Genomic DNA, 72,089 nt, shown 5'->3' with positions numbered 1-72,089 from the left:
TCTTGTACGTTTGTTCAAAGGGGTTCTCAAAGCATTGAAACTTGGGTAGCCATGGCTTTCTCTTATCCGGAGTTTCATGGAAGAAGTGATGAAGATGTGGAAGAATTTTTGGAAAAGATGGAGGTTGCCTGCATTAGCAACCAGATTCATGACCCTGCGCAGATGTTACGTCTTCTCCAAATTTGTTTGAAGAGTGATGCACGAGTTTGGTCTAAAGCATTTGAAGAGGAGTTGTGTGTGGCTGATCCACCTGTAAGGTTGAGTTGGGACAATCTAAGGCATGGATTGGAAGTGGAGTTTGTGAAGATAGAAGACCCTGACAAAGTGTGGCAAGAAGTACAGGCTTTAGTGCAAAAGGAAGGTGAGCCAGTAGATGCGTATATACGAAAGTTTTCATTGGCATGGGAGCGGATGTGCAAGGCTTTAGCACCACAGGTACCCCCACCTGACATGATGAAGAAGGACAGGTTCTTGGCTGGTCTTTGGGAGAATATACGTTGGAGAGTGGAGCTAAAGAAGCTTAGGACATATGAGGATGCACTAGAGGTAGCAAGGAACAAAGAGTGGAAGCTGAGGAACATGAGCCAGTTAGGGGTGGAGTCTTTTCCCATGAGGTCTGAATTTCAGCCTATGGACTCGTTACAAGGTCGCATGCCAGGGGTTCATTATGAACCAGTGGTTTCTGTTACTCCTCAGGTTATGCCAGCAATGGTCACTACAGCAATGCAAGATGATGGCCTAAGGCAAGACATGAGGCAAGTGGTTGATTTGATGAAGAATCTCAGCCTAAACATGCTAGGTCAAGTTGGAAATAATCGAGGTCGAGGGCGGTTTGCAAATCAGTCAGGAGGTGAAGAAAGACCTAGGAATGGTGCTGGACAAAGTAATGGTAGGTTTTGGAGGCAGACGCCCACATGTTATAATTGCGGAGAGTTGGGCCACATCATCCCGCAATGTGATAAGCCACCAAGGATGGGGGGAGACATGTATCCATTGCCAAAACAGGTGCTAACTAGGTCGCATGATTATGGCATCGAAATTAAGGGAGATGAAAGAACCAGTGGATTAACCCAGGAGGAAAAGGGAAAGAAAAAAGTGCTAAGTGTAGTCACCTTGGAGAAGGCATCAAAGCTAGAGGATACATTAGTGATGCCTATTGGGAAGAGGACGACAGAGGAAAAGAAAGGAAGAAGTGTCCCAGGTCCTAGCAAGAAGAAGGGAAAGAGCCATGAAGGCGAGGATATCAAGGCCAAGAGAAAAAGAAGGGCTCGTCGCAAGTTTCATGTTTCAGATTTTCCACTAGGGGATGGGCAAGTAAGCTATGACTTAAAGGAGGATCTGACAAGCAGGAAGGCAGATGTTACTTTTGGGCAGCTCATAGAAATGGTTCCTAAACTAAAGCGACAATGGAAGAAGATGGTTAACCCAATGGAGAAAGAGCCAGAGAGAGGTTCAGTGAAGGTATTGGCAATGGATGAGCTACCAGACATTTGCCCAATAGTAGATGTGTGGCATAAAAGGAAAAATTTGGGACAAGGTTATGTGGATGGTGGAGCCCAAATATGTGTCATTACCCACGCATGCGTTGAGAAGATGGGTCTTACAGTGACTGGGGTGTCAGGCTTCCGGATTAGATTGGCAAACCATCAAAAAGTAAAATGCTTGGGTGTTGTAAAGAGCTTAGAAGTGGAGGCATATGATGCAAAGGCAGTGGTTGATATTCATGTGATGCCAGCAGGGTTGGGAGCATATCCTATTATACTGGGCAGACCATGGTTACGTGCAGTGGGAGCTGTTCAAGATTGGCGACATGGTACGATTAGCCTCTATGGAAAGACAGGTACCAAGAAGCTTTATAATATGGACACAAGGAAATGATTAGAGGAGCTTTATGAAGATGAGGATGAGTCTAGTGATGAAGACTCTTCCACGGTGACAGATGAGGACATTGATAGCACTACTAGGAGTGATGAGGATGCTGATGTTGCATTTCTTTTGATGGACAAAGAAATACAAGAGTTTGGTTTAGTTGCATTTGCGAATGAGGTTGAAGATGAAAGTGAAGGGCCTTATGAAGTGATTGAAGGGCTGATGCAAACCAAGGTTGAGTTGTCAAAGAAGCAAGAATTGATGACACAAATGATCAGTGGAGACCTCTAAGCTATGGAGAAGGATATATATTTGCATATGCTAGCTAGTTTTCCTGATTTGTTCATTACTTCATATGAAGAGATCAGAGGGTTCAAGGGTGAAGAGATGCATATAGAGCTGAAAGAAGGTGCTAAGCCAGTGCGGCAAAGGCTAAGAAGGATGGGTCAAGAGCAAATGGAAGCCTTGCGAGAAGAGGTGGACAAGTTGTTGAAGGCAGGGTTCATAGTCCCTGTGGAGACCACAGAATGGGTGAGTCCAGTAGTAGTCAGTCCAAAGAAGGATGGAAAGTGGAGAATTTGTGTAGATTTTAAACCCTTAAACGCAGCCACTAAGAAGAACCCATATCCTCTTCCATTCATCGATCAGATCTTGGATTCAGTGGCAGGTTATGAGAGGTACAGTGTGTGTGATGGTTTTTCAGGCTATTTTCAATTGAAGATTGCTCTTAAAGACCGCACAAAGACCACTTTTATTACGCCATGGGGCTGCTATTGCTACACAGTATTGCCATTTTGGGTTGTCAAATGGACCTTCCTTCTATCAAGAGAGAGCGAATTGGGTGTTGGAACCATTCATTGGTAGTTGTGTTAAAGCTTTTATGGATGACTTCTGTGTTTATAGCAGTAGGGCTGAACACCATGAGAAGCTGCAGATGATATTGGCTCGATATGATGAATGTGGAGGACAACTAAATCCAAAGAAATGTCATCTAGCACAGCCAAGGGTGAAGTTATTGGGACACATGGTGTCAGAAAATGGCATTGAGGCTGATCCAGACAAGGTTAAGTCTATTATTCTTCTTCCATCACCTACGAGTACGAAGCAATTGGCAACCTTTATACACAAAGTGAAGTACATGGCAAGGTTTATTCCATTGTCTTCTCAGATTCTTTATCCATTACAACAAGTGGCAAAGCATGATCCATTGCAATGGGATGACAAGTGTGAAGAAGTGTTTCAAGAGGTGAAAGAAGTGTTAGGGGGGTTGTCAGCCATGCAGGCTCCTGATTGGGAGAAAGTGTTTTATGTAAATCCATCAGTAGGGGATGATGGCATTGGAGCCATGCTATTGCAAAAGGGGAAGGGCAGCCATTATATGAGGCCAGTGTATTGTGCAAGTCGAGTGAAGTTGGTAGCGGAGAGAAAGTTCTCGGAAGTAGAGCTAGTGATGGCCAGTGTAATATTTGCTTGTCGACGATTTCGTCATTACTTGCTACCACGGCCTTTTGTTTTCTTGACGAGTTATGCCTTTTTGCCACAGTTAATTAATGGTACTAACATGTCAAATGTGGTGAAGAAATGGGTAATTGAGCTGCAAGAGTTTGAGTTCTCTTTTCTAGTGGAAGATAGTACAAGGGCTACCCTAGCTGATTTGTTGACCTACAAGGAGAATCCCCTTATTGTTAAGGAAGAGGTGGTGAGAAAGGTAGTTGAAGAAGTGCCACAGATCAGCAATGCACATGTGCTGTTCTTTGATGGTTCATACAGAAAGAGCCATGATGCAGCTTCAGGGGGTATAGCACTTTATGATCCAGAGGGGAAGCTAGTATGCAAGAGAGGGTTCAAATTGGATGCTCATAGTAACAATGAGGCTGAATATGCTACTCTGGAAGCCGGATTACACATTTTTTTGAAGCATGGGGTTCGAAGGTTGAGCATAAAAGGTGATGCCTTGTTAGTGGTGAAGCAAGTGCTGGGTGTGTGGAAGAGCAAGAACAGCTCATTGAAGGAAATGTGTTTCAGAATTAAAGGCCTGTTAAAAAAGTTTGAAGCATGGAGCATCAGACACATTGAACGTGCTCTAAATGGGGAGGCACATGAAGCAGCTCAAGGCATGATTGGGGAGCTATTTGTGTTGAGGACCAACTTACCTCTTTACCATGGTCGGGAAAGTTTGGCTCAAGAAGAGGAGTTTTTGCTAACAGGAATCATTGCAAAGGAGATTCAGAAGTCTAAGAAGTATGGCTTTGTGCGTAGAGCATACAGGTACAAATTGATTGGTGATGTCTTATACATGAAAGGGGCTGATCTCGTGTTGAGACGTGTACCTTGGCGGGAGGAGCTTTACAGAGTGTTGGAAGAGAATCATGAAGGCGCATGTGGTGGCCATTTTGCTCTAAAGATCACCTTGCATAAGATTTTGCAAGAGGGGTATGTATGGCCTAGTTTGCACAAGGATGTTCACCATTGGTGTAGGTCTTGCAATAGGTGTCAAGCATTTGGGAAGAAAGTGTTGAAGCCAGAGCTACGAAAAACCATTATGGCGTTTGATGTGTTTGAAAAGTGGGGGATTGATGCAATAGGCCCGTTACCTATCACAAGCAGGGGCAAAAGCTATATCTTGACGGCAGTGGACTATCTCTCTAGATGGGCAGAGGCTATAGCAGTAAAACAGATCACTGCAAAGGATGTGGCAAAATTTGTGTATGATGAAATATGTTGCAAGTTTGGGGTGCCATTAGAGCTACTTTCAAATAAGGGGCCAGGATTTAGAGCTAAACTGCTAGACTTCTTATGCACAAAGATGAAGATTAGGCACCAGCATACCACTCCTTATTACCCACAGTGTAATGGCTTAAATGAAAGATTCAATGGTGAGTTGGTACAAATTCTTTCTAAAGTGACAGAGCACCAAGGAAAGAATTGGGATTTGGAATTGCCTAGTGCATTATGGGCTTACCGTACTTCGGTGAAGACAGGTACAGGGTTTACTCCATTTCATTTGGTGTATGGAAAGGAAGCACTATTGCCGGTGGAGGTAGAGTTTCCTGCGGTCAAGATGTTAGAGAAGTTGCTTGGGCCACCTAGTGATGCATTCAAAGAGAGGCTCTTGCAGTTACAAGAGGTCCAGTTGGATAGGATGAGCGCATTGGAGCATTATGGGCAGATGCAGGATAAGGCTTTGGCAAAGATAAATGAAAAGGTCAAAAGTAAGGGTATCAAGAAACATGACTTGGTTTTGCGCTACAACAGTAAGCTGGATAACACCTTCCAAAAGAAGTTTCAAATTAAGTGGGAAGGCCCTTTCAAGGTAGTGGAGTGTTTCCCGAATGGTACATATCAGTTGGCTAACCTGGATGGGTTTCTACATAAGTCAAGGGTAAATGGATTGCGTCTTAAATTGTATCATGCCAGGTTGATGATGGTCGAGCAGGATGAGCTGTATGTGGATCAAGGAGTGTTGGTGAGGGATAAGGAGACCTGTGATGCGGCGTGTCTCATATCTCTTTTTGCTACTGCTGATCATGAATGATCTAGCAGGCTAGGGGATGGGCAAATTATGTCAGGAGTTTTTTGGAGCAAGGGATTGTGCATATGTACATACACATGCATGGTGCATCGAATAAAGGATTGCCGAATTTCCATAGCCAGGTGGTTACGTGGGGCCCACATGTGTACAGGTAGGACAGCATGTACATAGTGCATCGATTTTCACTATCACCAGTACCAGTATGTTTTTTCTACAATAATGAGGAGTTTATAGCGCGTAAAACTTCTCGAGGAAGCTATCTGCGGGCCGACGACATGAGGTAAGCAGGTGCGTCAGATGGCATCTAGTGGCGTTAGGAGGGCGAACGGGGTCAATATTTGCACGTGGATGAATACGGACACAAAGTGGTGTTTTCTTGTGAGAGTTATGCAAAAAGGTCATCATTAGGACCACTTTTTGGAGCCACTTCACGTGGTTGCGAGACGCATTATTGAAAAGAAATGAGTGCCAGGTGTGCGCATGGATGCAGCAGGGTGACAACTATGCACTGCGAGGTCAATTTTTGGCATGTTCGGGGTCCGTTTGAGGTCATCTAAAAGGCCAAGGGTGCCCAACTAATAAAGCTAAGTGCGGGAACTGAAAAAACTGAGAGAAGACCATAAAAAACGTGGAGAAGAGAGGAGGAACAGCCGCAGGTGTGTTTTTGCTCATTTTGGAGCTTGTTTTGACCGTAAACTGCTCATCCGAGGTCGGATTTGAGCACTTTGACATTGTAGACTGGGGTTTTGGGCCGTTCGAGACGCGATCGAGCTGTCCATTTTTCCAAATTACTCACTCTTTTCCTGCTATTTTTTTGTGTAAGTTTCTCCTATGAGCGAAGTTTCCGCTCTAGTTTGTGATTGTATCTGGCTTATTTTACCCATATTGTGTGAGCTATTTGCCCCATTGGTGTTGGCCCAAGCTCAATTGTATCTAAACATCAGAAATTATCCTCTTTTGAGCTGAGTTTTTTGGGGGTGTGTGTGTGTGTGTGTGTGTGGAGTGGACAAGTGGATAGTCTCTCTCCTCTCACTCCAGAGGTGTGTTCCCTGTCTCGGCCAGGTGTGTTGTCTAAGCCGAGTGGTGCCCCATAGTGTGTGTGTGTGTGTGTATATCCTTCCAAGAGTGTGTGTCGGGTCGTTATAGAGGCGTTGTGTGTGTTTTCATCCCGCTCACAGCGGCACAACTAAAAATACACTTTCATCGTGAGAAACTTACATTAAACATAAGAACTTTCACTTGCGAACGTGTTGGTATGCTCGAAATAGCAATGAAACACAATACCAGAGAGCTATTTCAATTTTGTTGGAGCTCACAAATCTACAAGAAAACACACGAGTACACTAAGTGCTAATTGAGGATATTGTATACATAGAAAACTTTAGTTGAGTAGTGTACCTTACTAACTCTCCAAGATTGAAATTAGCTTTCCTGACTTTCTTGTACCGGCACATGCACATACTCACTAGAAAAATGAACTACAATGTCAAAACAATGAACGATAAAGTGAGATAAGGTCATACACACAAATCAATATCTAGTCAAGATGAGGGAGAGGGAGAGGGAGAGAATAGATAGTAGAGAGTAGAGAGTTACTTGTAGCATCTTGTGCCAATCATGGGAGGTCCACCCATACAATTGAATGCTTCCACCTTTCTTTGCTTTTGTTAAAGCTCCCTTTAGGGAACTCATGTATCCGGTTGGTGTGCAAATAGATGCAATGATACCCTTCACTTTATCTACCTCTTCTTTGGCTAGAATCCATGGCACTTATGTAGGAGCCCCAGTTCTTTTAACTTCAAAGTAGCATTCAAATCAGTGAAAATCATCCAAATATATAATGCCGATAGAAATACATCACCCTCACACTTGACATATAAAGTGCTTATTGTTGGACTATTACAAAAGCCTCGTTTAACCAAATGAGTGGCAACTTTCTCATATTAAGCACAAGGACATTGCTTCAAATCATACAAAGATTTCTTACATCTTTACACTTTATCTTCTTGTTTTTAGTTGAAAAATTTGTGAGACTGCGTTACATAAACTTCCTCAAATATATCACCGTTCAAGAAAGCAGTACCAACGTCAGATTCATGGACATTTGCACACTTTATCTTCTTGCGCTTTCTTGAAAAATTTGCAAGGCTACGTTACATAACCTCACCGTTCAAGAAAGTAGCAACAATATTTGATTAATGTACATCCCATCCAAAGTGAGTTTCCAATGCACATAGAAAACAAACAATAGTCATACAACAAGTAGGAGCAAAAGTCTCTTCATAATCTATGCCTTTCTACTATGCATAAGCTTTTGCAACGAGTAGAGCTTTGTAGAGATCACCATCCGGCTTACTTTCCACTTTGTAATCCCACTTCCTGCTAATAGACTTTTTTCTAGGAGAAGAATTACATAAAGTGCATGTGTCATTTTCTATAAGTGCATCATGTTCTGATTACATGGCAGCCATATAGTTTTTTGAATTATGTGCTTCATCAAAAGAAAGAGGTTCCTCCTCATCACATAAGCTAGAAACAACCAAAGAAAAATAATCTGATGCATAAGATGCATGGTGAGAACATAAACAAGTACAACTGTGACATAGGTGTATCCAAATAATGTCATACAAAGTATGCACCATCCATTTTGGCATCCCTCTAGTCTTCTCATTCTCAGCCCTTTCCACATCCATTACATCATGTGTATCTCTATCAGGAATAGGCTAATGTGTAACTTTTTTAGAAACCCCCATAGGATGTACATTTGCCTCATTTGAATTTACATTCAATTTGTCACTATTAAAAAAGACAACAAAATGTCATAAATGTCTTCTAAGATTACATTATTGTCTCTGATACATCATAACAAAGGCTAAACAGAACTGTTGGCAAACACAACATCTCGTGACACTAAGATATGTTTTGTTTACGTATGTTATAACATGTAATCTTTGCTTTCAAAATTGTAATGAGCAAAGACACATTTAATAGCCTTATCATCCAATTTTTTGTGCTGCATTTGTGGCACCAAAGATTAAGCTAAACAACAAAAAATGCGCATGTGATCAATAGATGGCTTCTTAACATGCCATGCTTCATAAGGAGTCATAGTTTGCAAAGATTTTGCAAGATACTTGTTAAGAATGTAAGTAGCACACATGATGGCAACTCTAGACATTTTGAGTCAGAGCTAGAAATTGCTTGAAGCACATGAACACTTCAGAGAGTGTTACACGCATACATCCATGCATGTCTACAGTATCCATAAATGAAAGTCACTAAGTATAGGTAATTTCCGAAGGACGAAGTTTTCATAGGTCCATAAACATCACTATGCACAAGTTTGAAGGTTTCATTTTACCCAAAGGTTTTTACATGTGCCCTTACTAGATCGTCCTTTGAAAATTTTGAAGGTTTCATCTTACCCAAAATATAGCCTTCACAAACATACTTCAAAAGTTCTTCAAGAGGCAGTAAAGAAGCAACCATATAAGATTTCTCCAAACGTAGTAAACTAGAAAAAATCAGATGCCCAAAAGGTTTGAGAGGGGGATCGGGAACACAACAAAAAACACACTAAAATTGCCTCTCTATATCCCAAGGTACTCACAACACCCCACTCTTCTGAAAAAACCCTTCAAAACGACATACTTTATCGCAAACACACACACATATGTGCACCACCAAAAACAAAGACACCCTTGAGAATTAGCGACCATGCCTCGTTTGCACCATTTCTATCGCACACACCACAACCACACACAATACCTCTCTCTCTCTCTCTCTCTCTCTCTCTCTCTCTCTCTCTCTCTCTCTCTCTCTCTCCGTGTGTGTGTGTGGAAATTTATTTACATTAATTACATCAAATCACCTTGCACTTATGTCACAATTGTGTCATAAACTAAAAAAATATATCCCTCAGCTTTCCATCAAAGACACTGAAACAATCCTCCATCATCTTTTTCTTAATGATCTCCCATGGAATAGTGACTCTACAAAGTGAGACTTTCTCAAAGCATGCATAATTCTTGGCGTCCCAGATGAAAAAAAGTAGCCGTACTCTCAAGGACTGCATAGCATCATCAGGAAATTTTCAGAAACCAAAAGCCATAGAGAAAATAGACAATTTAACAGGGACCAATTTTGCACATGTTGAGAATCCAGAACCACCACTGCCTTACATTTTTACAATTCCAAAATGTATGCGTAACAGTTTTCCTAGCCTTACATGTGGGACATATGATCACTAGTCCAAATGCGGCACGTTGTCGAGAAATTTGCGGTCTTGCCAGGAAAGCACCGAGCTTATGGCTGTGAGAGTTTGTGAGAGAACTCAACAAAAACTATATGAAGGAGTTAAACCATAGATGCCATGAAGACTAGGGTTTAGAAAGAAGTGCAATCAAAGAAGACTCACTCTTTCTCTCTTGCACTCACACACACAAAGAAAGAACGCAAAAGAGAATGTCAAAACAATACGAAGATGAAAACATCAAGGCTATGGTCATATCGTATCATGGGTAATATGAAAGGGTTAATGGATGAGTTAATGGCATTCAATCTTGGCTGACCAAATAGGCTACGAATTGTTCTTTGGAATTGTAGTTTTGCGCTTACCATAATATATATATTTTGTCTAGTGATTGGGATTAATTGTGTGTACAAATCCTCTTGGTTCATAGCAAGATAACTACACTTACATCAAAAGAAAAATTATAGTCTATGAGAGGTAGTATGATGGAATCCGGTGATAGAAGTATTTCATTGAGCCTTTCAGGGCCGAAGAGAAACACTATACGTTGTTGAAAGTGTATTTTACGGCTAATCCATACGTTAATTCTAATAGATCGTACAGAGTGAAAGCGATAGAAATGATCATCATGTGGGTTATTCATCTAGGATAGTATGTGAGAAATGTAGATATGAGAGAAGTGAAGAGATGAGAAGTTTCCCTCCCAAGCCCTATTCTTGCCCGTAGGCAATAAGGATACTGCGGGGAGAGATGTACCTGTAGCAAAGAGAACCTAGAGAGGATGAATGAATGAGAGAGATAGGTTTGGTTAAGGAGATGAGATTAGATACATATATATATGTTGGATTAGAGATGAAAATGAAAACAACAAGAAATCAAGAAAACATCAATGTAGAACACATCTTACTTGAAACCCTTCGGCACCATTATTGATGGAGAGAGAAGAAGAGTGGATAATTCCACTTTGATTGATACGCCAAGTACAGCACCTTCTTTGATTAGAGTTGATCCTCCAAGGATGGCGTACAAGAATGGCTAGTTTTCCTCTAGGAGAAAGTGTAGGCTTGGGCTTATGTTAATGGGGCTAAGTACAATTAGGCATTACTACTCACTCCCTCAAGAATTCCTCTCATCAATGGCTTGAATGCTTCAGTTCTTTCCAAGGAAGAAGAGGTCCCCTTTTATAGGTGAAGGGAACCCCCAAGGGTTTACACAAGAAGAGAGGAGCCAGTGTGAACAGGAATTGGAAAAGTTGGAAATGAGCTGTCCCTGCATGATGTGGGCAGACTGGGGTCCAGTATTTTGATCATATAGCTCCAAATAAAAAAGTAAAAATATGGGCAGAAAATTCAGCTCATTAGCTACGATTTTCATTTTAAAATCATTCTCCAATTCGGATTGGAACCTTGTGTAAAAAATTCATCAAAATAGGGTCCATTTATGGCAGCAAAAGTCTTCATGTGGTCTCCTTAGCCTTGACTTTCATTTAATTCCAAAGGACACCTCATGCCATATGAAAGCATGACATTGCTCCTTGACAAAGTTTTGTACTCATGCTTGCAATAATGCATTAAAATAAGTGTATCTTTGAAATCATGCCACCTAGTGTCCCACTAGGATTTGATTCTCTCCTAGTAGCTATTTAAAAAGAAATATAAGAAAAGTATAAAAAATACATAGAATATATATTTATTGGAGTTTACCCTAGATATAGGATCTAGCTAGGGTGTGAGATGATAATGAAATAGTAGAAATAAAGAATCAATGCTTTTTGCCCCGAGTTAAAGAGACGGAGCTATTGATGCTTTTCCCATAGTATTTTCTGATGGTAAAGTAAAGATATGTTACCCTTGAGAAAAATAATAGGATGAGATAGAAGGCTCATTATTATACTTAAATATGCATATGTACATTATAGGAAAGATAATTATGTATCTAAAAAATTACAAGATAACTCTTGTAGCATGCGTTCCCACTATGTACGTGTCACAACACGACAACGTATTGCTGAATTTAAGGCTAATTTAAATGCTACTTTCAAGATGAAGGATTTGGGACTGTTGCAACATTACTTTGGCATAGAGTTTAAGGAGTGTGATGGTGGTATTGCCTTGTGTCAAACCAAGTTACATAGAGACATTTCTATGTAAGTTTGGACTTCGAAACTGCAATCCTATTGCCACTCCCATGGAAACATGTTTGAAATTAAGTCTTCATGATGCTCGTGATCTTGACAATGTAACTCTTTACCAAACTACTATTGGATGCCTTATTTATGTATGCAACACGAGCTTGGATATTCAGTTTGCAGCCTCATAAGTCAACAAATGTATGCATAGCCCAAGGTCTAAGCATTGGCAGGTTGTCAAGTGGATCTTTCACTACTTGAGTGGCACTTTACATCTTGGATTGTTTCATCCCAAGGGGTGATCATTGCCACCAAATTTACATGCTCTTTTGGACTCAAATTGGGCTAGTTGTTTTGAAATGTGAATGTCCACAAGTAGTTTATGTTTCATGCTTGGCAGTTCATGCATATTATGGTTGAGAAAGAAGAAATCTATTATGGCCACTTTAAATTGTGAGACTAAATACAAAGTAGTCTTCACACCTACAATTGAGTGCGTATGGCTTAGACGCCTTATGGTTGATTTGGGTGGTGGACATGACACTGCCAACATCATCTACATTGACAGTCAGAGCACATTGGCAGTTGCGAGGAACCCAAATATTTATGCTCGCACAAAGCAAATTCAGATGCATTACCACCATGTTAGGGAGAGACTCTAAGAAGGAGATATCAAGTTGGCTTATGTGGCAACATAGGATAACCATGAAAATCTTTTCACAGAGGCGTTATCTCGTGAGAAGTTTGAAGCTTTTCGCAAATCTTTGGACTTACTCTCCTTTGTTGGCTGATCATGTCCTCTATGCACGGCACTTCTCTATACTTTAAGTACCAACTCTTGTTCACCACATCACTCCCAGGGGGGATTTGTTACCATATATATGTGGTGGTGATGTGTGTGAACACACTTAGGACCATCGAGGTATTTTTTTCCCTCTGTAGGAGGTTTTCCCTCGCATGAATTGTATATACACCCCTCACTCTAGGGATATCTTATCTTGCCATTGCACACTAACTAATACTACTCTTTGTTGTGTGCCTTGAGCTTTCTTCATCTTCTCCAAGCTGTGTGTGTTTTTGTGCAACCCTATTTCCAACAATATATACATGTATATATGTGTGTACATATGCATGTATGTAGGCACTAAATAAGAGAGCATAGCACCTGATGGTTGAATGCTTTCTCTTGGGTATCCCTTTTTTATTATGGCATTGTAACCTTGATCCACTCATGTATGGATTACCACAATGTATCCCTGGTTCCAAACCACGATTGAGATTGTGATGATATCTAAAGATATGCCATTAGACTATTGGCACTACTAGCCCCTACCTAGATCTAGTGTGTATATGCATATGTATGTATATATATATATATATATATATATATATATATATATATTTGATTGTGTGTATATATGTATACTTGTATATACACATATATGTGTGTGTGTGTGTGTGTGTGTGTGTGAAGAGCTTGTGTGTATACATCTAATATACTTGTCTTTGTTGAATGGGTGTAGATTAGGTGTAGAAAGAGCATATGCGGAAAAGCAAAACTTAAAATCACATGTTCAACTATAGTAGATTCTTATGCAACAAAGAATATAATGCCTTATGTAACGTGGATAATGATAGGAAAGCCTCCAATCACTGAGCTAGAGGACATAGTGTACACAATTTCTAAAATGGCAATTCCTAGCTTTGGAGTGGCAAAAGCCACCTGGATCAATATCTTCTTTGGTCAACCACAAAAAGATTCAACAACAAAAACAAAGGTCCCAGAAGTAGCTCAAGTTTATGCAGACAAGAAACAACCAACCATCGCAAAAAAAAGGTAAAGCTACAGTTTACATTGAGGCGGATCAACCTCGCAAGACAACTTTACCTTCAACAAGCCTCCATCAAACTTCCCACGAAGCCTTTACATCAACAAGCACACCATCAACAATGCAATGGAAACCGAAGGAGAAAGTTTATTAACCAAACTTTTCATCACAACAATGCCTCAAAAAAATTTCGAAAAGAATCAACCAAGTGTTAACGCCCAAAGAGAACATCAAAGTCAAAGATCCAACTTGGATACATGAAGCACAAGTTCAATCTCAACAAAATAAGCTGACAGGGTGGGTAGCATCAAATGAGTCAATCACTACTCAAGGCTAGTTTCAAGGAAACACTAATGCTTGGGCCAAAAAGCTTAAAGTAATAGCATGAACCTACTCACCTCAACCAAAGAGTCCTACAAAAAGAAATCCAAGCCATCAAAGGAACACAAACACCTCAAGCAAGAGGAATACCAACTAGAGAAGAAAAAAGAAAGTACCTTCAAAGAAACAAGCAATGAGACAAGTGTAGGTACCAAAGACAAACGTCTACCAAGCTCCCCAAAAACAACGTGTGGAGCAACGGATGATTCCATTCAAGTCACTCGAAGCACAAGGATTTTAAAGGTAACACTCAAATCTGGTAATCAAAAGTAGTAGCTCAATCTGGAACAACAAAGATCAATCAAGAACCAAAAGAAGCCAATCACAATAGAGTAGGCTATAACCTCTAGATGGGTACCTTGTCTTCAACTATAGAAGTAGGGATTTTACAACGATAATAATCACGCATGGATATCAAATCCTAGTGTCCATCACATTAGAGTAGAAGGCCAAATGTAAAAGACGGTCACACAGAGACCAACAACAAGGTGGGTTCCAAAATTGTCATTGAAAACTCAATCACAGAACGCCCACAAACAGCTACAACTACTTCTGATGGAAGATAACAATACAACATGTTACGCGTTTTTTGATGCACCATATTTCGACACACCGTACCTTTCCACTCGCATTTCGACGGGCATATCCGTCATCGATATACGTGTCGATATAGACGTGGTAATACACGTGGCAATGCCTGTCGGAAGGTGCGTATTTCCACGTGTCTATTGATGCGTATATCGACGGAAAAAATTTGGGGAAAAAAAACCAAATCCGCGCGTAGGCGGTCATTTTCGCTTGCGAGCGCGTGCACAAATCTAGCCTTTGGAAACCTGCAACACAGGTATTGTTCTCTCTAACCCCCCCCCCCTCTCTCTCTCTCAAGCTACATTGTGTGTGTAGGAAGGGGAGAGAGAGAGAGAGAGAGAGAGAGAGAGAGAGAGAGATGTGTGTGTGTGTGTGTGTGTAGGAAATTAAAGAGAGAGAAATGTGTGTGTGTGTGTGTAGGAAACTAGAGAGAGAGAGAGAGAGAGAGAGAGAGAGAGAGAGAAAGAGAGAGAGATAGGGAAGTAGAGAGTGATATATATATATATATATATATATATATATATATATATATATATATATATATATATATATATATAGAGAGAGAGAGAGAGAGAGAGAGAGAGAGAGAGAGAGATAGAGATAGGAAAATAGAGAGAGAGAGAGAGAGAGAGAGTGAAAGAGCACGGAAAACTACGGTATGAGAGTCCACTACCCAACCACCCTTTTAATAGGCAAGCCCCTAGCCCTTTGCCCTAGTTGGACTCCTCGTTCCACACCGCCTAGCCCAGCCCTGCCCTTGTTTAGTCCGGCCTTGCCGGTGTCCTGACATTACTCCCCCCTTAAGAAGAGTTTTCCTCCTCAAAAACAAAAGTGGAAGACTTCTTCTTAAGAACACTAATGTTTTCTCAAGTGGCATCCTTCATGGATCCAGTTGTTTGGTTGACCGGAACACGGTTCCGCAGGAGGTTCAATGAAACCAAGAGTAACAGCTTGGTTTACGACATTGTTGTCCATTAGCAACCAGCTTGTGTTACCGTTTCCTATCTGATCATTGTGTGTAGACTCCATTTAGAACACACATGAGTATCCAAACGAGTTATCACACAAAGATGTACCCTAATGAGTACCTCTTTTCACTTTCCATGAAAGTAACTTACTGACAAAACTCATCAGCCAAGTTTAAGTCCTCGACTTGTTCCCAAATTTCATCATCAGTAAACAACCCCACCCTAACGAGTGTTCAAGGTTGAGAACCTGAGTTGTACATGAAGAGAATACGCCTAGTCGCAAACATGCTTTAACTTGTAGTAAGCAAACTCTAAGTAGAGCAATAAATGCTTACTGATTGGATTGCTTGGTGCTAACGTACGCACTTTGCATATTCTCACTTTGTAATCTGCGTATCCCCTTGGATAACTGACAGTAGTGAGGTGTGTTCCCTCACGATTTACAGACAGTCGTCCCAAATGACTGGTAAATGGGAATCACAATATCGTGTATCATTGTTGAGGAATCAACAATGTTCGGAATAACCATCGTGGCTAACTTGAGAAATCCACAAATACCCAAACTGAGCCATGACCTCTATTGGTGATTAGTAGACCCAAAAGTAATCTCCTAGAGATACTTCACATAGAGTGCAAAATACTTCGTAAGCAACAAGTTGAGGAATATGCATGCCGTTCCAAACCAGCCTTTGCTGAACACTAGGGCCCATAACACCTAGTGTGCATGCATTTAGTAAAGAACACATTCGAACCTGTATATCCGTGGTAATTATTGCCAATACTTATGGCAAATGTGATGCGCCTAGCACACATTAACAGGAATGTAAATAGTTCTGAAAAGAAACTAAATACTTTCATTTGCAATCTTTTGCAAGCTTTGCTGAAACGTCTGAACCATAATAGAAAGTGAAACAGTGATCACTTCTAAGTACAAATAATGAAACTTTTTCATTTACAACTTAGAGCCTTGTTATATGTATAAACAACCATCTATAATGTTGTTTAGTAGTACTTCATTAGGAAAAATATGAACCCTCTAGGGGCCCTTTGGGATTAAGGTTAATTAGAGGTCAGTCAATAGGAAGAGGGTGGTGGACACACTCTATACCCTCAAAAAAGTAGGGGGACAAGGTAGCCTTACACCTCTTAATTGTCTCTTACCTAGTGTGAAGGTAAGGGAGGTGGTTAGGGGAAAGAGGGGGGGGGGGGACCACTTTGACCTCTTTTCCCCCACTTTTTGGCCCGGATTTAAAAATACACTAAAAATTTCAAATTTTCAAAAATTTCAAATTTCAAGTTTTCCCTCCTTAAAAGGTCCCCAAACCTATTTCATGGTCAAAAAAGTATTTTTGACCTTCAAAAGTTAAAAACGTGCACTAAAAAATCCAAAAAATTGATTTTTAAAAAAAAACAAATCAAAACATCATTTTCACCCTCCAAAGTCTTTCCAAACCTATTCTATAGCTAAAAAGTGTTTTTCTCTCTCTACAAACCTTTTTCCAAGCTCTCCATTGCTGCAGCAACCACATGCACCCCCTATAGTCCATCATTATCTCTCTGCTAGCTTTCTCCCACCTCCATTGTAGCACCAAGCAAGCTCCTCCTCCATCTCTTTCCCTTACCCACCACATAGTTTCACACCAAGCTAGCTCCTCTCCCTTCTCTCATCTCCATTACAACATGAAACAAGATTCTACTCCTTCTACTTTCATTCACTCACACTACATGGAAACCTCTACTCCCGAAGGTGGCAAAAGTATGAGCTCACATGAGTTGCATACCACAACAATAGGAGGTGTGAATATCGCGTGGGCATTGCAAGGGTTCATCTCCAACATAAAGATATAATGGTAAGAAAACTACCCTTGTAGCTTACATTCAGAGCTTAACATCATCTCCATCTTTAAGTTTATCATGCTGGAGAGAATTAACCTCTTTATGGATTTCAATGTTTAGGCTTCACACCTCATAACACTGGGTGGTGCTATTTTGTTGATGACTTTGGTGCGCCATCTATAGTTGTGTAGCATGTGATTTGAGTCTCACAATGTAAGTAAGTTGTGTTATCTATGGAGAGTCGTCAAAGATTTTTCTTGTAATTTATTCTTCGTATAATTGTCATTAGATAATTGGAATGATATCATTTTGTACTTTATAACTTTGTGCTCACATAATCTTTTGTTTACTTACAGATTCAACTGGTTTTAAGAGGACATGAGCAAGCAACCATGTGCAGAGATGGAAATCACTCTATTTTTGTTCCTTGAGGAACCTTTCACTACCATGTTAAAAGATTTTGATAAGAATAGTAGGTGTTTTTTAGAATCTTGAACCAATAGGGACTCTCTAGGAGCTCTCATAGAAGCCATCCATATAGTACTACTATCTTCCCTAGTGTCATAGACACACAAATACTCAAGTGTGTATGAATCTCTAGATGAGGAAGACAAATACTTGTAAGATAAGCCTAACAGCAACAACATTGTCTCCATTTGTAATTATTTTTCATGAGGCTGGATTCCTCTATAAATGTAATATAAATATGTTTTTTTGTTAAATGGTGTTGCATTGAGTGAGAGTATTTAATTTAGATTACTGAAGTTTCATACAGATCTGAGAAATATTGTTTACTTTTATGGATATTTTGATTTTCCTGTGCGATGATTCAAGTCGCAAGTCTTAATCACTCCACCTTGAAGAAATTCAAGCAATATTTTGATTTCAGTTTAATCATTAATGGTTATTCTTATTAAAGTGGATCATAAACTTTGTCAAGATGTCCTCATTTGGGGATGTTGAATATATATCATTAGCAATGTTTCACAAGAACACTAGGTGGACACAAGGAAGTAAAAATTGGCTCCTTGTTTGGTCGATTTCTAGTGTTTAATGTTTAGTGCACAGGATTTGTGAGGCCGTTGACATGGGGAGTTCACTAAAGTATATGTAACATAGCACATGTGTTTAACAGAAGGGATTTTATATTCTTGTAAAATTACAGAAACATGTGTAGATAAGGCCTATAAGGGGTACTTTTAATCCATTCTAGTGAACGCACGTGATATAGGAAAATTTTACATAGTGAATGCTCCGGACCTGTGAACACAAAGAAAGGGGGGGGAGCTCTAATTACATCTGAGTGAAAAGAAGTGGAATTTGTACTGTCATGTTACATAAAGATTTGCTTTCACTTAATCTATAAAAAAAGTGGTATCCTGGGGTGCAGACAAGGTCATATAATGCAAAAAAAGGGGTGGCCACAAGCGCGCGTAGTAAGCCATCCAAAACTGCTGGATGGGCCATATGTGGGCCCTTGTGGCCACCCTTTTTTTGTATAATTAGGCTATTGCTGCACTCCAGAACCCTGGAAAAGATGAGATGAACCGCACCCACTGTTTCTTGTAATGCCACTGTTTTGAGCTGAAGAGCTTGACATTCGTGCATCCACGAATGCAAAGAAGCACCTGCACCCATACACAACCAATTGCAATAGCCTAACAAGCCTACTTCTCCCCTCCCAAGATATTGAAGAACCATACACATTCGTCTCACCGACAGTATGACGGTCTTGGGATGACCTCTGCTCACCCTCACGTGCGGCCTTCGGTGCAAACACCGCGGACAAGCAATATGTACACTTTTGTTGTGCGGAGTACATGGTGGTGGAGGGATACGATTTGTGATGTCCGTGAGCACCATGACAGTTGTTGCGTGAGGAAGCAAAGAATGAAAAGAAAGAGGGGGGAGGGAGAGGGAGGAACATGGGAGGAGAGAAGGGGGAGAGGGAGAGAGAGGGGAGGAGGAGGAGAGAAGGGGGTAGGGAGGGAGAGGAAAGGAACATGGGAGGAGAGAAGGGGGCAGAGGGGGGAGAGGGAGAGAGAGGGGAGGAGGAGGAGAGAAGGGGGTAGGGAGGGAGAGGAGAGGGAGAGAGGAGGAAGGAGGAGGAGAGAACAAAGGTTTTTTTTTTGGGGGGGATTTTTTTTTTGAAAAAGTGGACTTTTAGTGTTTGTAGGTTTAAAAAAATGTCAAAAAATGATTTTTTGATGTGTATATATGTTGGGAGGGAATTTTAAGTCAAAAATAAGTAAAAATATTTTTTTTGAAAAAAAGTCAAATTTTGGCTCTTAGTGACCCACGTTTTTGCTGATGTGGCCACACCCCTTTACTCCCTTCACTTTCCAAAAGCTAGAGAGAGAAAGTGATCTCTTAGGTCCACATCCTATATGTGTCTAAAAAAAGGCTAGAAAAGTCTACTCAAAACTAGCTTCTTGAATGCCCTTGTCCCCTTAACCCTACACAACATTAGCCTTAATCCCTAAAAATTAGGATTCCTTACAAGGCCCATGCAAGGTTCATATTTCTCCTAATGTGTACGTGAACAAGTCATTCCAAATATCCGACAATTTTGACCACTAATATTGCTCCTGATATGTCATGCTAAAAATGGTCTAGAAAACAGATTTGACCAGCACCTAGTTGGACTTTTGTCGTGACACATAATTGAAAGAATGGCGCCAGTGTCAGTCCAGAGACTCATATTCTCCACATGTGGAGTATGTCTCATGTGAGGATGTATAAAAAAGAACATCTGTCAAGTACAAGATGTACTTGTGTGTGGAGGTAACTCTAAACACTCTGCGACAAGAGTGAGAGGGACCCTCATTCACTGATCCACACTGGCTAAACCGAACTCCTTGAGTTCCTAGACCATGTTGTATCCCTTGTGACAACATGTGCCAAATTGAACCCTACAAGTAGGCTTGTAACAGCATAAGGCACAAAGATAGATTGGACACTTGGCCCAAAATACTTTGTGCCGACATGCCCTTGGCATGGCTCTGGAACATTCAAGCGTACTTATACGTCTTGAAAAACCAAGCAAAGCATACTAAAAATGGAATAACACCAAATCAATAGATGCGTGCCTAGAGATTTGAACATAATGTTCACTTACCCGTATTCAAATGGAGAGGAGCACGTCCCCTACCTAAAAAACAGCATTGCACTGGGAACCCTGGGTGTTGCCTTTGCAATCCAAGCCCTTGGATTAGAATCTACGTAGTCAAACCCCTTGGTAAGATTCTTTGTAGAAATTGCTCAACTAGTAGATAATGGCACCCAACATAGTCAATCGTGTACATAATGATTGGAATCAACTTGAAAAGTGTGTTCGTCGGCTACCGCGTGGTAGATTGCGGAATTCTTTCCTTGAAATTATAAAAGATCAAACTGTGATCCTAAATGCGTTTGGGGTGATTTAGTAAGCACTCGCTGGGGCGTACCCCAAAACTGCAATGCCATAGACAGTCGTAGTGCTATAGAGAGAGCAAAAAATCCACACAAGTGAGATGCCTAGCTCGTATCAACAGCCATGCTGTCTCAACTGATTGCTGCCTCTAGACTCCATGGTATAGATCAGCTGATGTAAGTGCAAGAGTATCAAAAATCAACTTGAGGGTCACACTAGAAACATATAGTGCAAAAATGAAACTCTAAACATCCGTAATGACAAGACTCTTGCTTGTCCATTAACGTTAAAATGACAAAACTCTTGCTTGTCCATTAACGTTAATGTGTACTCCACTGGGTAGAGCTGTTCGATCTTGAGAACAATCATCCAAGGAATACCAAAAATTGGGTCTTACCCTAGATTTAACAATCGATCTTAGCCAGCGTGTGTGGCTCATAGCCCTCATGGCAATTAGTGTTTCATCGTCGAACCGATGAAGACTAATTTGGATGGCATCTTGCCCAGTTTCTATGTGAGCATTAGAGCACCTTGGCTCAGGCTGACTCACCAGCGAAACATGTATCAAAAACTTCTTAAAGTTTTCATTATTCTTAGAGAGAAAAAAGAAAGAGAGATAAGAAGAGCATGCTGGGTTGAGAAACTCTCCTTAAATTTCTAGAGTGTGCCCAATCTGTGTGTTACACATCTTATGCCTGACTTGTAGCTTATCCTATAAGCATTCCACAGTTTTTTGGTATGACTCTCTCACCAAGAGAGGGTAAAAACACAAACACATCTTGACCTACCTACCGTGCAGGGGTCGTGATTGTATGAGAATGACTTAGCATGGGAACTTTGCCTAGGAATAAAGTCCAAATTTTAGATTCCTTTTAGTAGTGTTGTGTGTTGACAACAACCAACAAGCATGTTAAACAATCCAAAAATTATCTTGTCCTTGACAAAGTGTTGGTGTTAAGTATAGCGAAAGCGTGTTTCATGAGGCGGTAGAATTGAATCCACCTAGCTAGCATGCCGTGCATACATAATTTTAAGCCCCTGGCCCTTTGTGGTTCGCTGAGGTGATATTCCCAATTTTGCCAGTTTTTTCAAACTTGTGTGCCACTGCCCTTGATGCCAATTCATTGGGCAGTACCTTGGCACAAGGGAGAAGCCGTACTTCATGTAAAATCGTCAAAGCACATTGATTTGCACAAAAGCAATAGTTTCCAATCAAAGATGTAAACATGGAAAAATAAAAAGAACGTAAAATTGATTGACCTGGTCGGTTCTATTAACCAGTTGGCCCGAGATTCCGTGGAAAAAAACTTGATCAAAAATGGCGCATAGCCATATCTGCTGCACGAGTGGGAGCTGTCGTATGTACATATATGTTTTGTTTATCATATACGCCCGTTTGTCATGTAATGGAATAACCTGCAAGCATATAATTGCCAAGTCCATCCCAAGTTTGTATGCTCATAGCATAGGCCTAAGTGGAAAGTCGCAATGCAAGATGCATAAATAGAAGCCTTGCTTCACATAAGTTCATCAAATGGATGAGACAAGAATGTAACCTGAGTGCTCATAGCTAACAGATGCTCTTGGTGACACACATATGTCCGAGCAGAAAAAGATTGACCTCGTTAAAATGTCATAGGGAACCGGCCTTGCCAAATTTTGCTACTGATTGAGAGTCATAACATTGCCCGATAGTGAGAAAGATATCATCTACAACTGAGATATCAAATGTCAGCGATTGTCCAATACTGCTTGTTCAAAGCAACCTTTGCTTGAGAAGTTGGCATTGTGAAAATTCATATGGTGTTCAACATTGCATTCAGCTCCTAGCTGTGGATGAAAATGTTTTTTCGACGATGCTTTATGTATCTATATTGCCTGCTCCCTAGCAAGCTGCAATGGCTTGGAAATGAGTATGTATCCAATGCATGGAGCCGTGCTCCCAGAAATCTTGCTTTCCTCCGCCTCGAGATAGCACAACGATGAGAGATCAAAAAGACGTAAGACACAAATCGGTTTATTGATGTGTCGCTATAGGGAGCCTTGCTCCTGAAATGTTTCTGATGGTAGACAGTTACTTGAAATTATACTTACTGATCGGCCTTGCTGAATACCGTAATCGGATATTATTACCTCGTGTCTATACTCAAAGTCGAGACTGAGTTACCCCGTCTGTGTTCGACCTTGGTCAAGCAGAAAATCGGTAATGATTTCACAGACAAGCCATACCTGTGTTGTCGAATATCCATTGATGATTATCTTGGAATCAGGGTGAATCATGTAAATTGCGTTTGCCAATGACTCCGACCTCCGATAATTTGCCAAGTCGTGCCTGGTTGGTTGTCTTCGTGGATTGTTGTTCGTCGCTTTGAGAAGCAACCGTTTGGGCCGATTACCTTTGAATGTTCGTCGCTTTGAGAAGCAACGTTTGGGTCGATTCCCTTTGCATGGCAAAGTTGCAAGCCGTGCCGTACCGACTATATTTGATGTCAAGAAAATCATACAACCGATGCATGCACGATCTCTGGCTGCACCTTTCCCTTGCGGATGCCCTTGGCCATGCGGTTGTTGTATGATTCTTGCTGCAGATTTCCCTTGCGGTTGTTGTATGGCGATTATGATCATGTGAATGGCCGCTTGGGTGGCCCATGGGAACCCTAGGGCAGCCAATAGTGGGAAAAAGAAAAAAAAGAAAACAAAAAGAAACTCGAACATGGCGATGGCAGCAAGCTGTCGTCTGCGCAGGGAGGAAACCTGAGAGGACGCACGTTGAGGGCCGTTTCGAGCAAGGCTGCTGTGATGAACCGTCCTCCCTGGACCATGGCGAACTCGGCAAGCCTAACACAGCCCCGTTTCGCGCAGGTCGAAGCCGCCCGCCTCCCTCATGCAAGCGGCCATTCCCGCGTCCTCTCGGCCATGACAAGCCCCACCTTGGAGAACTCGTCATCAAGCTTTCCATGAATAATCCACACACACACACACACACACACACACACACACACGCACACACACACACACAGAGAGAGAGAGAGAGAGAGAGAGAGAGAGAGAGAGAGAGAGAGAGAGAGAACCTTGCCTTCCTCCTCCTCCATAGCTCTCCCCTCTCCTGGCTCTAATACCAGTGAAAGAGCAGGGGAAACTAGGGTCTGAGAGTCCACCACCCAACCACCCTTTTAATAGGCAAGCCCTTGGCCCTTTGCCTTAGTTGGACTCCCCGTTCCATGCCGCCTAGCTTGGCCCTGCCCTTGTCTAGTCCGGCCTTGCCAGTGTCCTGAGAGAGAGAGAGAGAGAGAGAGAGAGAGAGAGAGAGAGAGAGAGAGAGAGAGAGAGAGAGAGAGAGAGAGAGAGAGAGAGAGAGGGTACATAGAGAGAGAGAAATAGAGAGTGATATAGAGAGAGATAGGGAAATAGAGAGAGAGAGAGAGAGAGAGAGAGAGAGAGAGATAGAGGTAGAGAAAGAGAGAGAATTAACTAGAGATAGCTACGGAGATGGATAGAGAGAGAGAGAGAGATAGTAGTAGATAGAGAAAGTAGTAGTGAAAGAATTAGCTTGGCTGACCAATTGTGTGAAAAGGACAGAAACTCTCTCTATCTCTCTCTCTCCCTCTAGTTGAAACTATGGAACTAAAAGAGGCAAAGGGGTTTTGCCCGCTATATGCATTGTCATGTACACCTGGGAGAGCACGTATGTGTCTACCCATATAGGATTTGACCAATAAAGACGAGATTTGACCCGGTGGTCTTGATCTCCGTACACCTCTGGACCGAGGTGTGCGGAGATCGGGCAAGGCTAGAGAATGCGAGTTACTTTACATTGTGAGGAGTATGTATATTGAAACAACATTCATAATCATTGTAGATGGCAACGTCATCAACTAACATGGAGGAAAAGATTGCATGCTCGTGCACGCTCTGCAAGTATCAAATCCTGCACAAGCGTAGGATAAAGCGTAGGATATGTAATGAGCATGTGCACAAGCACGGAGAGTTTGCTAGAGAAACCGTACAGAATCTACGATACGACTCCTACGGAACGGGCATTGATTTTCGTGACATAACACCTACATCTGAGAGAGAGAGAGAGAGAGAGAGAGAGAGAGAGAGAGAGAGAGAGGATTATGCATGAAGGTCCGACCAATCTAGAGCCAAGGATGGAAGTAGAGGAGGGCTTACAGACAGAAGACGACGGCATGGAGGAGATGCTCAATGCCTTCTTCCAAACAAGCGAGGAGAATGCTAACAAGGCAGCACCAAAAGACGTGCGCCTATCTCCTGAAGACATGTTGAGAAAGTTGGCACGTCAACCAATCTATGAAGGCGGCAAAATATATGTGCTTCGTAATTGTCTGTCGTTTTTGAATGTGCAGTCAGTGTACGGGTGGTCAGATGCAAGCATCACTGCTTTGTTTAGGTACGTAACTTACAAAAGAGATTTTTCGATTGCAACGGTGACGTGCTTGGGGAGATTTTAATTTAATGTGGCTTAAACAGTTTGTTGTGGGAGAAACTACTCCCAGCTGTCAATGAAATGCCCCCCTCCAGGCCAGACGCAAAGCAACTATTGACTTCAGTTGGCTTGGACTACAACAAGATTCATGCATGTCCAAATGATTGCATTCTTTTTCGCAATGAATTCGCAGATTGTCTGTTGTGTCATAAGTGCGGAGCAATGCACTACAAACAAGATGCGGTTGGCGAGTCAATGGCAGCTAAAGTGTTGCGGCATTTCCCTATTATTCCGAGGATAAAAAGCATGTTTCGTTGTGGTTCCATTGCAAAGTTGATGCGGTGGCATTCTACGAATAGATCCACTGATGCAACATTTAGGGTGCCCTCTGATTCAAAGGCTTGGAGGCACATTGAAGATACCTGGCCACATTTTAAGAGTGAACCACGCAATTTGCTTTTGGGCATGGCAATTGATGGAGTCAATCCATTTGGCTTGAGAAGCTCGTCATGGAGCACTTGGCCTGTGTGCCTGGTCAATTATAACCTCCCGCCGTGGCTTGCCATCAAGAAGGGTCATTTGATATTAGGCTTGATTGTGCCTGGTAAGTTCAAGGCAAAAAACATGGATGTTTATCTAGCACCACTAATTGACGTGCTCCAGGAGTTATGGCATGGGATCAACATAGCACATGCGGTTGAACCAGAAGGATAACAACATGCAAGGATCCATGGACTTTTTATGTGGACTATGCATGATTGGCCAGGATACGGTGAAGCTTATGGTAATGGTGGATGATTTACAAAATTCTCGCTATTCGTAAGCACTTTGTGTAGTACTGAATCATGCTTTAATATATGCAGGGCTTACAACTTCGGGATACAATGCATGTCCAATTCGCGGGCCGTCTTTGGATGTGCGCTATTTTGCCTCACTTTGAAAGACAATTTATCAAGGCCACCATAGTTATCTTCCAGATGGCCATCACTTGCGCGAAGGTCGGCTTGGTCACATCGAATGTCGTCCTATGCATGTACAAGAGTGGCGTCACCGATGGGAGCAACATGAGGGGCAACCTGCTCCAAGAATGAAACGTTTGTCCATTCTCCATACGTTGCCGTACTGGGGTGATCTACTAGTTAACCATTTGCTGGATCCAATGCATATATTCAAGAATGTGGGAGAGCTCCTCTGGAAGACAATCATGGGAATGAAAGACAATCGAGCTTCACAAGATGATTTGCAGTTAGTTGGAAAGATGCCAGAGCTGTGGCCTTTCACCAATGCAGCGTACCAAACAAAGCTTCCAAGAGCGCCATGGGTATTGCTAAAAAGCAAGGAACGACAAGTCAAAAAGATGATTTCAGAGTTCAGGACACCAACAAGATGCATACGATGTCTCAAGACAGCATTCACCTGTGACGATCAAGTGTCAGGATTGAAATCGCACGACTGGCATAAGTTCTTGCAATTTATTCTTCCAATTGCGATCAAGGGGTGTTTAATGGAGGAAGTGCAGTCCTACATATACAAGATTTCAGAGCTAGTGCGGTGGATCTCTTCCAAGGAGATACGAGAGGAATCCATTGCAGTCGCAAGGGCTAACTCCATTGAGGCAGTTTGCATGATTGAGAAGTATCTACCCACGAGCTACCTAACTATCCAAATACACTTGCTCGTCCATGTAGTAGATGAGGTTGCAGTGGCAAGTACAGTCCACAGCCGTTGGATATTCTTTCTAGAGCGGTTCATGAAAACATTTAAGGGTTGTGTCCGCCAAAAAGCGCGTCCAGAGGGGAGCATGGCAGAAGGATGGCTGGTGCAAGAGTCTCTTGTCTTGACGACCGAATTTCTATCCGTTTCTGACCCAGAAATGCCTCGACTATGGAGCGATGAGGAGGATGCAAGATTGGTGGGAGAGGAGCCGCACGGGCAAGGGATGCCGAAGAAAATGGACAACGCCATGCAAGAAAAGATCATGAAGTTTTGTATACTAAATTCAGAGCCGATACAAAAATGGCTTGAAAGGTACGAAGAAGAGAAAGAGAGACGCAATAAGGAGCGACACGATTTCAGGCGAAGCCGAACGACTAGAGGCTTACCCTTGCCAGACTGTCTCGCTCCTCTACCTGAATTCTCTACAATGGCATGGTTGGACAAGACATTGAGAGCAGCTCGACAGATCAGAGAATCCATATCTCCAGAAGAGGAAGAGCTTGCTATTGGATGTGATTGAAGGTATCATACATACATGGCACTGTGGTCGCATGGAAAGAATTTCAGAACACAACAAATTGACAGTAGAAGAAACACGTCTGACAGTGGGGTAATGGTTAATTTCATGCAAAAGACCAGGGCAAGTGCCAGAGACAAGAATGAGAGCACTAGCAACCTGGATTACTGTGGTCTGGTGTCAGATATCTTGAAAGTCAGCTTCAAACGGTTTGAGATGTTTTTGTTGGATGTGAAGTGGTTCAAGGTGATTACTTCTGGTCGCAATGCAACGATACGCAGAGATAGAAACAAGCTTATGTAGATAGATTCTACAAAGGTTTGGATAGATGCGAGCGACACGTTTGCTCTCCCCGAACATTGCAAGCAAGTGGTCTTTGTACCGGACCCTCGAGAGAGACAATGGCGGTTTGTGGTTCAGGTTGCTCCAAGAAATAAACAAGCATTTGATGGGCAAGAGCTCTTGGAGGAAAGTCGGCCAGACGACGCAGATACTACTGTGACATTAGATGACATGGACAAAGTAATGGCAGAGGAAGCTGACAAATATACGAGGGATATGATGCAATGGATGAAGACAATCCGCCAGAACGAGTTGGGGGAGAGTTATGTCTGCAGTTAGAGATAGATAATGATACGGTGCAAGATCTTATCGATGATGCCTCACTAGTCGAGGCCTGAAGGTGTTTGTGTGAAGACGTTGATTTAAAATTAAGCTCTTTCTTAATTTAAACAAAGGTGTTCTGGCTCTTTCTTTTACTTTCTTTATGCAGGACTTTAGTATGGCAGAGAAGTCGCCAGATCCTGCTTCTATGAGTGTGGATGCATTTATGGGCTTCATCACACGGATAACACCCACTCAGATGGCAGATGCGTCTCAGTATTGGATAGCCAGAGGTATGGGTACCACGCCTCTCGGCTTCACACCCGAGGGTCCGATGCCTATGGGGGGACGCCTATGGGTACGAAGCCTACGAGGTCTCCCATCACGACCGCTTCGACACCTAGGGGTACGGTAGAGGCGGGTATGTCAGCATCTCCGCAGCATAGGCGCACTCGCCGATCTTGGCGATCGTCAGGTGGAGGTGGAGGTGGAGGTTGCTGTGGAGGAGGGTCCACAAATGCTTCGACCCCTCCTCGCTCACGACCCCCGCCCTACCCAGGCACACCTCTTAGCACACCTCGGACACCTTGGGGGGCACACGATCCTAGTGCCTCGAAGGTCTATAATGTACGGGCAAATGGACACGTTGACATGGATAGTGTCGAGGCTGAGATGAGACAACGGGTTTGCCAGCTCGCACAACTGCAGTTTTCTACCACCATCATGACTCCTTGGCCTGATTAGGATCGCAGCAAAATCAACTATATAGGTGAGACCATCATGAGAGTGTATTAGCCTGCTCCGGATTCAGAGGAGCTTCCGAGGAGGTGGATCACGAATGTTGCATTGGACACCGTGAAACATCGTCGAGATGCAGCTCGTTGGGCTTTCAGACAGGGCTCGCCGAAGCCTTCGGGCATCTCACACGAGTCATGGCAGCAGATCAGGGAGGATGAGCAGACATCGGACACGAGGTTCTTACAGCAGCGTCTCGCTGCGGAGGTACGTAGGACGACCAAGGACACATCTCATTTTGGTAACGGAGGCTTCAACAACTTTCGCTATGAGTTTGTGAGTTCCCAATCCAATCCTAGCTATGGCGTTTTTTTCAAGAGCGATGAATCATGTATTCTTAATTACTTTGGTTTTTGTATAAACGCAGCATCTTGCAATGCATCGAATCCCGACATGCCAGGAGAAGACAGATGGATATCAGAGAGGCATTTATGAAGTATTGAATGATCTTGCTCCGCAGGAGAGCCTGTAGACTGGGAGGCCTTAGAGTCTCGTTGATCGATTAAGGTGAGATGTTTGATCGAGACAAATAATATGTGTGAGTTGACTTAATTATTAAGTATATGTGAAGTAATATCATACTAATGTTGTGACTTGACCCTTTATGTGCTGGTTATGACGCGCGAGTCATCAGTGGATTTCTATATATGTTTTGTGAGACACAGACTCATCTTTGTGTTTCTTGTATAGACATGGTTATGGTTATTGTTTATTGTTTATGGACAGTATGGTTATGGTTATGTTTAACTTTATGGTTATGGTTATGGTTTTAATTGATTATGGTTTTGCACAAAGTTCGTTATATATGAAATTCGTTATGGTTATGGTTTTAATTTGGTTATGGTTTTGCACAAAGCTCGTTTCATTTCTTCCATCAAGTTGTGCCTTAAATCTCATGTAAGATCCTACATGGATATCATGTAGGAGGCGTATACATATGGTTTTTTAATTTAAGTTTATGTTAAAACAAAGGGAACTCTGTCGAAACTTCTGCGGGAGCACGGTTGATTTTGGTACTGCTCGCTTTCTTGGGCAGAGGACAGGCAGTCTGGTTGTGGCCGTGTCCATCTCTTCATTGGGCACAGGCCAGGCTGCCTGTCCTCTGTCCAATAAATTTTTTTCTTGATATGGTCGTCAAAATACACGTCGATACAAGCGTCAAAATATGCGTCGAAAACAGGTTCGTTCGACATAGATATCGACGCATATTTCGACGGTTTCATAGGGACGAAGATTTCGACGCAGTTTTTAACGGTTTACGTCGAAATCTGCATCGAAGCACTTGTTTTTGTTGTAGTGTAAAGAAAGGGATCCATCAGTCTCTTCTACAATCATAGGAACTATTTCACAATACAATATCTACATACGACAAAAAATCAAGAGGACTCGATGTACACCAAACTTCTAGACAAAATGGTGGCATTCAAAGACCAACACAGTGAAAAATGCCTCAAGAACCTATGGAATTGGGTTTTCTGGCCTTGAACAGGGACACACAAGTCGCCATTAAAAATACATAGCATAAGAGTCAAAGTCGGACAGCTAAACCACTAAATGAGCAAGGCGTTAGTCCCAAAGCTTCAATGAATATTCTCTGTATTCTAAGAATATTAGCTATTTTAGTTACTTCTCAAGCTCAAAGATTTGAGTATACTTACGTTGTATCCCTCATGGTGATATAGGTGAGCATAAGAGTCGAAGTCTATATAATTTAAGTTTGGTGAAGTGTAGGAGGAAGTCCAAAAGACACTCACGCAATGAGCAAAGTGAGATATGAGTGGAGAAGCTTTTACATTGAAAACTCTTCTTGGAAATGTGGAAGCTATTGCGACATCCATTGATGTCAGATGTGCTATATTTATTCCTTGAAGCACCCATAAACTCCGTCTCTTACATTGCATGCTTTTCTTTAACAAATTTCTCGTATGCATATGGGGTGTCCTATAATTGGCACTTGCATTAGACACTCTTTCTTTGTTTCTCTCTAGCACTCACCTTGCATGAATAAGTACTTTAATCAAATTGCTCAACTCCAATACGAGCATATACCAAAGGTACTTTTTTCTCTCTGTGTTTTTTCTATTTGGTCATCCAAGTTTTAGACCCTAATCGAGAGACACTCATCACCATCCTCTTGTATATATTACTTCTACATCATCAATAAGGATAATTATACCCACATCAATTGTTAACAAATTGGAGCAACAACTACGGATCTCAACCATGCTTGTCGAGAGAATCTCTTACCTTCAAGGGCAACAATAAATCTCCATCAAACAATGACAAGTCAAAGAATGGCATACAACAACAAGTGGTGAAAAATTAGGCCAGATAGTTATCCACAACAATCAAGCAACATTGTAGAGGACTTGCAATTGCAGTGGAACCAAAGCAAAAAAGTCCATCATCAAGTCAACGACCCAAAGAAGCTCAGTTCCCACAAATACAAGCAACACCAAAATCCATCTTCAAGGCTAAAAGTGGAAACAAAGAGGAGAACGTACCACAAGATGCAAAGTTGCCTCAACCATAGAAGACCAACTCACATATCACAACAACCTAGTAGTAGATATGAATCACTCAAGGAAGGGGAAGCGTCATCAATGACAAAGCACTTTCAAAGCTACCGACCGACCTTAAAGAAAAAGCTGAAGACATCCCTAACAAAACGATTACACCTAGTCGTGATGACATGAAATAGGAAGGGGGGAATGTTAGCCGGATACAATACATGGACGTCGACATGGAAGGATACCTAGTCGAACACCACATTTTTAATGCAAGTTTTACTCTATTATTTTTTTGAGATGGTGTAGCTACACTATGTGTAAGTCCTGATCCTAGAGTAGCAGGTTAGCACCATATTATTGAATTTGGGAATTTCCCAATTCCCACTTTCAAAACGAGCTTAAGATTTGACCACATGAACAAATTTTTGAGAGCATGGCTCAAAAGAGCTTTTCAAGTACTACATTGTGGAAGGGGTTGGTTTTAAAAAATAGTTTGAGATTTGTCCACATGGCCAAATATTTAAGATATTGGTGATAAAGTCTCAAACTCTCTAATATTTCGTTGGTTGATTCTCTGAGTTGTAATTCTATCTTGATATGTGTAAAGGCCCATGTGAGGCAGCCACTAGCAATTTAGAAAGCCCTAGGTATAAAAGTCAATAACCTTAATGTGAGCGGGAGGTTTATCTTTAGAGCTCATTTGTACGTACACTCAAGCGACCTTGAAGCTCCAACTTGTAATCAACATATCTTGTGATATGGTAATCCGATTACGATTCTAAAACTTGCATTGTGTTCCTCTTTCCTTGCTCTTTCATTCAAGTATAAGCATTGTTAGTTTTGTTGTGGTTAGAGACTACCTGTCTATGAGCTTAATCTGCAGATTTGAGTGCTTAAATCATTATTTTTTTATGTTTTGACCATATGAGAGTGTCTCTAGACCATAGAGCGACCTTTTTGGATAGTTTTGTTGCAGTTTTCAAGACCTTGATCATGATGGATCGTGATTTTGATACCTCTCTGGATTGCAACCAGACTTGGTAGGATAGTGCCCCTAGACCTCTTAGACCTCTTCCTAAAGTTTCGTTGCATTTTGAATCTGTTCGAATGCCAAAATGGTGCGATGACCTATAGCGGTGAGAACGAATATAGACAGATTTTTCGATCACAGATTGATGACTTTCTTGCTAAGTTGTTGTGTTTGTTTGTTAGGTTCACTTCTTGAAACTTCTTGAGGATTGAAAACCTCAAAGAGTCTCTGTGCCCTATCCAAGTCACTTCCTTGAGTATTGACATATTATGTTAGTGCCAGATAGCTATTCTACAAACGTTCGTTGTAGCGACCCGCTAACAATCATTCCATGAAACTAACGACAACCATGTCTTTCCCATAAATCACTCCTAATGGGGCACCTATAATTGCTTAGTGGGTAGTAGAGTCACTCTAAATAGTGATCCAATAAACCTTTCATTGGATATCATTTAAGGAGGGTGTTAAGATAAATGCTATTACAAATTTGTATGCATGCAAAAGACTGCCAATTTTCTCTGCATTTGCTTTGATACCACTAAAAGGAAGAGGGTATGAATCACCTAGCAGTTTTTACAAGGGTGAATAAAAGTAAGAGCATGACAAGGTACGAGATTTGATTGGAAATGAATTGACATCAATTCAAAATGACTCGACTCAAAATGATGAGAGGTCTCCAAAACATGCATGTAGGAACATACAACACAACTAAGAAACTATGTACAACAGAGAACCTTAAACCACGAGGGAGTGAGCTAGCAAGATAAGGGCCAGCCCATGCCTATGAACTAGACCAATTATAGTATCACTAGGGATGATCCTCGTGTCCACTACTTTGTGCGAGAGATAAATGGAGGCGAGAAGTCATCTAGGCAAATCATGTATTGAGCTATTAGGAAAATCATGTAATGAGCTTGATATCTCAACAAGTTGGCACAAAGAGACCTTCAAACTTTATATATCTTAATTGTGTTGACAGAAATGAATTATAAATGTCCTCCTATGGCATAGTGTTGTTGATGTGCTCAAACACATAGCTAGCTAGGTAGTATACATCAAACTCATCATCCAAAGGGCACATTCAAAAACTTAGGCATTTAATTAGGTGGGATGAAATGATAGTATATAAGGACCTTATCGACAAGGATATAAAGGTCATCACAATTACTTTTTTTAGTGCACTTTGTGAATGTAGAAATCTACTTCTGCCTCGTTTGCCTTCAGTGCAAAGCTATGCTCAACCATTAGGGAAACTCAAGTCCCTCATCTTTAAGAGTCAAGTATAGACAATTGAGCCCATAAATATCCTTTAGACCAAATAGAAGCCTAATGGCTCAAGTGGACACTAGAGAGCAATTTACACTGCTTCATGTGTTCCTTACTGATGTAGTTCTTATAGGGTTTCCACCTGATTCTTTTGAGACTCTTGAGGTGCATGTGCCTATGTTCCTTATCAATGGCATGTTGAGAGGTTAGATGCATACCATTGTGGACTGCTTTTAAATTTTCTCTTGAGCTATTGCACCCTCTAACACCATAATATCACGTACATCCACTTTTTCTTTGTGGATTACCTTTTCCTCCCACTCTATGGTTTGGGATTTGAGAAGATCAGGACAAGTAATTAGCACATAGAAGCCCTATCCTTTGCCTTGCGTGACCTACAAGCTCTAACCGGATGCATGTGACAGTGGCTTAGGTAGCTTACACACTGCGTGCCCAAAGATGACTAGTAGGTGCGTGTCCCACCATGGTTGACGACTGGAAAAAGCTCATAGACTCTGTGTAACGTGCAGTGGACAACTCGATGGTCAACGAAGCTCCCTTACTTGTGAGTGGGCGGAGACTAAATGCTAACTCCCTTCAAGAAGACAAGCGTTGAACCAATAGGCTCCGTGTCTTTCCTTGCATGAGGTGTGTAATGATTAAAACTAGGCTGTAAAGCATGCAGCCCCTCGTTTATAAGTGACACAGGGTCCGACTCGCGAGATCTACGACATGGGCAATTTAACGACCGGGCACGCGATTTGGGCTGTCGGATCGACGCAAGGGGGGGGGGGGGGGGGGGGGGGGGGGGGCGCTGGTTTCTCACTGCGCAAAGGCGCATAGCTTTTAGCAATGCGCGATAGCGTAGATGGTTAAGGCTATAGGCTGCGGAGGGGGGGGTCGTGGGTTTGACGGGCCGATGCCCAACAGGGGAACGTAAATTTTTTATTTACATTGGCTGGCGATCGGCTGAGCCATCTCCAGCCGTTGATCCCGCGAGTCTTGTTTGTGTCACTTATCAACGAGGCATGCAGCCCTAGGTGGGATGGACTTGGTGTGTATCCGGCGTAAAGACGATGATATGATACGATGCAAGTAAATTCTTGCAAAGTAAATGCGCCTGTGAAATAACTCGGTACGTGTGCCTCGGGCGTGCGTCCATGCAGGCATTTCTTTAGTCGACCATGGCGAAAGCTCTGAGCAGCGAGCTCCTGTTCGCTCTTCTGAATAACGCCGCTCGGGGACGCCATACCATCTCACATTCTCTGGCTGCTTTGTCAATTACCAACACATGCATAAATGTATGCTTCGACACATACTCTCTCTCTCTCTCTCTCTCTGAGCTCTCTCTCTGAGCTCGCCCTCAAGAGGTCTAGTTAATGTACTCCATGCAGGCAGCCGCAGTCAAAAATCCGACCACTTAAGCTGACGCGCAGCAGTCAACAGCTCAACAGCTCATACAACAAGCATGAAGGTGAGGATCTCCTTCCTCACTCAGAAGTGGCTGCCATGCGCGTCATTAGATGATTAGATATCTCTGATATATGTTGTTTCTAAACGAGGGTTTCCTTCACGGCATATTTAATCAATTTTTTTCTTCAATCAATAATTGAAATTTACCTTCAAACTTGTTATGAATAGCTCATGCAACCCAGAAATCTTCAACGAACTGGTTATCTCTATTGTTTACTTTTTGCAACGAGTCTTCCCTTCCAGCACAGGTGAAGGTGCCATTGTTTATAAACCTATTTCCACAGACGAAGGATTGTATTGTTTGTCAAAAGGTCTTGCTTGCTCTAAAATTTTCTCAACAGTTGTTGTGGCCGTGTTCTTTGGTACAAGCACTAATTTGATCCTTAGTGAGTCTTTACTTCTTGGTGGGGGGCTCAGATGTTCCTGCAACTATAGTCAGAGTTGTCTTCTCTGTCTGGGTGTCTAGACCCCGCTGTCTGATCTTTGGGGACTCCAACCCCACTCAACTTCAATAAGATGTTCTGCACATTTACATGTGCTGGAAGACTGGTTGCCCAGTAGAGATATTGCTAGACGTACCATGCTTTGAACAAATTCTGAGTTTAACTTTAGCAGTTTGAGTCACTACACTGCTCAATAAAATGGGTAAGTGGTACTCATAAGCTTGAACCATTCTAGAGTTTGTCATGGATGTAAATGTTCACGACTTTACTAAATTGTACATTTACGTCTACCCAAATCTCAACTTGAGGGTGGAGAAACCAGTCACAGAAATCTTCCAAACACAAGCTAAGAAGTAGATTGTGCTAATCTGTTGGGAGAGGAGTCTTGGCAATCCTTTCAAAGATTTACAAGAGGGCCCAAAAACAGGGCTCCCCCAAAAGCTCTCAAGTTTAAGAGCTAGGTTTTTCACGGGTGTGGCCAAAAGCTAGCGCCAGAGCCTTGCATAACTTCTGTATATTTTTTCCATGTAGCATCTTGTAAAATGTTGCATAATATCCAGAGGGTTGCCAAGACAGCTCTTTATGCGATGGCTTGTTTGGGTTTTTGTCCATCCTTTTTAATAGCCCTAGGAGAGGCCGTTAGGACCCATAGTCCCCACGTCATCACACTTGTTACAATATCTACAACAATCGCCATGCTCAGCTCAAGCTAAAGATACCTCTACTTCTTAAAAGAATTGATATTTAGCTAAGGAATTTTCTCCCTAAGGACTTGCAAAGCACACCTACTATGGAATATCATTAGGTAAGGCAGGAAGTGAGAAGAGAGAGAGGAGTTGATCTTCACTAAACTTGGTGCACGGCGTTGCTTAACAATACTTGAGAGATTTGCAACTTACAGTGAGGGGGTGCGAGAGTGAGGGGGGAGGGGGAGTTGCAATGAAACCATGATCCCAATATGTTGAAAATTGAACTCTTTTTCAACTCACCAGCCACCTGATGACAAAACCAAGCTTCCATCTCCTTTGTTGGCAAGCAAAATTGACCCCATGGCAGACTAGAGATGCGATGAGATGATCTGCCACTATATTGATGCACATATTATCGTTTTATCTCTAAGCACCACTAAATTTATGTTCCTAGAGTAGCGCCAAGAGAGCAGCAATATCCCCTACATCAGCAAAAATGGAGAGAGAGCGAACTAGTCTTACTTTTATGAGTGCCTCACTTAAAGATTGCACTAGCAAGAAGGATTTATACTTAGATACATGTTGATATTTGTGATAGTTAGTCAGCATGTATGTAAAGTGCGGTGGACTTGTTAAGATGCAACAAGTCTCTGCGTAAAAGACTCTGCGTTTGGCCTCTCATTACACAAACAAGCAGAAAACACTCATTACACAAACAAGCAAAAAAATAAATATTTCACAAATCATGGAGATCTCTCATCCTAACCGATTAGACCTTTGACTCGGGCCTCTTGCTTATTAAAAATGCCACGTAACTCGCCGAGTTACGTGGCAAAGCTTGCATGGTTATTCGTCGTGAGTACATGGCATTTTTGTTGAGTTACGTGGAAGCTGCGTAACTCGGCGAGTCATGTGGATACAATTTTTCGATGACATCGGTGGGTTGCGTGGCGTGCCATGTAACTCGGCGAGTTAATAAAATGAAAAGGAAAAAACAAAACTCCATTTTAAAAGGTTAGATCAAAACTTGAGATCGAAGGCAAACCTGGTACGATGGCGACCTTAGTCCTTGGAAGATTTAAAAGATAGAGTTTTGATCTAACCTTTTAAAAATTAAGTAATTTTGTTTTTTTGTTTTTATTTTATTAACTCGCCGAGTTACATGGCACGCCAAGTAACGTGTTGATGTCATTGAAAAATTGTATTTACATGACTCGCCGAGTTATGCGGCTTCCACCTAATTCGGCAAGAATGCCACGTACTCACGGCGAATAACGGTGCAAGCTTTGCAGTTACGTGGCATTTTTATAAGCAAGAGGCTCGAGTCAAGGGTCTAATTTGTCAGGATGAGAGATCTCCATGATTATGTGAAATATTTATTTTTTTGCTTGTTTATGTAATGCTTGACCGACATATATTCTAAATGTATACTTCATAAAGCAGAAAAAGTGCTTCACAAGCTTCTTGTCCAGGATATCATCTCTTGGAGTGAATTGATTGCGGGATATGACCACCACGGGTTGGGCCAGGAAGCCAGGAAGCTCTGGGCTGTTTTCAGCGGATACAAAGTGAGGACATCTCTCCAAATGCAATCACCTATGCTTGCACCTCAAAGGTATGTGGCACTACGTGAGATGTTGATGTGGGCAACAAATTCACGGTCATATTATTAGTTAAGAGTGGTTGAAAAAAATGTCGTGCTTGGCCAAACCTTGGTTGACATGATCTTCTGCCTATAACAAATCCCACCAGTCCCCTCGTTTGTGTTTGTCTCCTTGGAGAGAGATTGTTGTGGGGCTTGCTCATTTGCTTTACGAGGAAAAGTATAGGGAGTATATTCTTTTTGAACTATTTGTCTTCTTGCCAAAGAGTCTTGTGTTGCCTTGGAGTGAGTCACAATCGTTGAGCTTGACTCGAGGTATCTCTAGAGGTGGGCCATTGTTGTCGAGTTTGATCCTTAATCACATTATCTTGAATTGTTTCACGTGCATATCATATAGGTAGCTCTTACACCACATCCGCCCATGTACAAGATCTTACACCCCTACTTTGACATAGGATGGAGCTAGTCAGCTTAATGCTCTTCATGATTGTATCAAATGAACATATAGATGTGCACCTGTCACAAATTGGTGACGTGGCAGGTCCCTATACACACCCTGGTGGTAGAAATGCCACGTGGTAGCAGTGTACGGACCTGCAAAACGTGCCGACAGGTTGACGTGGTTCTTTTGCATCTGTAAGAAAGAAGAAGTGTGTACGATTTGGAGGACTACCCAGTTCTTCTTCTACCTCTTCTTCTGATAGTTCTTCTAGCTCTTCTCACTTGAGTGAGGAGGACAGAATAGGCAAAAAGCGAAGCTTCGAAAAGGGTAAGAAAAAGGCAAAGAAACCCAGATTCCGCCCGGTTTTAGATAGCTCTATAGAGGAGTCATCCTTTGATAGTTTGGACTCCGATGACCATATGTTTTACGCAAAGAAGCATTTTTACAGAGCCAACCAATATGACTTTCTCCAAGACAAAAGCAAGAAAGCAAAAGAATTCAAAGAAAATGGACAGTCGATTAAATTTGAAGTCTTTTCTGGGTTCCGAGATGCTCCGAGGGCTTTGGCCTTCATCTAGCAATTTGACATAGCCTTGTCTGGAGGGCATTACTCCAAGCACTTCAAGATTAGGAGGGCTACATCTTTTCTTAAGGGCAAAGATCGAACATGGTGGTCCACTCTTCTTCCGAGGAAGGAAGCTCCAATCAAGTAGTTGAAATTCAAAAGGCTCTTTATTTCTACTTGGCTGACTCGGGAGTACGAAAGAGATATACGAACCGCTTGGAACCATCTTCAGATGAACAAGGGAGATTCTTTGGACGCTTATTGCGAGAGATTTTGAGACTCTTTTCTACCAACCTCTTCATTTAAGGTCTCTTTTAAGGAACAGATTGAGCGGTTTTACTGCAGATTCCCTACAGAGATCCGAGACTACTATCTTGAACAAAAGTTAAATTCTATTCAAGAATTAATGGGTCATGCGAAACGGGGTTTCTCGATACATTCAGGAACTTAACTTTGACTTACTCCACTGATGAGATTCTGACTTAGAGAACCTGACAGACCTCCAACAATAAAAGTAGAAAGAGAGTTCTCAAGAAAAGAAGGATAAGGATACACGATCCCGGCTTACTCTCTGAGAGAGGGCCAATTCTATCAAAGAGGGAAAGTGTTTTGGTTGCGGGAAACATGGGATGTAAGGTGCTGCGGATTGAATGTTGTTCTTTCTCAAGATGAGTGTTCCATAATTTGCTCAAGGTTCCTTTTAGTTCTTATGGAAGGGAGAGCCTTCCATTGTTAATGGAGAGTGCTATGATCACGAACAAAGTGTGTGGACATTGTGCGTGCAAGTGTATGAGACTGAGAGATAGAGAGAGAAGAGAATACGACATCAGAGACTGTTGTAAAACCCTCCTCCGAAGGCCCCACTCTCATTGGCGAGAGTGGTCTACGATTGATTGCACAAACTGGTACAATGATGATGCGTGAAACTGATGCAAGTCTAGACTATGTCGACGATGACGATAGGGATGGTGAGGCCGACAATAGGGCTGAAAACTGAATGTTTCTAACTGCTGTTCAAAAACGCTGAAGGCTGAAATCTGCTGCGAGTTGAAACGCTGATTTCGAGGCTGTTTTTATGCTGCTGAAAAACGCAGGTTTGCTTGATAAAAATGCTGATGTCACTACTGCATTTTGGTGCTGAAAACGTTGCTTTATTTGCTGTGGGTCTGTGCTAAAAACGCCAAGAGAAAGGCCTGTTGGCGATGATGAAAAACGCTAGGTGCAAGGAAGCAATGCTGTCTTGTGTCCGATGAAAAACGCTAAGGGGAAAGGGGGGGTTGGCGATGAGGAAAAACGCTAGGGCTTGTGAGAGGGGAAATCGCCAAGGGTTGCTTGGAGAGTCTTGCTGAGAGAGAGGGAACCTGTTGCCAATGGTCCGCTATTCTCCTTGCTCATCTGCTGTTTAGTGCTAACCTTGGTTTGCTTATATATTTTCTTACCCAATTTGCCCTACCTACTTTCCAACAAAAGTCTCACTTAAATTAATAAGTGAAAAATGTCAAAAATAGGTCAAATAGGCTAAATGCATTGGAAAATTTTCTTGAAGGATTCTGATGGGAATGCTTATGATCATGTTGTGTGCAACCAGAGGATATGCATCTATACTAAGTGATTGGGTATGCACGATCTACGAAGACTCACAAAAGTGCCAGATCACTTCTAATCTAGATTGATTGGATTGACGGAACTCTGTTATGTCTGCTAACAACTCTGGATAATCCTTGAAAAACTCTTCGTCGATCCACACCGCTTCGTGGGTTCCTCGATCCTTGAACTTCAAAAAGTATTGTCTCACTTGCTTCTTCGAACCATGTCGAAACCGATGCAACAACACTTGCTCTGGCTCCATGACTTCAGCTTCATCAATGATATCTGGTTCTTCTTCTTCCGAAATGTCCTTTGGAGGTGTTCCCTGAAACACTCTCAAACAAGAAACATGGAAAACGTTGTGCATTGACCATGAGTTAGGCAACTGCAATTTCATTGAAACCTCATTTATCTTTTTAATGACTGGAAATGGACCATACATACAAAAAGACAACTTTGGATACTTCTTTTGAACTTGTTTAAGACGTTGCTTCATGATTCTTAAATACACCACTACAAGAGGTTGTGTGCTCTTGTGACGCTGTTAGCGACGGAAATACACTGGGTTTTTATAACCCTCGGCATCGCTAAAACCGTCGCTACGAGAGCGTCGCTATAGGCGTCGCTATAGGCGTCACTATATGCGTCGCTATAAGCGTCGCTATTTTTAGACGCTCATAGCGACGGTTATAGTGACGTTTACACAGAAGTCTATAGTGACGCTTATAGCGACGCTCCAGAGCCATAAATAGCCACGGTTATAGCGACGTCTATAGCGACGTCTGAGAGAAATTTTTTTTGGTGACAGGACATTGAATGCCCTGCCACCCATCAACCATATTGTACTTGATTCACTTTTAAAAAAAAGTGCAAGGGTAGATAATAGACCTAAAATAGTCACCCACAAGACGCATTGTTTGCAAAATTGACAAGCGTAAAATTGACAATTGTACACATCATAGGCAAAATGAATTGATTGGCAAATGTAATAATGACAATTGTACAACATCATAGGCATAAAGAATTGATTGGCAAAATGAACTGCGGTGACAAATGTAATAATATACATGGTTCAAAAAGACGTATAAAATCCGTCTCATGATACATAAGCTATGAGAAACCCTAAACTAATGCTGTCTAGCTACGGCTAAACTGACGTCGTCTAGTTAGACGTCTCATCGCGTCCAAGCGGCGTATCTGTCGGATTCTGCAAAAAAAGACAATAAGACATCTTTCAGTAAGTATAAACATCTAACGACATTTATAAAACAATACAAAAAATAGAAAAGAGTAAACCCTAATACTAACCATGCCGCCGCGAGAACTGAGAATGTCCATCAGGGCGTTTAAGCCCTTCCTGTCTGCGTACTTGCGCTCGTACGGTGTGGGATCACGTCCTGTCATCGACCACTGTCAAAACATACAAAGATTTCATTATGTTAGAATTAAAAAACTCATAAACCCTAAACTATCGAACATAAAGAGCAATGCGAAAACACTTACAAAATCGGCCTCAAATGATGCCCATCCACCGCTCCCCAAGTGGTGCGAGCTCCCTGTCTCTACTCGCGCTCTGGCTGCATCCTTTTGTTGCTTCCACTTTTCGGGATTCTCGCGCGTTGCTTTCTTCGCATTCTTCCAATCTTCTTTGGCCAGCCAATCTGGCCTGTTCCACCCATGCTTAATTGCTTTTTGCACTTCGGAACGCTTGTGTTTGCAGTATTCGCGCATTCGAATCTTCATCAGGTCTTCATTGAAGCGTTGATCCCGTGTTGGAACGGGAAACTCATCATGAAGTATGCTGATGACTCTGTCTTTTAAATCACTTGGTACTTCACTCCATTTCTTTAGTATGTAGTGTCTAAACAGCTGAGAGCAAAGACCACGCATGCGCGAGATCACCTTCTTGCCGTCATCATCCATGATGATGCCGCTGCTGAAGTCGAGGGAGTAAGGCAAGCCCTCTGGCCGGTGACGCGTGAACCTGGGTGTCCCGGGAGGGGTCTCTAGCGGCGTGTCGATGGGGGTACGGACGTCAGGTGTCTCCATCGGCGTCTGGGCCCCGAAGCGAGGAGTGTCGAGTGGGGTGGCTCCTGGCGGAGTAGGTAGAGGTGTGTAGCTGCTAGGAACAGTCAGCCGCGCAAAACCTGGCGTAGATGGCGTTGCTGTGGCTGGTGTGGGGGCGGGCAAAGAAGGAGAGGGTAAAGAGCCTCTTCGAACACGAGACGGTGTGGAGGCATCGGCGGCGGAATCCCCACAACAACTGCCACCGCCACCACTAGAGCGCCGGTGTCTAGACGAGTGTGAAGATCGTCTCGTAGACACCGAAGCTTCAGAGCGCGCCGAATGCTTCGAAAGAGAGGGAGATGCGGATCGAGTAGGAACGTGCCATGATGCGTCAGAGCGATGACGCTCCACGTACCACTGTCTCTGCTGCGGTGACAAAGAAGAAATAAACTCCTCATCATCCATACCTGCATTAAACACACGAAAATTTAAACTTAATATTGAATGAATAGAGTAGACAATGACGCAAAGACCATTAAATACAATGACGTAATGACGCATATAAATACAATGACGCAATGAATTGAGTGCTAGAAGAGGCAAGTCGAAAATTCAGAATTTTCAATCAAAAGATGTGAGCGCGAGTAGAAAAGAGCGTTATACACCATGGAAGGTACTTAGAGAGCCAGAGCTTTTACAACACGGAGCAAAATTGTTCAAATACAATATTTGTGGCTTTAAGAGATCTCTCTCTCATCCTCGCATAACTCAGCATAACTTCCTATATCTATATGGAGCTCTCCGTTTAAACACATATCCTCTGTTTCATTTTGTAGATCCTCTGCATGCACCCCATATAGAGTAGTAGCATCTTGATGCTCGTCTGGCATCACCGCAGCGGCTTCTGATTGAGCATCTTCTCTGATCTCCTCCATTGATGCCGTTGTGATTGGCACATGGTAGCCTTCATACGTCCTTGCACTACGAGGGGCTACCTCTATGGCGTACCACCAGTTTGATGTAGACTTTGTAGGATGAAATATTACCTGCTAGAGCCACATAACTTACATGAGAGCTTTCAAGCACATAACTTGTAAAAGGGGGATGTTAACTATTTACATACTTACTTGTTCACAATGCTCGGGTAGTATGAAAGTGTCTCTTAGGTCAGTCCATTTCTTAGTAGAATCCACCTCAAGAAAACCAGACTCTCCTCTACGCACAGTAGCGTTGCGACCCTCCATGATTATCTTGAACCATTGCACGTCGAACAAGTCGACAAAAAATCCTCCGTAATCGATCCTCAAAATCTCTTGTAGCGTGCCGAAGTAAGTGAGTTCCGCCACCACAGGATCTGCATCAGAGGAACGTCGTCGACTAGACTGTTCAAATTTTGCCATGATTTCACAATCTTGAGTAAAACGCTTTTTGTCGATCCGTTCCACCCTAAAATGTCGACCTTTACACCATGCTGCTGTGTTTGATTTATACTACAACGAACAAAGATTATGAGTGGCCGTTCAAACGTTTAGAAATAAAGTCACTAGCTAGTCGTACATTGCAAACTTACCTTGGTCGCCCAACCCCGAGAGTACTCCCACTCTTCCTCAGTCACTTCGTCACCGCATTGTTGTGCGCTTTTCAATTGGTTGTGCAACCATCTTAAGCTCATGAATGTTGGTAGGCTCTCCAAACCCGTCAGATAGTGCATCGGTGGTCGTCTTCCCCGTCTCCACTCGATTCGTGCCCTTTGTCGCTCTTGCTTTGCATCCTCATATTGTGAAATCCACTTTTGCATCACTGGATTGTGAAGCATGCAAAATCGGTAGATTTTAGCCTCTAGATCTTCCGTCATCTTCTTCTCAACACCGAGATTGCACATGACAATCCCAGATATGCGCTCATCATCTATGGTTCGCCATAGCGTGTCCCGGGCTTTATCAAATCCGTCTAGCCACTCTCCAATGTACACTAGGGACTCTGATACCAACCAACCTTCTGCCATGCTACCCTCCGGACGTGCCTTTTGACGCACATATCCCTTAAGCGTTTTCATGAAACGTTCTAAGAAGAACATCCATCTGGAATGAACTGTGCCAGCTATTTCCACCTCATCAACTATGTGAACAAGAAGATGCACCTGAATGGTTAGCATGGTAGTAGAAAAATGTTTCTCAAACATGCACACAAGCTCCGCAGCATTTAGTTTGGCGAATGGTATGGAGTCTACGTTGATCTCCTTTTGTGAGATCCATTGCACCAGCTTTGCAAGTTTGTAGATTGTGTTACGGATGTCGAGAGACAAACATCCCTCAATGGCAACCGGTAAAATAAACTGTAAAGTATGTGCAGCAATGATATTAAAGTCCACATTTTATGCAATGATATTAAAGTCTACTATGAACGTACCTGACACATTTTATGCCAATCGTGTGACTTCAAACCGGTAAGCTTTCCTTCTTTAGTAAATCACGTTCGGAGCGAGTGCATTACGCCAGTGGGGGTCCGCAAAGATCGAATGGTCTCTTTTACTTTGCGTTCTTGGGCTCCTGTGAAAATCCATGGTGCTTTAGGGAGTTTTATTGATCCATCAGACGCTGTTTGCGGCCAATATTGCTCCATACGATCCACATTTCTAAGGTCAACTCTGGCTCCCAAAGTATCTTTCTTGCCGGTCAGATGGTCCCATAGTAGATTACCCACATTCTTGAATATGTGCATTGGATCGAGCAAGTGATTGATCATGAGTCGGGGCCAGTATGGTAACTCGTACCATAGAGATAGTCTCTTCATCCCTGGAGGCAATCCGTCATCGCACATCTCCTTTTGCTCTAACCATGCTTGTGCAGACATCCTTGGTTTCCTACGACGTTAAAACTCTCTTCTTCTTGTGTGTGTGTGTGTGGGGGGGTAAACCTAAATAAACCTAAGTCTAATCTAATATAACATAAATCTAAATCTAACGTAAATTATGTTATATTAAAAACAAAGAACTAAACTAGCAGGGATTATAAGAACCTTAAAACTGATTTAACACATAATTTTTCACATAACGCGGCAAGAGTTGGCATTCTCATCACTAAAGATGTGAGAGTTAACTTCCGGCGGTGACGCTGCCTCATCTCCATCCACATCTGACGACAGCAATTGGCCCTTTGGACCGTTCTTGCTTTTGTTACTAACTTTGAAGTTGCTGTTGAATGACTAGAGGTTGTCTAGATGGTCATTGTCGGGGATGTAGTGACTCTTGCCGCCCTGAAGATCCACCTTCTTTCCTATCTTCTGAAGACATTTCACCAGTACTTTTGGATCGACGGAGCCCACCATGAGTGAAGGCAGCAATACCCTATATTCCATTGAGGGCTTTCTTTACCCGCTTCATGCAGGCATCGCAGTCTATGGAGACCTAAATCTAATCTAATATAACGTAAATCTAAATCTAGCGTAAATAAACGTAAATCTAACTAAAAATAAACCTAAATCTAATCTAATTTAACTTAAATAAACCTAAATCTAATTTAACGTAAATCTACATCTAACCTAATCTTTAATGTCTTTTATGAGAGTTTCCTACGACGTTATAACTCTCTTCTTCTTGTGTGTGTGCGCGTGTGTGGATGTGTGTGCCAATAAAAAGAGATAAATGGTATAACCTTTCTATCACCCATGCCAAGTATGATAGATTGGTTATGCCATTTCCCTCTTGAATAATAGGTCTTGAGTTCAACTCCTCGTCGGCTAGATCTTTAGGTCTTTTAACTTTAATTAGTTTCCTATGACGTTAAATTAGTTTCTCTCTTTCTCTCTCAATGTGTGCGTTTTTTTGTTTATGCATGTTTTCTCTCTCTTTTGCTCTCTCAATGTGTGCGTTTTTTGTTTATGCATGTTCTCTCTTTCTTTTCCTCTCTCAATGTGTGCGTTTTTTGTTTATGCATGCTCTCTCTCTCTTTTCCTCTCTCAATGTGTGTGCATTTTTTGTTTATGTATGTGTGCGCGTTTTTGTTTATGTTTGTACTCTTTCTCTCTCTCTCTCTCTCTCTCTCTCTCTCTCTCTCTCAAAAACAGTGTGTGTGTGTGTGTGTGAGAGAGAGAGAGAGAGAGGGAGAGAGAAAGAGGGGAAGGGAACATGAGAGTGAGGAGAGGGAAGGAGCATACCTGGCTCTCCTTCCTCTCCTCGTGTGTGTGTGTGTGTGTGGAGAAGAAAGAGAGAGAGAGAGAGAGAGAGAGAGAGGGAGAGCGTTACCTGCTCCTTGCTTGAGGGCGCCGAAAAACTCAGATCTGAGATCTGAGTTTTTGGGCGCTCTCTGTTATTTTTTTTAGCCCAGCTGGGAATTTTTTTTTTTGAGCGTCGTTGTGTGAGCGTCGCTAATATGAATAGCCTCTTGTAGTGCACCCAATCTCCTTCCTTGATCGAAACATCTTGACGATGCTTATTAGCATGTAGTGAATAAGATTCCTGAGCCTTGCTTAGCTTAAGCTTCACACTCTCAGAAATCTCATCCAATCACTAACTTTCAGCATTGGCATCAGGCATTTGACTGACCGAGCGAGTCAAAAGTGATTGGAACGGACGGTCAAAAGCTGCCTCGTACGGAGTTCGACCAATAGCAGAAGAAAAAGAGTCATTCAAAATAGCTTGAACCAATGGGAGATAGAGCTCCCACTGAGACTATTGATCATGCACATCTGACTTTAAAACATCAAAAGCCAATTGATTGTAAATTTCTGTTTGACCATCTGACTGTGGATAAAAAGCCGATGAAAAATTAAACTTAGTGTCAAAATTTTCAAAGAGTGCGCGCCAAAAATTGTACGTGAACTTAACATTCCTATCTGAAACAATTGATTTTGGCAAACCATAGAGGGGATACCAATGCTTAACACTCGAATGGTAACAGGACACTTTTATGTCCTTGGACACTTTTGTGTCCTGTTAAGTGACCATTTTGCTTGAATTATTTGAAGAGTATGAAAATGAATTTCTAGGTGCTATATATCCACAAAGTTGCCTTATGAGCTGAAAAAAACTTAGCATTTTTTTTTGAGTATCGATCTCACCATTAACCTTACTCTTGCACAACATTTTTGAACCTAAACTGTGTGCAAAAACGGGTCTTGTTTTTGACTTTTTTTCAATTTTTGGCAACTATACCACTCTAAAGTTCACGTTTGTGAGGTTTAGATGGCTAGAGGTTAGGCCTTCATAGTTCTCAACATGTTTTGATGCTTGTAGGGAGAGCTAAGTGTTCAAATTAAAAGTTATGACCAATTTACAAGAATTGCATAATCCTGTTTTTTGGCAAAAATTAGCACTTTTATGATTTTTTTGGTGGCTTTCTTGATATCCAAATTCAATTTTGATTGTGTAAGTGTAATGTATAACATAAAGCTAATCTTCCTTGAGTTTTGGGGGACCTAATATGCTATATAGCATAGTATATGATGATGGTTGAGTTTTTTGATTGCTGAAGAATACGATACATTTTAGAGTAGCAAGTATAACTTTCTCAATATTGCTAGTTTCTTAGGCAAATTGTGTGTATTTTGTAGGTAGTGACCATATCTAATCATAGACTACAAACTTGGCTAGATATTGAGTAGTTTCTATGGGTTTCTAGAGGTCATAATGCTAAACCCAGTTTTTTCATGTTTGCTGTATTTAGCACTTTATCATTGTCCCCAAGGTTCCAATTGTAAGAGATCCATTATCCTTTTGACATGCTCCATGGCTCCTTTTGAATCCACAGGCCCAAAGGGAACTAAGAAAACATTTATATAGTATCTGTATTCAGCGTGACTATAGAAACTTTGATGATAGGTCCGTAGAATGGCAAAAATGCAACTTTTTTGTACCTATTTTTTTTTGCCCAAAAAAAAATTAGTGAGGTAAAAGCAACCATATGTTTTGGTCACCAACCCATTGAAGTTAACGTGGCATTTTATCTCATGTCCTACAAAAATCTCCACTCTTATTTATATGCAATCAATCGTAAGAAATTGCTGTTTTGGGCAAAATGCATTGGTCCATCAACTTTGGAGGCTTGTAGTGACCAAGGAATGAGAAAAATTACAAGTTTCTCATTTTTTCCATATGTAGTAGTTATTGAATTATAAGCTCATGAAAGGATTTTTCAAAATGAGTGGATCTACTATGGATTTGGAATTTTTTCCCAAAACCCTGAAAGGACACTTTTATGTCCTGTTAGGTTACCATTCTAGTGTTAATGAACAATCTTGCTACATCTTGTGCAGTAAATGTGGATTTACAAGGAATCAACATGCAAAACTTGTTGAAACGATCAACAATTGTCAAACATTGAGTGTTCCTTGAATGCAAACTTGGTGGTAGGTTAGTCACAAAATCCATAGAAATATCCTGAAAAGGTCCATTGGGAATAGGCAGCAGAAGCAAGAAGCCTTGCTGCTTACCCCGAGGAGCTTTTACTTTTTGACATATAGTGCACTGTGTGACATAACGAAACACATCTTTTCTCATTTTAGGCCAAGAAAAGAATCTTTCAATTTTTTCCAAAGTGGTGTTCATTCCCCTATGCCCACTCGTAAGAGAATCATATACATCATGCAATATGGTTGGCCTTATAGAGAGCAACACACATAAACGTTGACGAAATACAACAAACCATCACGAATGAGATAGTTGCTTGGCTCTTGGGAAGCAAGATCCTGCAACCAATGCTTACCAAACTTGGAATCCGCATATTGATTCTTCATGTTGTCAAAAGACTCACCCTGAATAGAAAATGTGGATCTTGACTCAAGAGCCAAAATCTGTCCTTTGCGACTCAATGCATCTGCAACGGGGTTAGCTTTTCCAGGCACATACTCAATCAACCCTCCAAATTGCTCAAAAAATTGTGACCATCGTGCTTGGCGATCACTCCAATGTGCACTAGGCATAGACTGTAGCCACTTGAGGGCTTGATGATCTATGCGAATTGTAAACTCTCTACCATAAAGAAAAATTTTCCAATGCTTAAGAGAGTGAATGACAGACAAAAGTTCTTTATCATAAACTGAATAATTCTTTTTCGCACTATAGAGCTTTCGGCTAAGGAAAGCTACAGGACGACCATGCTGTTGAAGCACAGCGCCTATGGCGACATTGCTCGCATCCGTCCATACCTCAAAGGGATCATCCCAAGAGGCAAGGATAAGACACGCGGTGCTTCTGTCACCGCAACCTTGAGAGCTACGAAAGCCTCAATGGGTGCATCGGGCAAGTCTACGTGCTGACTATGAGTCTTTACCCCTTTCAAAACATTAGTCATAGGTGCAGCAATGCGTGCAAAATTCTCTATGTGTGAACTATATGCTCGACATAAACCAAGAAAAGAACGCACATCATATGCAGTTTTGGGTAAATCCCAATTACGAACGTGCTCCACCTTCGCGGGATCTAGCTTGACGCCCTTTGCAAAAATGATATAACCCAAATAAGTGACTTCAATAAGAAAAAATTCAGACTTCTTAGTTGCAGTGTACAACTGACACTCATCCAAACGAGTCAGTATCCTTTCAACATCTCTTTCATGTTGTTCCCACGATGCAGAAAAAGTGTAGGCCACGTGCACATTGTTGGATTGGATTCACATGATACAACAGTGCCTACTAATATCGAGGCTCCCTCGCATGTCTTGTCTTCTTTGTTTGCGTATAACGTGTCGCAACGTCTTGAAGCAACTTCATGCTCAAGGAAAGTCGGCCCGAAAAATTGAGGTTCCAGAATCTCTCTCATAAGAAGATAACCTGAGTTGCTCATCCAATTTGAGCCGTGAAATGGGTAGATACGTGCCTCAAGGTGAGTGCGGCCTTTCAACAAGGCATGTCAAGATCCTTGTGCTAACCAATTTTCTTGGTGTCGGTGTTGAGAGCTAGAAGATTAAAAAGTCTCTACACACCCTTATTCACTCTGTAAAAAATTAACAATCACTAGTGCATCGATCTTCTTTCGTGTTCAAGGCTCTTTGGATCAATTCTTTCGTTTTGTGGAACAAAACATTTAACGTCTATGCGTACAATTTAACTTGGAAACCAAGGCATACAAGCTTAAACACTTTTGCTACTAATTAAGCTTGAATATGATACAATATCCTGAATGAGGAATTTGAATAAGTGTCTAGACTATGGATCATGCGGCATGCACCGAGGGGCGGATCCATACAACATGCGCCACAAAGGGGTGACACGAAAGACCCCCCCCCCTTATTTCTTATGTGAGGAGGTTAGAGGCAAGAATATATGGACCCCCTCTTGTTTCTATCTCTCTCTCTTTCTCTCCCTCTTTCTCTCTCCCACTTGTAAAACACTCTTGTCTGTGTTTTGCTATAACGGGATGAAGCGGCTGCCTCGGTTTGTGAGGGCCAATCCAAAACATGAGGGATGTCGCGGGGTCACTCTTGTGGGCATATACGAAAGCCCGAGAAAGTAGTGTCCATGCCTCGACAGAAGATGTCCATCTTTGGCTTTTCATCTTTGACGGTGCTTTCTTTACATGGAGGGGCAGGCATAACTCCGGGATGGAGCTTCCTCTTTGTAGTTTTATGTTTATCCACATAGCCGCTGTATATGTTTTAATGTCAATTTTTGTTCATTTTTTTGAAATTTTTTAAAAATCTTCTTTAATTTTTGTTCACAAGCAAAGCAGAGGGAAATACCCAAATTTGAATGTTTAAGCACCAAAGCGGGGGTCGGTAATAAGCGTGGGAATAGAGGCGATAATAATTGCGATAATTTTTGCGGTAATACCTGCGGTAATATTTGAAATGCAAAAAAATATCCTCCCGTCCCTCCCTCTATCTTCTTTGACCACCCCATTTTGGACTCTCTCTCTTCAAACCGCGGTAAAAGGTCGCGTTAAACATTTTTGGATTTTCTTAAATTCTTAGTGCGGTCGAAATAATAGGAAAAATCTATCGATTTTTTCTTCTTCCGAGGGTGCTTCTAGCCTTTCATTATTAGGTTCATCTTCTTTTCAAGAGCTCTGTCATAGCTCTTTCTGCGAGTACAACTTCTGCTTTTCTGCACTCGTCTATCCTTTCAGCTTTCTCCCCGACTTGAGAGGAGAATCAATGGCCTCTCGCCATCTCGAGTGAATTTCATCCGTCGGATAAGTCTTCAGATACTTCATATTTTTTTTGGGTTTTGGGAATACTTCATTAATCTTTTCACACATGTGTCCACCTGTAGTTGACGTTTGTACTCCGCTCTAGCAAACTTCTCAACCGAACATTTGCCCAATTCTTCATTCTTTTCATCAATTCTCACAACGGATTTCAGCTTTTCTTTGCCTTCCCACCAAGAGGTTTTTCTCTACCAGATTCTCCGGAGAACCCATGTGTACTCTTTGGTTCTTTATGGCTTATGCCCCTTAACACTAGTCTTGTACAAAAATAAAACTGTGGATTTAAGAGACTTTTTTTTTCCCGAGAAAAAGATCCTTCTATTAGTTACTGAAAGCTGCCCATAGGGCTACAACCACCTTTGCAAGAGAGGGCTACAAAAAACATGACGGAGAGACTCTCCCAATGAAAAAACAGCATATATACAATGAGGCTAAATCAAGAGATGGGAGGAGGGAAGAGCCACACAGGTGGACGGTAGTGCCATCTGAGCATACCGTGGACAATGGTGTAGAAAGGCCCAGGGCGCCAGAGTCGAAGGAAAGCCTCGCGGCGCTCCCGCATGTGGTCGGAGTTGCCATGTAGTCCCTCAAGTTGTCCTTTGAGAGTATGGATCAGCTCTAGTCACAAGTCACGAACAGTCTTTGCTGGTGGCACGGGGCGAGCCTCAAAGATATGGAAACAGCGGGCCCGCCAGATGAACCAAAGTGTCAGGCCACTGATGACCTCCCAACACTCCTCTCTCTCACTGCACCACTCCTGTGGAGTAAGCTCTGTAGCAGGTTGGAGTGTAGGTCGCCCCCCTTGAATCACTATCATCTTGCTGGTGGAAGATAGCTCAAACTGAAGTGCCACGCCCGTGAGAGTGGACCAAGCCGCTGCCCCCCAAGTGTATTGTCGAGCCGTGGAGAGAGTAGGCATCAACCGAAGAACTCGTAGCCACACCTGCTGGGCCGAGGGACAGTCCCAAAGACAGTGACGCTGACTCTCCACCAAATGGTCACAGGCTGCACATGCGGCTGAGAGACCACTATGCACTAGCCAACTCCCTACTGCTGTAGCTCTGTGTGCGACCAGCCACTGAAACAAGGTGACGCGCCTCGGCTGTGTGGAGTCCCACAACCTCTCCCAAAGGGCTGCCAAGAACTTGATTGTGAGACCCTTCTCCTGCCAATGACGTGCTGCAGCGGGGCGGGCTTCTCTCTGTGCTGCTAGTATATGACGTCCCAGCCGAACAGTGTACTGAAAGAAAGGGACTCTTGGGTTGTCTGCAGAAGAGAAGGAGTCCCTCCATAGCCACTCACCAAGATCCCACTGTACTCGTGCCAGTGGACAACACTCCCAAGCCCATAGCCTCCAGTGTCCAGTCTCACGAGCTACGGGGTCAGGGTCTATGACGCAAGTCCTCCCACAGATGCCCACTACTCGGATCCTCTGAAAGCAACACTCTGCTACCTGCAGGGCCTCTATTGCAACTCGCTGTAGTCGTCCCCCATCCTGAAGCTCGAAGAATAGGGTTGGGACAGTCTCTGAGCAGGCCCTGACTGAGATGAGAACCTCCAGTCGTGTGAAGGCTCCCATCCACCGAGGTGCTACTGGCTCGAGAGGCGTGAACCACTCAGCTGGAACTGACTCTGAGATGTTCTGACACATGCTCTGCACCCCTCTCATGCCTTGTAGTAGCTGGAACCCCTGCACCTCCTCTGACAAACCTGTGAACTCTAGCCAGTCACCTAGAGAGCATGTTGGACCTGCTGCCATGGGACCCTAGGAAACATGAGGCCGACTACCAACCAAGTGGCCTCTCTGAGTGCTAACCATGGGGTTCCAGACGAGGGGCTGCCGTAGGCGCTCCTCCGTGCACGTGGGCTGTCTCTGCTCATAGACCACGCCGTAAGAGCTCCCAAGATCGAAGCAAATCACAGCAAAGCGGTCCTTTGGTCTCCTGCTCAAACCAACTCTGCTCATCTCTGTAAAGATCCATCTGGTCGAAGGTTGCCAAGGGCCTCCTGACAGAGGCACCCTGGCACGAAGCCTCTGCAGCAAGAACTCCTTCCAGGGCTCCTCACCTGGAAGAAGTCCTCTGACTATGAACTTCCCAAGAAGGGCTCTGCTCTGCTGTGCCGGATCAATGATCCCAAGCCCTCCCTGAGAACAAGGAAGCGTGATGACCTACCAAGCCACCTTGGCTCGGGCTATCTGAGTGTCACGTCCTGACCAAAAGAAGTTCCTGATCAGCCTCTCTACCTGGCTGATACAAGAACTCGAGAAGATCCAGCAGGAAGTGATGTACCACATAGTCGCCAACAACACCTGGTTGGCAACTACTACTCTGCCAGCCAGAGAAAGTCGTGCTGAGCTCCAATTAACAACTTTCTCCTGATAGACAGGAAAAGGGGAGCAATCTGCTGCTCGGGAGACGAGTCCAAACCAACCTGACAACCCAAGTACCGAACTGCAGTCCTTGGGGGAATCCACCTGAAACCCTCTCTTGGCATCCAATTTGGCACAGGAGCACTACCAACCGAGAAAGCCACTGTCTTTCTCCAGTTGATCAGTGCGTCCGATGCACAGCAGAAGGTCTCCAAAGCCTGCTCACATCTGTGAAGATTGGCCTCCTGGCCATCTAAGTACAAGGCTGAGTCATCGGCAAACTTAGCGTCCAGTAGCTCATCTCCCCGAACAGGGAGTGCTAAGCCTTGTAGACCAACTTGCTGTGACACCAAAAATCTGCTCATCGCCTCCGCATAGAACAGAAAGAGGGGGGGGGGGGGGGGGGGGGGGGGGGGGGGGGGGGAAGGGGGGCAGCGGGTGGGAACGTGCAGTAGCGGAGCGGGCGTGCTGGGATGCCGCGTGCAAGGGCAGGCGGGGGCTGGAGGCAGCGCGAGGGCAACAAGGGCAGGGGGTAGCGCGATTGCAGGCGGGCGCGGGGGGCAGCTCGAGGGCAGGCGGAGGCGGGGGGCAGCGGGGGGGGGGGGGCAGTGATGGCGCAACAGAGGGGGCGTTCAGCAGTAGCGAGCAGCCGACTTCTTCTTCTGTTACTTGTTCTTCTTAGGGTTTAGGCCCCTCGGTCAGCATCTGCAAGTTAGCTCCATTCTTCAGGGCTTTGGGACCCCATAAGTTGGTAGGACTTCTTCTTCTGTTACTAGTTCTTCTTAGGGTTTAGGCCCCTCGGCTTGCATCTGCAAGTTATCTCCATTCTTCAGGGCTTTGACACGTCAGCAGTTTGTGACACCAGTGCTTGGACAATCATCAGCCAACGTTTTCTCTAGCAGCCATCAATGTTTTTATCCCTAGGATTGCCATAAGATTTCAGCCCTCAACGTTTTCAGCATAGACTTGTTGCGGATGCAGTCCTTGCCGCATTACCACCAGCATTTTCAGATTTCAGCCATCTTCATCTTCAGCGTTTTCAGTTTCCAGCCCATCACCATCCCTGGCGATAGCAGATCAGCCCACAGCCTCGTCGTGGCCGTCATCGTCGTCGCAATACAAGTACCTCCAGCAGTATCCATTAGCACCTCAATAGCACCTTCAGTACCCAACAGTACCCGCAATACCAAGTACCCGCAGTATCAAACACCGCAATACCCATTAGTACCTCAATACCCAACATCAGTAGCATCAAGTATCCAAGCATCTGGGGCCAAAAGCTAGCGCTAGAGACAACCATCGCAATTTGCGAAAATCCGTACGGCTAGCCACGTTAGCAACGTAAAACGTGGGCGTTCGTACAACTACCATGTTATCAGCGTAATTTGCAAATGTCCGTACAACTGCCATGTCACCAGCGTTCCACGCACAAGTTTAATTCCTTCTGTCCCTTAGGCCCCATTGTATAGGGTCCCATAACGTCATCAGCCTTCCATGCAAATTTTTAATCCCTTGTGTCCCTTAGGCCCCATTGTATAGGGTCCCATAAGTTGGTAGGAATTGAACTTTTAAAATTGAACAACGTATTTAGCAATCACATCCAGACTGCGCTGATTTCTTGTGGATATGTTAACTAAATCTTGTTACTATCATATTCACATCACCTCTCAGGTTCAAATGCTAAAATTATTTCCTCTTTCAAACATGCACTCAAACACTACACACATGAGAGAGCACATATAACAGATTCATTTCAAGAATTCCCATTTCGAAGTACTACTTTTCATAAAGTCATACAACAGAATATTGTCATCCTATAAGTATCCCCGAAATCACAAAAGAAATCAATGACTTTAATCCATTTGGGTAATCTGTGACAAAGGAGCGTAATAACTCGCCTATTGTGCGGCGGTCCACACCGCACCAGATTCAACCAGCTGATCATCCGTAACTCTTGGAATAGTCGGTGCTAGACCAAAAGCTTCAAGATAAAGCTCCAAAATCCGAGGACTGCCAGGTCTTCTTCTATCCATTTCGGGTCTAAGGCCGGATAGTTCTGAAACTTGACTAAATACCGGCGTATCAACTTTCCTTTCCTTGTAAGCCAAGATCTGTTTTGGAATGAGAATCTCCTTTGTCTCTTTCACCTCAGGTTGCTCCTCTGGCTCCGTGTCCATTGACACCTCACTTTTGAAAGGTCTCAATAGACTCACATGAACTGCATTATGAATCTTCCAAGTATTTGGTAACTTGAGTCAAAAGGATACATCATTTATCTTCTCTTGAATCTGGAAAGGGCCATAGTATGGCATACTCAATTTTGGAAAAATTTACCCCTTACTCTTTCATTTCCAGAGGCATGAATTCTCAAATTGTAAAAACGCTCAATCATCTTTCTTTAACTGCAAGTCACGTCGATGCTTGTTCGTTGCCTTTTATGCGGTGCTTGAGACTTCTCAAGAGATTCGTGCACCTTAGCAAAAGCAATGTCTAGAACTTGAACTGTTGATCTGCTTCAAAAATATAATTCTTGGTGCTTAGAATAGGTAGAACCTTCTTAGCACCCTCGACAATCTCAAATGGCGCCTTCCACGTAGACGCATGTATTGTGTTGTTATAGGCAAACTCCACCAAAGGCAAATACTTCTCCCACTGAGCCTTCTGATCAGAGATCTACGACTTTAACAAGTCCAAAACCACCGAGCTTGCCCATCTCTCTATGGGTGGAAAGAGGACGAGAATTGTAACCATGTACCAATATTCTCCCAGATTGCCCTCTAAAACAAAATGGTAAAACAGGGATCTCTATTTGAAACTATAGACTCATGCATACCATGTAGTCAAAAATTTGCGAGACAAACAACTTAGCCAAGTGATCGGGCTTAACAGTCTTCTTGACCGGAACAAAATGAGCTTGCTTGCTAAATCTGTTGATGACTGTCCAAATGCCATCATGCCCACTCTGAGTCACGGTCAAAGATTTCTACAAAATCTGGATCAGTGGTGTACTGGTCTATCATATCTTCGAAGCTATGGTGACAAATCGTCCAAATGGCCAGAACCAATGGCTTGTGAGAGAATGCGTGTGCCACTACATTTTTATTTCCCTGAACATGGACAATTTGAAAATGAAATTATGACAAAATGTTTGCCCATTGTATTTGCTTGTCTGAAAGCTGTTTCTGAGACAAGAAGTATCTCAAACTTTGATTATCGTTGAACACTCTGAAATTGGCTTTGAGTAAAAAGTATCACTATTGAGTAAGAGTAGGGAAAATTGCTTTCTTATAAATCTGTGCAACCCGTCCCAGTTGTGAAAACTTTCTCCTCTCGTAAGCTATAACATGGCCCTCCTGCATTAACACCGCTCCCAGACTGCGACCACAAACATCACAGTATACTTCAAATGATTTTTGCAAGTCTGGCAAAACTAGGGTTGGACCAGCTGTCAACTTTTCTTTGAGAGTCTTGAAGGCTGCAATCTTAGATGGTCCCTGTGTGAAAGGAACCCCTTTCTGCGTAAAGGAGAAGTAATCTCCGTAAATTTTTAAATGAACTCCCATTAGTAAGAAAACAAATCCAAAAGGCTTCGAACTTTGTGAACATTCTTCAAATCTTGCCAATCTCGAATGGTCTCAACCTTGGCCAGGTTCACTTTGACACCCTCCGGAGTTCGCAGAGACGATGTGTCTCAAAAAATGCATCTTCTTCCCATTAACGACCAACCCATGCTGCCGTAGTGCTTGAAAAACCTGTAACAGATGGTGTCAATGCTCTCCCTCATTCTTAGAGAATACGATGTCGTCGTTGAAAAAGGTGCCCTACCCTCGAAAAAGCCTATCCATCATCCAATTGAATGTTGCAGGAGCATTTGTGAGACCAAAAGGCATCACCAAATACTCGTACAATCCAAAGGAGATGATATCCAATTTTTAGGACGATTCTACGGAAGCATGTACAACCCTGTAGCGTGTCCAATATATCATCAATCTTGGGTATTGGAAACTTTTTGTAGAGAGCTCTGTAGTCGATGCATATTCTCCAAGATGCATCTTGCTTTTAAACCAACAACACTGGTGAACAATAAGGTGATGTATAGGGTTGGATGAGACCTTTCTCTAAAAGTTCTTTCCCTCGGTTCATAATTTCCTCGTTTTAGGCTTAGAAAGCCAAATACAAGTCCAAATCAAGCCAAACTTTGTCAGTAGGCTATGAGTAGAGAATACAAGCTAAGGGTAAAGAAAATTTGAAAAAAGGATAGAAGTCTAACCGCTAGCCACAGAGGCAATTTTTCAAATCTGAGCCATGATAGCCATCTACATACCTTGTACATCATGAATATGAGTTTTGGGACAAATGTACGATCATAACTCGTAGATGGTCATCTGTCGCGAATGATGTCGGATAAGTCCTTTTTGAAGCAAGTTACTAACTTGGGGAATTAACTGGGGTTTGTCAGGCTTTAATTAAGTCATGTATCAAGTAGAATCAGTATGATGATTTACACAGCACACAAAAGCTAACAGTGGAAAATGCGACTTTGATCACCTTGATGCAGGAAACAAAGAAGTCCCCAAGGAAGAAGAGCAAGCAAAAAAATAATCAGAGGATCTCAAAACATGAATGGTTATGATGATAGATGGGGCAATCCTTCATCATTCTGAGAGCGCAAAAGAGATTTTGAGGGCTCTGGCTGGGGATCAGGGAGCTGCAAAAAAAAGAAAACGTCGAAGGCAGAGCCATCATATGGAGGATGAGGTGAGAGAAAAAGTGTAGCCCTTTTTGGTTTGACAAAATTTGACTCTGGTTCTGCTATTGGAGGTTGGGGAGAATGGAAGCCTGACAGAAGAGCAACTTTTCTTGCTGGAACAAAGGACTTCGATGTTGTTGATATCTCTTCAGAGAGCTTTCAAGGCCTTCCCCCATTTAAGAAGAAATTTTATGTGGAACATCCTAATGTGCTATCCATGACAGTGAAAGATGTGGTTGCCCACCAAGAAAATGAGAGATTGTACTGGAGAGTAACACCCCTAAGCCCATTCGCTCCTTCGAGGAGGCTTCCTTTCCTGATTATGTTCTTGGAGGTATCCTTAGAACTGGTTTCAAAGAACCAATGCAATCCAAGTACAGGGCTGGCTAATGGATTTGAAAGGAAGGGACCTTATTGGTGGACTTGTAATGACCGGGTCAGGGAAAACACTTGCCTACCTACTACCAGCCATTGTTCATGACAATGCCCAGCCTGTACTGTCACCAGATGATGGTTCGATTGTTCTCATCTTAGCACCCACTAGAGAGCTAGCCGTCCAAATACAACAAGAGGCAACAAAGTTTGGGGCTTCATTGAAGATAAAGAGTAGATGTGTTTACGGAGCTGCATCAAAGGGATAAGGGATCTTCAAAAAGGTGCGAAGATAGCCATAGTCACACCCGGCCGCTTGATTGATATGCTCAATGGTTGACAGACCAACCTTCGCAGAGTTACATATCTTGCCCTTGATGAGGCGGACGATACTGGATGTGGGTTTTGCACCTCAAATCAAAAAAATCATCTCCCAGATTCGGCCTGACATACAAACTTTGTATTGGAGTGCAACTTGGCTTAAAGAAGTCGAAGGTTTAGCCAGACAATTTCTGCAGAATCCTTACAAAAGTGTCATTGGTTCACAAGATGTGAAAGCCAATCATTCAATTCCATAGATTGTAGAAGTTGTCTCTGAGAATGGCAGATTTATTGGAGCATGTGAGGGATGGAAGTAAAGTGGTCGTATTTATGGAAACAAAAAGAGATTGCGATCAAGTTACTAGACAACTTTGAATGGATGGATTTGCAAATTTATTTATCCATGGTGATAAGAGTCAAGGTGAACGAGATTGGATTCTTTCTGAATTTAAATCTGGTAATAGCCCTATAATGACAGCAACAAATGTTGTAGCTCGGGGCTTGGATGTGAAGGACCTAAAGTTCGGCATCGATTATGATTTTCATGGATCATAGTTCTTGTTGTGGTTTGACAAATGTTCAAACAACGGAGCACACAAAATCAAAAAACAAAAATGAAGACCGCACTGACATTGACAATCAGGTCATGTCAGGGATGCCATGAATTCGGAGGGGGGGAGTGTTGACCCATGGGTCAACAATACGACATAACTCAATTTTCCCACCAAAGTCTTATTTTTTGAGAGTTATGAAATGATGCGGATTATGGTTAAAAACGTCATTTGTAACAGATGGTGTTTCTTAAGTTCGTTCAATTTTGGTATGGTTTGGTGAGTTTCCTTCAGTTTGTGTGTATGTGGGTTGGGTGGTGTATTTGAGAGCAATGAGATTTTTGATTTTGGTTAAGTTGGCCTCGGTGAGTTTCCTTCAGTTTGTATGGATGGTCTTAGCTTGACAAGCTATAGAGATTGCCTCCGTGTGTCTATTGTGTCATATGTATCCTTGATTGACATTATTGATCTAGGTAGTGTTGCATGCACTTTATGGGTGGTGTGATTCACTCCCACAACAAGATGTAACGTCATGGTTCTCTTTTGTGTATGCCTTCCTTCTTTACCACTTCAGATGTATGCGGAGGGCTTTAGAACTTTTGTCACTCGCAAAGCAGGAGATCTTCAAGGTATCAATCGATTCTTAGGCCCCTCGTCCAAGATTTGCAAGTTGTTAGGGCTAGGATTACTTAATTCTAATCCCTTTAGTCTTCAGATAGAGGTTTTAGGCTAGGGTTAGGATTTTTGGGTCCTAAACCCCCATTGTCTTCAATGGTGGACATGCTAACAATTTGTATGGCCCTGTTGCAACAACATTTTAAAACGGAGGCAACATTTTTTTTCTAAACAAATAGAAACATATGCTTGTTGAGAATTGCTATGGAAAAATGTGCAGTATTTCCAAAGTGCAATAATTTTTTTTTTTTCGACACACCATAGGGCCCACAGGGGAGGTGCTTATCCCTTCCAAATATTAGCCATGTTACATGGTCGGGCAAGGGCCGCGTACCATCGGGCAAGAGCCACGCGTAGGCATCACCATGGCCACCTAATTGATGCACCACATGTTGGGAACGGCTGAGAGAACTCGTAGCAACCAGCTAGGAACCTCCTCCTCGGGTGACCCACCCTAGGAGGAGGATGCACTCGAGTGTCCAAGGGCAAGAGCCCTAGCAACGTGAACACCAGGTGAGCACAAGGTGTCCCTCTAGAGTGTGACCCAACGGGGGATTTGAACTCACAACCCATAGGTTGAGAGGCCAAAGCCTTACCGTTAGACCAACTCTTTGGGGACCCAAAGTGCAATAAATTTCTTCACAAGTAAAAACAAAAACCTAGCAGATGCATTGTAACTATCTATAGGTTTCTATGAACATTGCAACATCTATTTTACACGTAACATGACCTAGAATTTGAAAATCGTGGACTCGTTGGAAACATACAATTATGAACATTGATTTCCACTATAAACTCACCACTTTCAAATGAAGAAATTTAATATGCTCAAATTATTAATTAAACAATTAAAAAAGAAATGAAAATAAGGCGATGGTTCACTTTATCTCGGTATTCAAAAATAGGTTTTCACAATTAGCATCATGAACTCACGAGTTATAAGAGTGGCTAAACACTCACAAAAACACAAAAATAAGGGAAAGTAAATTGATAAAGAAACAACAAAATCACCTTATTTGTTTCTAAACAAAAATAGATTGAAAAAACCATTAGGCTTGAAAACACTAAGGCAAAATATGTTAAAGAAGCTTACTTGATTGAAACTTTGAAACATGCACTTAACTTCAAAGACTTAACCTAGAATTCAAACTCCACACTAAAACTTCCAAAAGGTGGCTTTTTGCCACCTTCCCTCATAACAGTACATAGTTCGTGAAAAACCTTATCTTTAGGTCTTTTGAATCCATTTGCATATCTTATTTGCGAGGCCTCTAATTGCCAGGCACTCCTTGAATAAGTGAGGGAGGTCCTCATTTGTCCTTTTGCACCTCGAGTACCTATTTGATTCAATACCTGTGGTGACTATTTTGACCCATTCCACAAAGAAATCTTGATCAAAAGCGGTCACTGTGGAATCCAGATGTTATTTGCTATCAACACCCATCTTGATGCTGGCCATTGCTTATCCCACTGCTTGTTGAGGAGAGAAGCAATTAGTCTTGATCATTAGGATGTGGTAGATATACTTGGTTGGCTGTTTATAGAAATGTCTGCTTTGGGGCCACAACCAGGTTTTCCACTCAAAACTCAAAACAAGACTCGGAATAGGCACGAAGCAATTGTCTAGCCGTTCTACAGATCTGTTAATCAATAGTCTTTCAGTACCATTGAGATGAAATTGGGTAGCGAGTTGGTCTATTTCTTTCCAACTGTTGCTGGTGGTGTTCAAAAACTGGGCCAGTCATTGGATACCTTTGTTAGTGGGTAGCTAGTTGGTATGTTTCTTTCCAATTGTTACTGGCGTTGTTCGTAAAATGGGCCAGTCATTGGAGTACTTTGTTATTGACCTTTCTGGCAATTTCTCTCCAAAATGGGTTCAATAATTTTAAAGACCCAAGGGGACCGGTTTGTTATGGAGTTTTGATAAAATCTAACTCTCTCCCCCCACTCTAGTGCCTTCGTTGATCTGGTACACTTACACACCAGCGGCTAACAGTTTGTCGTGTACCTCTAACTCTTTCCACTCGTCACCTTGAGAGAAGAGGTTCGCCTTGTCAATCATATTCTTTGTCATAATGGCCCATGCCTTGTCTTGCTTTGTGATTGAGACCGCAAATGCTGCACACTGGGCCTCTGCATCAATAGCAGGGTTGAGGATCCTGATACCACCTTGCTCCTTTGGTGTAGTGACGAACTCCCATTTGGCCCATTGCTAGGGCATTGAGTCTTTCGAGTTATTTTTCCACAAGAATCTTTTCAACAGTTTAAGAATTCTTTCTAGTTGCATTTGGCTCTCTTGAGGAGTGGACGTATGAAGGCTAGGTATGGGAGCATAAAGTTTAAACACTTTTGCCCTTCTTGGAGAGGGAAGCTTCCACCTTCCCATCTTGCACCTTACCTTCTCTAAGACCCACTGGGGCTCCCAAGTGTTGGAAAATCTTTCCTCTTAGACCCCGAGGCTATGGCAAAGGTTTGCACATTCACGAGAGCCCTCCTAATTATGTGAGGGATAGCTTTCAGGAAGAGAAGGGAGTCGTCCACGAAAAGCTTCGCTAGGAGTTGGCTGTTGTCAGGCAAGGAGGGATTTTTGTACGATATTTGGGCTGCCAGGTTGGCTTGGGTTTGACTTTAGAGCAGCAGACTGCTCCCCTCCTATCCATTAGGAGGAAACTGCTTCATTGGAGTTCTGCACGGCTCTCTTTGGTTGGTAGAGTGGTAATGGCCAACTAGGTGCTTTTGGCTACTATTTGGTACATCATGTCTTGTTGGATCCTTTTGAGTTTCTGTATCAGCCAGCCAGGAACTTTTTGCGGTCAGGAAGCAACACCCAGTCAGCAAGGGCCAAAGTGTCCAGGCACGTCATCACATTCTCATGTTCTTAGGGAGGGCTAGGGATCATCGACCCAGCACAGCAGAGCAACGCACTCCTTGGGAAGCTTGTGGTCAAACGACTTCCTCCAGGAGAGTATCCTTGGAAGGAGTTGATGCTACATCGGATTCGCACTAGAGTTCCTAATATGGGCGGCTCGTGGAGCCCGTCCATCAAGTGGATCTTTATAGAGATGCTTCGGGTTCGCTTGAGTACGAGTTGGGAGGACCGCTTTTCTGCGAGTCTTCTTAGGTCCTGGGAGCAGTTGAGGAGTGCCCTGGAGCAGCACCAGCCCACCTGCATGGAGGAGCGCTTCAGACAGCCTCTTGTTTAGAACCCAATGGTTAGCACACAGAGAGGCCACTTGCTCGGCAGCACGCCTCATTTTTCTTGGGGTCCCATGGCAGAGGGTCCAACCTGCACTTTCGGTGACTGGCTACAGTTTTCAGACCTTCCCGAGGAGGTTCAAAGCATCCAGGTACATGGCATGAGGAGGGTGCAGAGCACGTGTCAGGATATTACAAATGAGGCCGCAACTCTCAGATGGATGGGGGCCTTCGTGTGATTGGAGGTCCTCTTTGCCACTAGGGCTTTCTCGGAGACAATGCCCCACATGTTTTTCGAGATTCAAGGAGAGGGTCCACTTCATAGAGTCTTAGTAGAGGCACCACAGGTTGGAGAGAGCTGTTTTCAGAGGGTTAGAGTTGTGGGCATATGTGGGAGGACTTGTGTCATCGATCCTGACCCAGCAGATCTTGAGTCAGGACACTAGTGGCTTTGGGTTTGGGAGAGCCGCTCTTTGGTACGAGTGCAGTGGGACCCGGGAGAGTGGTTCTGGCAGGATCCTTTCTCTTCAGCTGATCACCAAGGGACTCCTTTTTTCCAGTACACAGCTCGCTTGGGGCAACACATACTGACATCATAGAGAGAGCCCCACCAGCTGCAACACCTCACTGCAACAGCCGGATTCTTGTTGGACTTTAGGGAGCGGTTGAGGGACAGCAGGCAGCCATTTCATTTTTTTCGATCCTGCCAACAGACTTGAGCTGTCCTTTCTCTTATCCACCATATTAAAGTCTCCTACAGGGGTATCTCTGAGATGCATCCATAACTTGGCTCTTTCCTTAGCATTGCAAGGGCCATATATATTTATAATGGTGAAAGGCCTATCTGCTCAATTGACCCTCACTCCTAGGACTCTCCCTGAGACCTTGTCCACAATAGTCAGGACGCCATTGTACACGTCTACTCCCTCTCCTTTGGATACCAGCTTCTTCCCCACTGCTTGCTTTCTTTTGCTGGAAGCTTCCATGAGATGCTCCTGGATGGCCCAGCAATTAACTTTCTTATGTTTTCTAATTTCCTCCTAGAAGAGGGCATTCTTCCTCCGGGTTTTTAATTCCTTTCACGTTCCATGAACAAAAAAACAAAATGTCAATGCTTCGCATCATCTACTTTCACGGTATTGCGGCCGCACATCCACATCCACATGTCGCAAGGGTTGAACTATAACAAACGCGCTTAAAGCCCCTTGCCTATACTGCTAGCCCCACTTTCCTTGACAACAAAACGTGAATCCTAATGTAAGCTAAAGACTAACCCACTTTTATTGAATTTACTACTAGCTAGGTATGTGGTGCCTCCCTCACAGAAGCTCATGATGTTGAGGTAAGTTGCAATGTGGGAATTATTGTGAGAATTTTTCCAAAACTTCTTGTGCTTGAGCGGACACTTGACTAATGTAGGAGGATCATCGATGGTCTAGTAGCTCAGAGGCGCTTGGCGGGACACAGAGGAGTGAGTAACAAGCAATTTCTCAAGGAAAACAACCCCATGCAAGGAAGGATACATCTTTTGGAGGCCCTTCAAAAATCCATTCTTAATTTATAGGAAACATTACCAACACGCTTCTGAAATTTGTGAAAAATTCCCAACATACCCGTCAAATTTCAGAAATTCTCAAAATACCCCTCATATTTAGAAATTCCCAAAGTGACCTTGTATTTTTCCAAAATTCCCGCATACGATTTTGATTTTACCCTCTAGTCCTTTCTTACTCTTACAGTTACACAATGTAAGACGCTCGATAAACGATCTTCTATGATAAATCGCCTTCAACCAGTGCGTATCAATCTAAATATTATCGATATATCTCACATTTCTTCCAATATCTCTCTTTTTTTATGAATATGGCCTTATTTATTCACATTTTCTCGTTTTTGTTCTTGTAAAACTAATTTTGTTGTTCAATGGAGCCATCCTATATCTTTACTTGTTGAGAAAGGATACCGATTCAAAAGAATCATGAAAAAGGTTTGGTCATTTTTTGGGACGTAGTAAGTTGTTTCTTCTAGACAATAGGGCCCTGTGGGGGGGCCAGTGGTCCCTTGCCCCCAATCGTACCTAGCTAGGTATGCAGTGCCTCTCGAGCAGAAGCTCGTGATGTTATGCATTTTATGAAAAACATTGAAAGAGACTATTTTCCTACATGAGAAAATTTCTAAATCTTTTTGAAGCTACAAGACTTTGGCATGCTTGTGCTGGGTAAATCTCGAAGGGTTGCAATTTTCAACCTTGTCAATGAACGTTATCTCTTGGTGTTGAACTTCGTGTCAGTGTAGAATTAAGATGGCCATGAGAATCTCGTCTCTTGGTGTTTCACAGTTTATTTCAATCCATTCAAATCTTTAAAAAAAAGAAATCTTTGTTGTAGCCAGTTCTGAGGCGTTTTTTTTTTGTCTTTGGCAGATATGTTGATGCACTGTGGCACCAAAACCAAGTATCGATTAACCCAAGTATGATCCTGCTATCATGTGTTGGCGATTCCAAGCTTTTCATGTTTGCATATACTAAAGCTCCCTTGCAAGGCTAGCTCTATATACTAAAGCTCCATTGCAAAGCTAGCTCTATATACTCATCAATAAGGATGGCGGTTCCCCGAACTTAGATGAAGTAAACATGTTTCTCTAGTCTTTCGCACAGAGGAGCCTCTTTAGCAGAGACTTAAAGATGACACTGATACTTTTGTAAATGGTTTTGTCTCATAGCCAGAGCTTTTTGTCCTCTACAAGATGCCAAGCTCTCTAGGCTTGAAAGGCCAGGTCTATATACGTGACAATGACTGAAGCATTGCTTGGAGGATGTGTTTTATTTTTTTACATTCAGTTTTGATGTCAAAGTTTCTATGATCAAGCCCAAAGTTTCTTGCCATCAATGATTGAAGGTTGAAGATCGTGACGACTAGTAGCACTTTTTGACATTTGATCGTGCAATTCAACCACATTGTAATGAGAAAAATGATTGTGAAATTGTTGCCACAATCAGTTCAGAGGAGAGTGCCAAAGCGTGGAGGTCAAGTTGTAGGAGCTTCCACTTTTATAACATCATTGCAATTTGAGCAACCTCAAAAGCATGGTATGCACCTTGGAATTCTAATCAAAGAAGCCTTCCCTCTTTTGCAAGTTACAGCTCCCATATTCCTTTCTCCCTCTTTTATGCCAATTTTAAAACTTAAAAGTCCTCTTCCCATGGTCTTGATGGATGAAATAAGGCTTGCCCAGAGACTCTCTCTCTCTCTCTCTCTCTCTCTCTCTCTCTCTCTCTCTCTCTCTACACACACACACACACACACACACACACACACACACACACATACATATTTATAGACGAGTGAAAACGAGTGTAGCTGATTGGCAAACGTCTATATTGATGATTGGCTATATTGATGCAATTTGCACAATGCTATTGAAAATGATTGCACCATTCTAAAGCTGCAATATCAAGGATAGCAAAAAGAGCAACCAATATAATGCCCAAGACAAGGATGGGATAGCAGACAATTGCATAAAAGAGGGGATTTCCTGGCCTCTTGCACATTGTTGCAATGAAGGTTGATTGTATCTTTACTTTCCAATCTTGTACAAAAACTTCCTTTTGAAGGTTCATTTATAGTCACCACCTTTAGCGGCATTATGTCATATCCTTCTTTATCACAAAATTTAGTTGGTGTTAAACCTTGCTTTTGCAACCACGTCATATTGTGTAGCTTTTGCTTCATTACCTCCACTCTAATCGAGATGATATCTTCATGCTCTTCATGTGCCATTGTCATCTTGGTACTCTTGATCAAATTGCCTATGGCATATGTATATTTTTGAAGGGGGTTGTGCAAGCTTTCTTTGTTACAATGTCGGCTCTCCTTGAATTTCTAAATAGTATCAGTAACACTAGCAACATCATGGGTAGGGATGTTGCCAACGCAACCAAGGGATAAGATAGCTGCCTCTATCGTTGGGCTTGTTAGTTGCGGGCACTGCAAATGTAATTAAGGTTGTTGGCAGTTGTCGTTGTGATAAAGGGTAGCACCCATGATTAGAGACTCTTGGAGCATGGTAAGGGGTCGCATATGATTAACAAGAAAAGTAGTGTTTTTAACATTGAATTGATATGAGAGCACAGCTTGCATTTGCAAAAACATAGTGGTTACATTGTCTATGGGGTAAACTTAGTACCGCCCTAGATCTTTCAACAAGAATCCTACTATAAATAGGGATGTCTAGGGACTTGGCAAGAAAAGTAGATAGCTAACAAGGGTTCAAAGCACCATGTCTTGGCCACTATGTTAGGAAGTGGAGAAAGAAAATCGATAATTTTTTGTCGCCTCCATTGATGTAATGTGCAAGTGAACACAACACGAGACCAAACATTGTGTCTCGCCTCTAAGAAAATACCTTTTTTTATGGAATCGCTCATTGCTTCTGCATTCGCCCTTACCATCACCCCCCCCCCCCCCCCCCCTTTTTTTCGTCCTCTTGTTGCGTCTTCTTCTCGTTGGGTGTCAACAGCGGCTCCTCAGATTCGTCCGTGAGGTCCGCCCTAGAAGGAACACTTTTTTCGCCCTCATTTGCAGTGGCAGACACGGATGGAAGCTCGTGCTCCGCCCTAGAGGGACTCAGATGAAGGCCCTTCATCGGACTCTAACAAGCCAACCATTTGACCTGCTCTGTCACCGGCAGAGCAAGCGAGCAGGTGGAGCGCCTTCATGCCACCTCTGTTATCTGCAAGATCCTTAGCAGTTGACCTAACAGAGGCGAGCTGGGAAACCTCCTTCAGGCCCTTCTCCTAGCAGAGGTAGGAAAGATCATAGACATACAGCTTCTCAGGCAAGGGTACTACTAGATCGAGTTTGGGACTCCCATAATGGTTGCTAAGGTCATTTCAATGAGCTTGCTGGCGGTCGGGTCTCATTTCTGACAGTGGCACCATGGTTTCAACCCAGCTTCAGATGTTCTTGCCGAGGAAGAAAATCTGCCCATTTCGGTTTTCTCCCCCGACATGAGAAGAGAGTACCTCCCACTTCTCTCCACGATTGGTTTTGAGACCGAGACAGTCTTGGAGACTCCGTGCACGGTAGATTAAGATGTTGTCAAGGTTGCAGGTATTCCCACAGTTCGACGTTTTGGTTTGACTGATTTAGTTGGCTGTTATTGCACCATCGGTCTTTTCTCACTGATCCCATGAGGATTCTCATGGAATGTGCAGGGTTTAGGTGGACCTCACTTTCAGCATCACAGGGGTCGCTTGTATCAGGAGGTTTAGAGATGCCTTGTGGGTGGTTTGATTGATATAACTTATGCTTCAGAAGCACCATCTTTGTGAGAACCACATTCGACGTTGGGGTCAGATTTTGGAGGGCGGTATGAGACCTTTTGGTGAGCTGCTTTTGGCATCCAGGGATGTATATGTATGACTATTGTGGACTCATGGTAGCATGCCATTTTGGGCAGAGGTATCATTGTGCCAAGTAGGGCCCAATGGGTTACTATGCAGGTTCACGGTAACCTCATGGGATTCCTAAATATCTATGCGTCCAACCATTCGAGTGAACAAGATGATTTTTGGCCCCACATTGTGGAGTCTTTGCCTTATGCAAATCAATGGTGTGTTGGGGGGACTTCAGTATGTTGGAGGACCCCTCAAATAGGACTGGAGGCAACCATGCTACTATGCACAAGGCTAAGTTGGTAGCTTGGGAGAGATTATGTATTACCTTGAGAATTTTAAATGTTTGGCAGAATGTAGGCTTTGTGGGACCCCAGACAACCTACCTTTCTCTCGATCTGAAAGCAGAGTAGGGGGCATGAATCTATACTTTTGGTGATAAATTGACACAGAAAGCTCACTCAAATCAAGGGATTGGGCAAAAGACACAAAAACCTTAAAAATTGATCAAAATTTGGGTCTTTTTAACTTTTTGAGATATAAACCCAAAAAGAAGTGAAAATTTGACATCTACAAAGTGCAAGCATACAACTGACCAAATTTCATGTTCAAATGTGATCAAACATGGACTGTGCACATATCTTTTGATCACCTGGGGCTCATATTTAAGTAGTAGATAGTTGACAATATTTGGGACAATGTTTGTAAAGGGCATCATAGCAAAAAACTACAAAAGGTTGATCAAATCATCAAAAGACTAGTTGCTAGTGAAAAAAATTCAAATTTAAAAATAATTGGTGGAGTAGACTACTTAGACTACAAGTAATCATCAAGCTAAATTTGGGGTCCAGATATTATGGAACATGGATGGCCATCCATGTACCTTTTTTTATTTTTTGGATAGAGACCATACAAACTTGTAGCAAAGACCAATACAAATAAAATATCCAAAAGTAAGATAGTAAAAAAACTCCAAGAAGTGGGCCAAAACAGGACAAAATTCATTCAAGGCCGAAAATTTCCAAACAGACCTAGGTCTTAAAATGCACTAGTTGCAGGATATGCTGAATAGAGGCGGGGTTAGGAAGCTCAAGATTATTTCAATTGATGCAAAGCGAGTGCATTTCTCTATATGTAATCGTTCGCTTGCATCTTGAAGGCATGCGGAAATTTGGAAGATGTTGAGATGGGCAAAAGAACTCATGATGATATTGTTAGTCAGGGGCTGTAAAAAAAACCATTATGCTTGGCATTGCCTTGGTCGATATGTATGCCAAATGTGGCAGGGCCAGGAAACCCATGGCTGTTTTCAATAAATGCAAAGAGATGGCATCTCTCCATACGCAAACACCTATTTTTTCTTCTTAAAGGAATGTGGAACTATGAAAGACGCTAATTGAACAACAAAATTAACAATGATATTTAGCCAAGGGCTGGTAAAAACCAAAGTTGTGCTTGGCATTGACATGGTCGATATGTATGTCAAATTTGGTGTACTTCAGAAAGTACAAAAAGTGCTTGAGGAGCTTCTTGTATGGAATGTCTACTCTTGGGACACACTGATTGTAAGTTATGTGGATTAGGGGCAAGGCCAAAAAGAGGTCTCATAAATGGTCTCCCTAGAATGACATAAACAATATTGTTCTTGCCAAAATACACAATTGAAAAGGACCACTGAAGCATTTTTCATGACCAAACACTGAAAACTTTCCACATTGCATAACCATTGACCACTATACACAGTCTGCACACACTTTCTTGCAGTTTTGCTTTAGGGGGACATGGATCACGATCCATGTTTGGACACCATTTTTGACAATACTTTGGGGTAGCTCATGTTCTCCAAACTAATGGTCCACTTTTTTCTATTTGGGTCAAATTTTTCCACTATGTGTCAAAATAACCATTTGGGGACTGAATTCCAAATTTTCCTTAGTTTTTGGTGATTTCAAGGTCCATTTCACTCCAAGTTTGCAGGGCACATTCCCAAGGCACGCCCAAATCGATTGGACATATATATTTTTGTTTTGGCATGTTGGGGGACATGGATCGTGATCCATGTTCCACAACATTTTTCCAATGTGATCAGAACAATTGAAAGGCACTTTAAAGGGGAGCATTCTGCACTACTTACCTTTGAGAACAGAGTTGGGGGGACATGGATCGTGATCCATGTTCCACCTCATCTGACAAACCTACTTTCATGGGTAGATTTTTCTAGGTGAATGGAGCATTTTTGTATACTTATTTTTGAATTTGGACTTGGTTTGCTGATTCAAAACTCCTCTAACAATTCCCACAAATCCCAAAATTGTTTTGAATGATTCTATTTTTTGTGCACTTCTTTTGGTGTTTTTGTCAATTCACAGGTGTTCTAGAGCTAAAGAGGATCATACTTGTCCAATCTGGTGAAGAATGGGTGTTTGATGTGACTGTAGCAGGCAAAACTGCTACAGAGTGCTCCAAGTTGCAAAAGACTCCCTAGATCTCTCTCTGAACGGACTCAATGTAAATGAGGTCTAACCACGTGCGGCTCATACGGCTTGGCATTTGGACACCTGGTCGTTAAGTGCCCTTGATTTTGCAATCGTTGGTTCGTTGTAAGTAGGCTCGAATTTTGACATGTGTTAAATCCATCCATATTTGACATGCTCAAATCTCTTGCTTTGTAGATTTGATGTTTGCTTTCAGAACTCAAATCCAAATTTGTTGACTCTTTTTATTAATTTTTGATCATTACTAGGTTAAAAGAAGGAAAAAAATATTATTACTTGGCCAAAAAATTTCCCAAAATTATTCCTCACACTCATATGTAGATACTCTCACTCT

The 72,089-nt window shown here is 42.6% G+C and overlaps 1 long non-coding RNA gene and 1 pseudogene across 1 annotated transcript; both read left to right on the top strand.

The window, feature by feature from the left end:
* The first annotated feature begins 34,786 nt into the window (after positions 1-34,786).
* Positions 34,787-66,703, top strand: LOC147417792 (uncharacterized). The gene is made up of 3 exons (XR_015187265.1): positions 34,787-34,980; positions 35,074-35,153; positions 66,288-66,703. It is a non-coding gene; the product is annotated as an uncharacterized LOC147417792 (long non-coding RNA).
* On the top strand, positions 57,763-60,304 carry LOC147417793 (DEAD-box ATP-dependent RNA helicase 20 pseudogene; annotated as a pseudogene).
* Positions 66,704-72,089: the final 5,386 nt, after the last annotated feature.

Source organism: Adiantum capillus-veneris, chromosome 30 (assembly GCF_014529385.1).
Source record: "Adiantum capillus-veneris isolate H3 chromosome 30, ASM1452938v2, whole genome shotgun sequence".
NCBI classification, from domain to species: domain Eukaryota; kingdom Viridiplantae; phylum Streptophyta; class Polypodiopsida; order Polypodiales; family Pteridaceae; genus Adiantum; species Adiantum capillus-veneris.
Note: the sequence above shows the minus strand (reverse complement) of the source record. Positions and strands in the feature narration are given on the sequence as shown.